Source organism: Corapipo altera, unplaced genomic scaffold, assembly GCF_003945725.1.
Source record: "Corapipo altera isolate COAL_440 unplaced genomic scaffold, ASM394572v1 343, whole genome shotgun sequence".
NCBI classification, from domain to species: Eukaryota; Metazoa; Chordata; class Aves; order Passeriformes; family Pipridae; genus Corapipo; species Corapipo altera.
The window spans coordinates 3310904-3380582 of record NW_020884913.1 but is presented as its reverse complement, the minus strand read 5'-3'; the positions used below and the strand labels follow the sequence as shown (position 1 = coordinate 3380582).

The window sequence follows — 69679 nt, the reverse complement described above, 5'->3', positions numbered from 1 at the left end:
TAGGGTGTAGTTTTTTTGGACTCTGAATGACACCAGGGTGAATTTGGCACATTTACACTCAAAATTATTACGGGTTTTACAAATATTTGGAATGGTGTCAAAATGTTGTGGGTTAAATTCTGTTCTCAGTTCCACCAGTGCTAACACAGGTTAACACCGTTCTGATCTCGCACTGGATTTACAGCAATGTAATTCCACTGGCCCAGCCTTCAGCTGGTGTGAATTAGTTTATCTGCACTGGAATGCAGGCAGCTCAGCTGCTTTACACCAGCTAAGAATCTGACCCATATTTAAATAGAATTACTCCTAAAACACACAATAGCAAATGCAATGTGAATTAGGTCCACTGTGCCCCTAATTTGCTCAGGGGAAGCACAGCTGAAGCCGGTTCTGCAGCTCTGCTGTGCAACAACCCAAACTGGTGTCACAAACCTGAACCTGACCCCCATTCACTCTCCTGATGCTTTGTAAGTTTTAAACTAACACTGCAGCGTTACACATGCTGCATGTGTGTAAATCATCCCAAACTGCTGCAAGTCATCGCCCGCTCTCTTGTTTCAAAGCAGAGATTGGGAAGTGCCTGGTGATATTTGGGCTCAGCTCAGATATTCCAAAGCTTGGATGGATGGATTGTTTTGATTCTTTCTTTGAACTCCTTTCCCACCCCTGCTAAAAGAAACAGACAGATCCACTCAGTTCAGCGACAGACAAGTTGGAGACAACGCGCCACTGCCCTCCCGGTACCACCCCCCACATGCCAAATTTGCAGACATCCGCGAGCTGGAGCCCAGCGCTGCGGCAGTAAAGAAGGGCTGGTATTCCCGGGATGTACTGCCTTTAGCAGGCACAAATGACTGGAATTAACCCCTCTTCTATGGGCCTTAACTTGGTTTACGACTGGGGGTCTTTTGTTTTATACCACCATACAGAGGTGCCTTTGCCATGCTAAAGATTTAACTAAATTATAATGAATGATCCTCACCAGCACTGTGCCCCTAATTAGAACAAGTCGCACAGACATATTGTCTCCTTGATTTCCTCTGTTACATTTCTCTCACTCTCTTTCTCTGCCTGGGACACATGGGTCCCATTAAACATTTTAGCATTTAATGTGGTTCCCTTAAATGACTTCTCAAGTTTTCAAGTTCCATTTAGAATTGTATGTTACTCTCCTGACTGTGGTTTTGATTTTGTTATGTTTCATGCATTTAGCCAAAGCAACTGCTCTTCTCCCCCCTCTAGCGGGGAGCAGCTTGGGTCTGTGGAAGTAGTGTCTACCTGTACATTTTGTAGACATCCTTACAAATCTTTACATTTATATATAAAATAAGCAGATTGGGAAAAATAGCTCCTAATGATTAATTAATGCGAGCATGGTGGGTTCGTGATGTTCTTTCAGTGCAGTTGATTTGTTGATGAAAACAAAGCGTCTGTTAGTTTACTATCACTATATTTCTATGAAGATCTCTTTGTAAGTGGTTCTGCAATACAAAGAGATTCCTATTAATCTTTCTGTATTTCCAACCTAAATAGAAATGACTGACAAGAAGCTTTTATAACGTGGGGATATGTACAATGTGTGTTATCCCCATTGAGGATCCTGTTGTACAGCTGGAGTGCTGAAGGACAGAGATTTGGTTGTTGACTGCATTGTCTCTAATGTACTTCCTCAGTAATTGCTACAATGAGAATTCCAAATTGTCTTTTCCAAGAGTATCAAGTCAAGTTCAAGGTCTGGACCCTAATCCTCGAGGTATTTTGTGGCCTGGGCCCAAGGTGTCTCGTAAAGCTCGTCTGTGATTGTCTTAAAGCTTGTCTGTACCACTGTTATCCTGTTTCAGATCTGTGCCTGGATAATTATTTTGGAATAAGAATGCCTTATTTCCCCCACTCTTTCCCTGTTTAGCTTATGCTCCTCTGAAAATGTTACATACCTATTTGAAGGAAAAGGGCATTCTTAATCCAAGATAAGCATCGCTTTCCAAATAGCGTCACTAACAGTAAAGAATACTGTAACAGCATAACTTTGCAATGTACTTATCAGAGGTAAGATTTATTTAAAAGAAAAGGCCTTTCCGTAGTCAGAAAGGAAATCTGTTACCAAAGTGAGCAGTAAATCTGGATTTCTGTGCTCCTGGTTACGTAAGTGGCATTATATTAAGGACCCGTGTCTGTAAAGCTGTTGACTTTCTCAGCACCAGACTGACACTGAGTTCGGGTACTGTTAGGATGGTGAATCCATAAGCTTATTCCTTCCTGTTAAAGGCCTTAATTCCCTGGTTCTGATCCTGTTGTTTTAGTATTTTAATGGTGTATCTTGACGTGCTGTAACAGAAACGTACGACATCATTTCAACAACAACGTCTTGCTGCTCAGATCCCTCAGATGTGAAATCAGAAGAGATTTAATTATGGCGACTTCCCAACAGTGCTTGTTCTCTAGATAATTCTGAAAAGTTTCCGTGCTGTTTTGCCTTCCAGGGTTAAGCCACAAGAAGCTTGAAATTTATCTCTGGCGCTGAGATTTAGGTTTCATTAAGAGTTAAGCCTTCGTCTGGAGTGCTGATGTGTTCTGCAACGGGGAACTTGGCTTGTTAGTAACATTAGCAGATTTGTGAGTCCTCAAACACGTCCATGGATAATTGTGTTTCAACCTTGTGTTCTTTATTATAATCCGCTGTCTGATAATGGGTGACAGGGGAGATAAGGGAAGGAAATGTGCCAGGAAGGTTTCATTCAGTCTTGTGCACTCTGCCCACAGCTGCTGTTTCCTCTGAGGTGATGCCTGACTTGGCATCTTCTGCTTTAAAGCAGAGGAGGCTGGGATTGATGGCAGGCTCTTTAGTGCCTCTCTCCTGGAGACTTTAACATTCCTGCAGAGATATCACAGGTCTGGGAGCCCCTTTCTGGAATCATTCTTCTTGCAGTAGTGCAAATGGGCAGCTTTTGTTTCTATCACAGCAATGATCACTGTTTAAATTAAATAGAGCTGCTTTTTTTTTTTTTTTTTTTTTTTTGGACAGAGCAGTTTTCTATTGATAAATGCAATTTCACTAAAATTGAAATGCTTCTTCAGGGAGGGTATCAACTTTGGCAACATTTTCCGTGGGAAAATAAAAAAGCATCTTGGCTTTGTGGAGAGGAATTTTATGAAGCTGAAGTATTTTGGTTTGACTCCATAATTTTAATTAATGTTTAGATTTTAATTTTATACTGATGTTACAAAGATAGATATTGGATACCATACAGTTGCATTTCATTATTTCTACGTGATTGTAATAAAAATGTTTAGCTAATTCTAAATCCTGGAAAGTGTTAGAAATCCTGATTTTGGGGGAAAAATCTAACATTTCAATTGAGAATGAAAACAAATTTTTAATACTGAAATTTCCTATTAGAAGAAATTCTGGTTTCTGAATAATTCCTGTAGTAAATGCAGACATTAATTTCTCTGGCTGATCTTGTAGTTCTTCATAGCTCTGCAGTCTTCTGAAAACAACATGTATTGCATGAGAGCAGTTCCCTAGAAAAGGTTGTGATAAATATTTACCTTTCTAAACCATAGAGTAGCATTCTTCATCTTCTCAGAAAGGTAGCCCTGTTTCCCACTGGCCTTTTGTCACAATACTGATTATTTCACTTATATTAATACCTCATGGCTGCTACTGCTGTCTTTGCAACGTATTATAATTAATTTTATTTTATGAATTAAAAAAGGTGACAGAGACACTAATATTCAGATTCTTATACTGCTTTGGCTCTGAATGACTCGTTCCATCATATGATCTATGATCTTAGGTGAGGAATTAACAGTCCTAATTTCCCTGAACACTTTGTGGTGACTTTCTAGCAGCAGCTCCGTGCCTCCCACCAGTGACAGCCTGTGCTGAAAAATCCTGACTCATGTAATCTAAAGGGTTAAAAATCAAGGAGGCAAAGCACCACCAACAAAATGCCATGCCTTTGATTTAATAAAGAGATAATCCTCTTTCTATTAGCTACGATAATAATGACTCACCAGTAGTAAATGAAGGAATACACACAGAATGACATCATGTGAACAGCACAGTGTCTGTGGGACTTAAAACGAAGAGGATTATTCCAATATATCGGTTCTGAGCCTAAAACTGGCAAGGATGGATCTGGAGTAAAATTTAACATAAGAAATGTTTATTGAAGCACTGACATGAGAAAGGAATTATATAACTGAAGTTATTAAAAACAATAAGCTCCTATTTCAAAAGCTTTAATTTCAGTAGAATAATATACACCCAGCTCGACAGAAGGCTGTAATTCTATTGAGTCATTCCAATGACATCAGGAACCACAAGAGGGGACGTGCCGTGGCTTATTGATGTCTGCAAACCACACCCCATCCCCTGGATGGAATTACAGCCTCCATCTTTCCATCTTACACTGGAGACCAGAGTCTCATCTGGTTCTTCATGCAGAGGGAACTGCCCTGAAGTCAGTGGAGCTGGTCTGGACTGACACTGGTGAAGAGTTACAGCACTGATGGCTCACAATTCCCAATTTCCAGGCCTCCTGCTTTTGTGCTTTATCACAGCAAGAGTTTCCAAGTCCTTTCCGTGTATCAGAGATTATTTCAAAGAAATTATAAACTGTAGCAAATTAACACTTCGTTTTTAAGGTCTCAGATAAAGGTCTTGCTTATGCTGATTTTGTGGGTCAGGATTGTCCCTGATCACCACAAGGATTGCATTGCTTGCGTGGAGTGGGAGCTGGGGAGTGGCTGGAAGTGGCCACTTTGTCTAATTCTAGGGTTTAAATGGTTATTTTACTGTACTGTGAGCAGAGAGAGGCTCCTGAAGAGAAGGATTCAGAGCAAAAGTTGAGTAAAATACAGATGAGATGCTCAGGCTGTACAATTGCATACTGGGAACAGGTGATACCACTGACTCCTGTGTCCCTGGTGCAGGCTTGGAGAGGTTTCTCTGCAGCTCTGGTGGCCCCATCAGGGGTATAGCTGTGTAGGATGCACACCTGAACATGGTCCCACAAAATGCTTCTGAAAAATCATACGGCCCACCTATTTCTGTACCAGACAGTGCAGGTGATATCACTTGTGTGTTCTGTAGATAACTGGGCTAGGTACCAGTTAAGCTTTATCATACTAGCCTTAGATATAATGTTTTACTATAACTAGTAAGGAAACACCCTTTATATCTAACAGGCCAAAGTTCCTTCTGTTTACCATTCTTATATTTGGATACTAAATCCTGAATATCTATTTCTGGTAAACTAAATTCCAGTGTGGAGCAGAAGAAGGATAACTCAGAGGTCAGTGAGATTCACAGTGGTGCCACGAAGGGACAGGTCCTGGTGTCAACAGCAGTGCCGGGGGGAGGAACCGCCCTGCTCCATTACTCACAGGGTGCTGACAGGGTATCTTTTATGAGGAGTTTGAAATATTCTGGAATCTGCTCCCTACCCTAGTCCAAAGGAGCCCAGATTTGGTGACTTTCCAGGCACGTTGCAAAAGACATTCATTGTCAGATATGTGGAGAAAGCGAGGACGTGGCTCTGCTCCTCTGCCCTGGGAGGGGGGTTGAAGTGCTGATGTCTGGTTATTTTATATATATTTATGCTGAAACACCAACAACTTCATTACCTGAAAGCTAAATAGCAAATATATACAGATTTGATTAGGGAAACTGGGCAATAGGGAATTCTACCTGCAGTTCGGAGCAGGAACAATTCTTACACTTGGGAAAGAGGAATTGTTTATAAAAGGACCGTCACGGTTTGTTTTTCCCTGTGTTTCTCTTCCTCACCCATCTCTTCTCATTGAATGTAGAAATATCATTCAATGCTTTCTTGTTTTGGATGTTGTTTTTTGTTAACAAGTTTCCAAGTGCCTGATTAAATTTACTCCACTCTACTGCTGCACATTGCATTGGAAAGGCAATTACTAGATGAAGCTGCATCAGTAAAAAGTGGATAAATAAATGAACAGGGAAGATGATGTTTTGGAGCAGAGCTGTAAAACTTCTAAGTAGGGTCATTTTTCTAATTATAGGATGGTGAGGCTGAAGACTCCAGTGCCCAGGCAAAGGATGAAAAAAAGTATCCAACTGAATAAATAAATCTCTTAAAGAAAAAGATAGTTGTCTGCCAAGAAACCTAATATGAAATGTTGAGAGTGCAGTTCTGAAAAAGATTTAATTGGAGATATACTCCTAAGAATATGTAAATAGTCTTTCCGTTTCTTAACTAAAAGGAGAAACAGATGCCAGTTCTAAGATCTGAGATGAAATATGAAAAGTACTGAGGCCTCTAAATGTCACTTTAAAAAGTATATAATTAGATTCTTATCTTGCTAAGAGGTTGGCCAGTAGTTTTTCAGTGAAAGGTATAAACTCTTTGGGTATATTTTACAGCAAATGGTTCAATTGTCTACTTTAAGTGCAGTAAAATTCAAACATCTAGATTTTAAAATGTAATTTAAAAATTTAAATGGCCTTAAGACAAAACAGTGATATGTCAGTTTTGACTAGCCAGTGTTCTGGCATTCCTTAGTTTGGAATTACTGATCAGGGATCCAGTATCTTTTTAGTGTTTGGGTGCCCCACCAGCAAAAATTTCAGTGTTCGTGTGTGGACTTGGATATGATCTGAGCTACAGAGAGATCAATGAATTTGAGTAAAATAAGTAAATCTGTTTTTATTCACTTGAGGCCCCTGCTAGTCAACAGAATGGCTGTCCTTACAAATGAAGGACAGCAGTTCCATGGTGTTGGAGGTCAGTCACTGAATTCCATCTGGTTTTCCCTTCCCTGGCTTCAGTAGGGACCATCAAGGAAAACGCTGACCTGTAGAGTAGAAATTAATGTTGACAGAGGGGATGGCTCAGTCACTGCCTGCCATTGCAATTTTTCATTTGCATGGGGACACTAGATAATTCAACAAAAATTAGTATACTCCACTCTGCCTTCATCAGCAGCCAACAGACTGAGACCCAGGAGTTTATTTTGTTTGTCTGGGGCAACCGCTCTGACTGCAGTTCTACCAAAAGCCAAGACATAAAATGATTGTGACATTTCTGATCCAGTAGGAATTTGTAAGTACCAGAAAATTCAAGCAACTTTCATTCCACAAGTCACAGGTTCAGGTAGGAGGCTTGGTCTTGGGCTGATTTCGTTCAGTTTTGATTACTGCAATAAATCTGAAATTAAACCGAGCTTTCCAACACTGAGTTTCCAGTGATGCCAGGCTAGATTTATGGTTCTGGGAACAAACCATACAGTTTTGCAGAGATTGTGGTGTTGCCATAGAATCATAGACCTAAAGAGTCTAGTTCAGTCCCTGTGCCTGCTCTATACAGAATGAACCCCACCTAAATGCCTTCTGATCAGATGCTTGTCTGGCCTGTTTTAGAGACCAGTAATGGTGATTCTCCCTAGATGTTCATAGAAAAACACCCAAAATTAAAATTCCACAGGCCAGCTCCTTTGGTACACCCAGATATATCTCAGTGGCAGTCAGAGTTACATGGCTATGGCCCATGCACAGTGAAACCAGATCTTTCTTGTGTTAAATGTTTCCATTTCACTGTTCAAAAACACTTCAGTGACACGGTTTATGCAAAATGATGGGGGTGAAAAATGATTGCAATGAGCCCATTTCCCTTATCTTGGGAAAAATCTTGATTTAAACCTTAGAAAAATCAGTGCTTTCTTGTTTTTCCAAAGAAATGTCCCACTGTTATGAAATTGGGACAAAATGTGAAATTCCTCAAAACTGAAGTTTTCCAAGCATTCCTAGCAGAAGGTCAGCACGGTGCTAGAAATGGAATTTTATACTGTTTCCCTGCCCAGCCCTGTCCTGTTGGATGTGCTGCTCTTTCATGCTTCAGAGCTACTTTAGAAGGACAAGGAAAGAAACGATGAGTGAGTGTCATTGTCTGTGAAGCCATCAGGAAACTTTCCCTTTGCCTTCTGTTGGCTCTGTAGCAGACCTCAACAGAAAACCTGAGAAGGATTAGGGCTGCCTAATTCTCCTGGGTTCTCCTGTGTGGCCTTGTTATCCCCAAACACAGACTGCAGCCTGAGCCAGAGGCACTGCTGCCTTCACTCATCATCCTCTGTCCCAAACTACTGTAAATCCACACCATAATCCCAGCCTGCTGCTCCACTGCTGTCCCGTCCTCTTTGGGACTGAGAACAAGTGTTTAGCCTGGCCAGGAGAGCATCTGGGAGGGGTTTTTATTTTTGTGAGGACAGTAGCCGTGACCCTGGTGCGGGCGGCGCCGGGGCCAGCGCAGACGGGTTGGCACCTCTGCAAAAGCATCACCTTTGCCTTTGCCGTCTGCCTCTGCTCTCAGATCTCCCACACGGTCCTGGAATGTGCCTCTTGTCTGCTACCCGGCTGGCTTGGGAGGTTTTGAAAAGGTTTAATTTAGCTCTCATTTGAGTCCCCTTGCGCTGCCAAAAAATCTGAACTTTGGTTCCAAGCAGAGCTTAGGAATCCCTGTTCCCAGGAGAAAAGAGGAGGGGAGGACAGGGGAGAAGAAGCTGGGCATTTTAAATGAGAGAGAAAGAGATGATACCAGATAACTACTTTTTTTTTCTTTTACTATTTAAAGAGGCAGTTGTTTTGTGTTCTCATCAGCATCGTGCTGTAACTGAAGGCGAGTGACCAGCTCCAAAATTTGGGGTAACAGCGACACTCTGTGGCCAGCTATGGCTGCCTGGCTGCCCTTGGCCCCGGTGGCTTTTGCAGGGGGTAGGTGACAGTTCTCTGGCTTTTACCTATTTGAGATGTAGAGATGTACTGGGCCAGCCTGCGCTCTGAGGAGCACCGGTGTGGTCCTGTGTGTTGTTCACACCAACCTCTGATTCATGGCATCCCCAAGAGCTCCTGCTGTGCCTGGGACAGAGGATTCCCAAGTTATTGTGAAGTGCCAGAGTGTCTCAGTTACACTGCAGCCTTGCACCTCGGAGCACAGGGCTGTGTGTGATGTGGGGGATCACCAAGCTGGCACAGATGGGATGCCCAAGGCTCAGGTGGGCAGTGAGGGCCTGAGGAGGTCAGGAGAGTGAGTCTCAAGCACTGTGCCACAACAGAGACTGAGGGGAGACCTCACTGCAGTTATAACTTCCTCATGAGGGAAGAGGAGGGGCAGGCACTGAGCTCTGCTCTGTAGGGACAGGACCCCAGAGAATGGCCTGGAGCTGTGTCAGGGGAGGTTTAGGTTGGATATTAGAAAAGCTTCTTCCCCCAGAACATGGTTGGGCACTGACCAGGTTCCCCAGGGCAGTGGGCACAGCACCAAGGCTACCAGAGCTCCAGGAGGGTTTGGGTGATACTTTCAGGCACAGGATGTGACTCTTGGATGGTCCTGTGCAGAGCTCAGTTGGAATCAATGATCTTTGTGGGTCCCTTCCAACTCAACATATTCTGTGATGCTGTGAGCATGTTTATATAGTGCAGCTGTGAACAGTGCCTGCCCTGCAGAGGTGCAGAGCAGAATCAAATTTAAGGCTTCACGGACAAAGCAGGGACCACTGTCTGGCCTGGTGTAAATCACCATCACCCAGACGAAATCAATACAGTGTTGGTAAATCTTGTCATGCTCTTGGAAGTCTGGCAATGTTCGGTGCACTGCTTAGAGCCCCAAGTCCTGTCTCACATGGATGCATAAGAATCTCAGCTTTCATTTTCAAAAGGCCTTTTACTGTGGGGAGGGAAAGTTTGATAATGTGACCCAAGTACTCTGTAAGGACTTAAATATCTGGAGGCAAATGGAAAATAAATAAAAAAAAATTAAAAATAATAAAAAAGGGTGGGGGGGAATCCAACATGAGTTCTCTGCTACACTTTCAAACTTTCAAAATAGCCTCATTATTCTGGAGACCCTCGTGGCTCCTCTGCTGGATTGAAATGAAATTAAACAATTTGCAGTGTCTTAGGATTTGACCTAAATTTCCTCAATATAATAGTATGGGTGTGGCAATAAATTCTTCTTTCTTATTAGAGAGGGACATGGTACTAAAAGCTGCATGTGCTATCCTACTAATCTTCCCTTTTCAGACCATTTTCCCCCTTCTCAGTGATGTTAATATATCCAACTAATTATATAAAACACAGCAGCTTTGGTCTCATTAGCTCAGAGTGAGTCCAGGTCTGTGAATTTATAGCTATTGATAGTTTTTGGTGCCATCCCAATAATTAGACAACCAAAACATTTCACGTGTGCATGTAAGGAGCAATTACACAAAGTAGCAGCCCCAGGGATCACATTTTCAGGAAGATATTTCTCTCCTCTCTGGTGCAACTGGGGTGGGCAGTTCAGCAGCTGTCAGGGAGAAGACTCTGGGGCTCCTCAGAAGATCAGCAATGGGACATGTCCAGTGATCTTGTTGACCTCAGATGTCAAACATAATCGGGTTAACACACCAAGCACTGAGCTGCACAGAGCTGTCAGCTTATTCCAAAACCAGCACCACATTCAAAAAGGGTGCAGTTCTGCAGCCTGTTCACCAGCCAGCAGGACTCCTGAGGCAGGAGTGGCCCCTTGGAAGTGAGCACAGGAGGATTTCTCCCAGAAAAATTCCGTAGGAGGATATTGATGATGAGTAAATATTGATGATATTTACTAATAGCTGCAGGCTAAGTTATGATGGAAAGAGCAAGAATAAAAGGATTTGTGTCTAGAGAGAAGAGGTTTCACTCTGAAAGTTATTCCTGCACTGTGGCAAGGGACACCAGTGGCCAAAGGCTGTCAGGTTTTCAAGCGGACTGCAGTGTAGGATATGGAGATGCCACTTGTGCTTATGCTGGAGATGTCAAAAAATCTCAGGGAGTTGGGCACCTAAATTCCAGGCACATCTGAATGGTAGTTGAGTGGAAAATACAAAAATCTGAACTTGCCCCATAGAGGTGTTAAATATCTTGAAGTCCTCTACCACCATGGAATGTAGATTGCAAGGATCCAATTCACAGATGAATGTTGGAACTAGGTTTCAAACTTTTATGCTATATGCTATAAACTATGCTATACAAAATTTAAGTTTATACTTTGCTAAGAATTGTATCCCCTGCTACTGACCATTTCCAGATGTGAGAAATGTTACTGCTTTTTTTGAAAGTGGTATAAACTCAGAGTAAGTAAAAGCCTGACATACACTATGGGAAGGTGAACTGTTGCAATAATCTGCTGCTGGATGGAAAAGGGAGCAGAGCAAAAATATGGGAAGGAAGGGAAATTGAGTGGATGCATGGAATAACCAGCTGGGGAAACACCCTGGATGTTTGAGCTAAAATTGCACTAATTTCATAAAGATCTTCAGTTGGTTCTGAAATGAGGAAAGCTCAGCTTGAATGTGTTCTATTACAACAATGTAAATAATTACTTTGGAGACTTGTAGTGATAAAGTGGAGGTAATTAAAAGGAGGATTGGACCTGCTTGATGAGTAATGAAGAGCCCCAAAGTTTCAAAGGAACAGGCAACAATACTTTGTTTCCATGTCAGTCTTCATTTGAAGTTCTTGTATGCTTCACAAATAGTAATTAAGCTTCAGAATAGCTACTTTACAGATTACCAGAATGAGGTGTAAGGAGATAAAACAATTTATCTGGATTGACAGTGTGAGTGAAAGCAGAAGGAAAAGCAGGAATACATCCTGCTTTCCTTGCAGGAATGCGGTGACCACAGTACTGCCAAACACTGAAAATCCATTACTTGTGGAAGCAGCGTCCCATATGATTGACAGACTGATGCTATTTCTGTGTACACCTTGTGTATAAAGTTAGTTATAATTTTCATCTTCCAGGATGGTATTAAGACTGGCAAACCAGATAGGCCATAAGAGGCCTGAAATGGCTGTATTGGTAAAGTAATCCACTGCACACCAGCAGCAGCTCTCAACATCACCCAGTGCCTCCTGGTAAGTGAACTCAACTAATGTTTTATAAAGAGGAGACTGGAAAGGAGCTTTCTGAGAAGGGGTGCCAAGGTATCACAGTTGTAGCTCAGTATAGCCCAGATGCTGCACAAACACCACTCACATCTCACGCTTCATTAACTTCTTTTGTAGATTAATCCATGTTTGCACAGAATGCCTTAAACCTATCTGCACTGATCCCTTGGATTCACCACATGCCTTGCAGCTGAGGGCTGGATGATCCCACTTCTCTAGCAGTTCTGGGTGGCATAGGATGTGCTCTGGCCAGTGGGTACATTCATGTGGGTCTGGGCAAGGGACAGTGGTGTGACTTCTCTGATGCCTCATTTCTGAGAGCTCTGTTTCTGCAAAGTCATTGTAAGTCACCATCATTCTGCTCTGGCTTGATTTCCCATTTCATCCACTCTGCCCTGGACACCCTGACTTGGAATGCTGTCACACCCAATTACAACTAGGTGGAGAAAAAAACATTTGGGTTCAAGTGCAGCTAAACATCTTAAATTCATGCTGGGGGATAGATCTTGAGCTCCTGTATTTCAGCAAGGATGTTATTCTATATCTGCTGAAGACATAGCTTCTGGTTTTTGATTAGCCAGAAAATAGGTTCTAAAAAGCCTGGGAATATAATATGCTGGGAATTCTTCACAGACTGTTTTTCCATTAGAACTGGCTGCCAGCCTGCTTATGAGGCTGTCTGACATCAGGTATATCTTTCCTAGGAAGTCTCTATTATCGGATACTGGTATTATTTTTGTGCCAATTATTGAATTAAACTGTTCTGTTCTTATTTCAAAATGAAACCATTCTAATGTGAAAGCCATGGACGGATCATATCCTTTAATTCAACCATCCAAAGACACTTCCTTTTGTTTTAAACAAATCAACCTAAAAATTGAAATGAAAGTTTGACAGTCGAGAAACTGTAGTCCATAACAGCTCACAGGTTACAGAGAGCTAATCAGACAGATGTCTGACACAGTGGAAGTAAATACTGATCTTATTCACGCTGATCTAAACTGAGTTACATGATAAAAGCCATAGGAAGCTCAGCTCCAGAGTGAGATCATAATCAGCTGTGGAACAGCAGCATTTGGCCACAGCTGCAAATGAAATCTCACATCTCTGTGAGAAGCACCCCGTCCAACTGCAGCAGGGACTTCAGGAGCAAGGAGTGTTGGGGAATTTTTTTTTGTCACTGACTAGAGTTGAGCAGAGACTGATGAGGTGTTATGCTGAGACACCTAAAGGAACTGATTTTTGGAAATCCTCAAACTATCAGGCTGTTCTCAGGGCTGGCTCAAGTTAGGCACCCCAGAACAGGCATGCAAAATCACTAGTCCCTTTTAAAAAACATCAGTCTTCTTCTGCCCAGCAGGCAGATTGGAAAATCAGGCTAATGTAGAAATATTAACTGTGAAAAGCCTCGAAAGTTCTACAGATCTAAAAAAGGTACTTATTAGTGCCTGTAAAATCTGTGTGCATAGTGCAGGATTTCTTCTTCCACCAAGCAGTAGAACATGCTGTACTTAGCCCTCATCCCCACGAAACTGCTCCTATGCTGTATTTATGAATAGTCATTAGAGAAGGAGAACTGTCTTTGCAGCTTTGGTACTCAGCCAGCCAGCCCACTTGCCCTTATTCTACTAGAACTGCTGCTGACTGTGCTGTGTTGCTCTTGAGGATGAATTAAGGCAGAGAGGGGAAATATTTCTGATAATGATGCAAACTGAAAAGGGCTTGGTTCGCTTTAGAACTGTGCTCTAGGTTGTTTGGGAACCAGCCCAAATGGGCTCGAGCCACTCGCACAGATCAGTTTACACACATTGCTCCCAGTGTCACCTCCTAACAGGACTAATTAACATCAGAGAGACAATTTATTAAACATTTGACTCCACTTTGCAGTTAGAGACCACGTAAATAAGAGTTACCCTGGAAACGTTAAGAACGACTGTGGCACACGTTATTACAGCCCCACTGTACTTTCAGATGGATTCTAGGAACATGTAAAAAGGTGCTGGAAAATCCACTGCTGGAACTGAATACACTGTGATACATTTACTCAGGAGCTGGATTTTTTTCATTTCTGTCTCTTTTACCTCCTCCCACTCGTCCTACCTGTGACTCTCATCCTGGCACTCTGATGAGGACTGTAAAAATTCATGTGTTGGCTTTGAGAGGCAAAACGATTCTACCCATCTGTGATGATATTAACATCTACTAAAAACTAATGAAATGGGTGGCATTATGATGTCAGGAGGATCAGAGCCAAAGGTGGTTTTCTGAACGGAGACTCTGCCTGAATCTCCCCAGACTGCCCAGCAGTCAAGGAGATTATATTCTCAACTGTTAAAGCTGTTTACACATACCAACCAGCACTGACTGCCTCTTTGTGGCAAGTTGTTTACATGAATTTATTTTGGGAAAATTCCATTAGACGGGACCAAGATTTCTTCATAAATCATTGAATTTAGCTTGTGTACTGATAAAATCTGGTTAGTCATTTATTCTTCTGAGCAGCGTTTAGTTATGAGTGTTCATTATTTGTAAGGAGCAACTTGCATGGGCAATATAAAAAGAATGGATTGCCTATGGCTGTTTTCAGGGGTGGGTGTTTTGCTCTGCTGGGAAAGATGTATTAGAAAATGACCCTCCTTACCAATTCATCTAATAAAACAAAGGACTCATTAACTGGAGTCACAGAGCTAATGTATGCTCTGAATTTTGCTAATTTAGCCAGCAAAAATCTCCCAGCGAGACACTGAAACCGCTTTGAAAGTGGTCCTGCAGGTCTGTTTGCTGTAGTCTGTGTGGCTGTGTCCTCTGGAGCAGTGGGGATCTGGCTGAGATCTTGCTGCTGCTGCTGCAATGCTCAGTGCTTTCTTAATCAAAGGAGTTGATGCTGTTGGACTGGGCTGCAGAGCCCGAATTTCATGCACTAGCAGAGAGTTTTCACAAAGTACCATTTACCACATCACGGGAGGGAGACACAGAGACTGAGAGGACACAAAATTCATTCCTTAGTTCTGAACAGAAACTTATTCTTGCTCTGAACTAGCATATATATGTGCTCACTCTGCAATTTCAGGTGAACATACAACATCTGAAAAAAACCCCTCAAAATTCTTGAATTTATAAAGCATCTTTCTGCTGATTTGTGACTTCTTTACATTTGCTGTAGCACATTCATATAGTAATAGATCATCACTGTGCAATAAAAAAAGGCCCAGAAAGCAAAGCCAGGATCTAGACATCAGTTTTAGTACAAAATTCTGGCAGGACCAAGATTTTGGTTGCTTCATTTCAAGCAAATGGACCAAGGTCAGATTCTTTGTCAGTACAACTGGAATAACTTTTTTTATAACTGTCTGCATCAGTTTACATGAACGTGGAATTTGACACCTTGCCATCAAATGGAAGGTGGCTTTTCATCCTCTAAATTCACACAGACATATTAATCCAACGCTGAGGTTTGGCATAATCTCTAATTTTATATAGCACATTTCTTCTCCAAGTGCCTCACAAATATCACTCAAATGCAGCCATGTCTGGTAGGGAACTTAGAAACATTCCTCAGTGCTCACCAAAGAAGGCAACTTAACGCCTCCTTTTATTAAAAATAACATTAATTCAGGGAACCACAGTTTCAATTGTGTTGGAAACATTCAGTCACTCAGACTGAACGGCACGAAGCTCAGTTAATGAGGTGTTTAGCTGCTCCTTCCAGAGCAGCTCCTTTATACCTCTGCTTCAGGCAGTCTCTGTGTCTTTTGGAGGATTCTAGATCTTTACCTTGAATTAATAATTTGCACGTAACAGGTCATCTTCCGATGGCTCCCTGTTGTAATGACCAGTTTCCATAAGGACAAACAGGTTATACCTCCTGCAAATAAGGCTATTTCCACTGAAGTTAAATGGTAGGAAACAATTGGCAGGAATGCTCGAGAGCAAGCAATATTTTGTTATGGAAGAAATATTTCTGATATTTGACATATCTGGTGATGTCAGATTTCTTGTTCCACAAGGTTGTATCTTCACCTTCACTAGGAAAACTAATATGCAAGTTATTGTGTCTGCTTGTATGTCTCAGTCAGCAGCTCCTCTGAATAAAGTCTGTATGCAAATAACTCAGATGAAAATTCAGGCTGTCCTCCTGAGAGAGAGGAAAAAACACAAAATCCCACTTTCTGCACAGTAGGATAAGCCTAGGATGACACAGGTGCCTTATAAATTAGTCTCTGGATTAATTCAGTAAGATAAGAGGATTTAAGACAGACTAGGACAACTGGAGTCAGGATGTTTGTTGTCTGTGCAGGCAAGGGAGAAATGCAGGATGAACAACCCTCGAGCTCCCATAAGCTTCTTCCTCACACGTGAGGCTGTGGATGCAGATTTAGGACAGAGTTTACCTCTGCAGAGGCAGTGGCAGCAGTGGATATTAGGAAGTGGAAAGCAAGTTCCACACATGCAGGTCCTTGCTGGACCTGCCAGCTGTCACACACTGCTGAAGTTTAAAAGGACTTTCCTACTTGAGCAAGAGCTTTATTTCCCACCTTGGCTTCCTGAAGGGCTTTCTTAGTAACCTTTCCCTGAGAAATGCACAGAACCAGCCTATCTCCCAGCCAGCTCAGCCCTAAACTCTGCTTGTTTGGCCCACCTAACTTCAGGAGCTCACCTAAAGCCACATCTAAGCACTGGAGCATCCCTGGAAGAACAGATGTGGCTGAGGCCAAGCTTGGGTGTGAAGTGGACCCCAAAAGAGAACACTTCCCACTTTCACTCCTCACAGTGTGGAAAGTCCTTGAGTAGCAACGAGCTTCAGGCCAAGCAGTTGCTTAATTTTTTTCTCCCCTTATTGATTGTTTGCTTTACAAGATTCCCAAACCCGGTCATGGTGAAAGCACTGGATGGATCCAGCTGTAGTGAGGGCAGGATTTGTGTGAGTGCCTCCACAGAGCTCTGCCAATGCACTTCTGTCCTGGCCAATTCCTTCTCTTCCAAACCTTGGCCTCTCCAACGCAGACACTACCAAGTCAGGAGGAACTGAGACGTATTATTAGGTGGTTTTGAGCTGTGGATCTTTGCCTATGAAAATGCTGTGCTTGCTTTCTCCCCGACACAGCACTGGCATTTGGGCTTCCAGAGGCAGAAAGTGGAGCAAGGCTAAGTGTGACTAATAGGGAAAGGAAATGGGGAAGAAGGGCCATGTTCACACCACTCTCAAAATACACCCTGTGGCGAGGGCCCTGCCTGGGTGTTCCAGAGGATGTTCTGCTTTCTAGAGCTTTAGGCAATGATGTGGCTCCAGTCTGTCTTGGGGGTTGGATTCCCCTCGCTGGCTGAATGTGGAGACCTCTGTCTTTATTTCAGTTGCTGTGCTGTGCCTATCTCCACAGTGCCCAAACCCATCCCAAAGAACAAGGAGGACCATTGTGGCCTCCCCCAGCACAGGGCTGGGAGGTTGAGGAGATCCTGGCTGTTCTTCCCCTGAGGATTCCCATCCGCATGTGCTGGGGTTTGCTCTATCCAGGTGCCAGGCAGGGGTTGAGAGACAGCATGTCCAGTGACATGGAAATACAGAGAACTGATTTTCTGTGTGACTTTTGGGAAAACTCCTTGGCATCTCTGTTTCTCTTCACCTTTTTTGCCTTTTACACAATCCTTAGGGTAGGGCACTGGCACAGAATTGCTTGTATTAGAGAGGGGGCTGCTGTGTTAGGAATGATGAGGCATTAAAGGTCATGTTCTTCATGCTGGAAAATCTCACACTGAAATGAGTAGATGCAGAAACTGAGAGGGTCTGATGTTTCACCCAATAGATAACTTTTAACTGATTAAAATTAAAAGATTAGAGAAAACTTTACCTTCCTAAAAAGCAACCAAAGTAAAGAAAGATAAGTAATTAGAGGGAAAAAAATACAGAACTCACAGAAAACAGTTTCCCTTATGGCTAAAGGCACAGGCTATAAAATAGAATTTTTTTTTCCCCTTCACAAATCATTTAAACATAAGTAAGAAATCAGTAGCTCCCTCTTCAGAAGCACCCTAAGGAATAAAAATGCAGTGAATCATGGGTATTTTATTACTAGTTTGTGTGTCTATCTGATGGCAAGCATCAATGGCTTCCCTTACACAGGGTGCCCAGGGGGATAGAAGAATGCAGGGAATAGCTTACTAGTTTCTGTGTCTGTCTGGTGGCAGAAATCCATGTTTTCTTATAGAAGACACTGTGGTACTGCAGGGGCAGCGTTTCAGAGCGTGTGCCTGGCTTTCTGGTGGCAAAGCACAAAGTGGGATTGAAATGTTGCCGCTCAGCCACGCCTGCCGTGCCAGCAGGGCACAATCCCTGGGCTCAGCCCCTCGCAGGGGAGGCAGGAATGTTTGCCAGGCAGGTCTGTGAGGGGAGCCAAGGACAAGCATTAGGAACTGAGAGTGCTGGGGGGGATTCCAGGGTTTAATAATAGAAACAGATACTGATGGAGGAGTTTGTTCTGACACGTGGGGTGGGACTATAGGTAGAAAGAATCTTCTCATGGTGGTTGCTGCTCTGGTTCAGATGGAAGGGCAATAAGGCATCAAATGCTGGTGTTGCTGCATCTCACTGGTTTCCAAGCTCCTTCTGGGGGAATGTTGACAACAGTGCAAACCAGGCAGGTCCCAATACTCGACTCCCCACGTAGTCCAAGCTTCACAAACAAAAACAGGGAGTCAGAGGGGTCCAGAGCCAGACAATCCCAGAGGAAGAAATACTTTGTCCATAATGCTGGGTGATCTGTTAAAGGGATTATCTCTGAAAGTGGTTTTATTTTATCTGCATAGCCTTCAGAGAGGGACTGTCTAGCAGGCCATGAGCATCATCCAGTGATCTCTCTGTGGAGTCCAGCTGAACTCAGAATGGAATCATTTGCCCTTCCAGCACTACTCTGCATCCCTCCTGCTGAATTCCTGTTGCTCCATGAGCACAGTGGTTTCCAAACAGGGCTCCTGTCTCTGCTTTACATCCCAGTGTGACACACAGACATATCCCAAGTCTTGATTTAAAGACTGTAAGTAACAGGAATCTTGTTTGTCCCTAGATAAGATACCAGAGTGATTAAGTGCCCTCATTGTTAAATTTGTGCACGTTATTTATTGGTATAGTCACAGTCTCTAATGTTGACATTCTGATCTTAAAGGGAAAGGGTTTCTAAAGACTGTGGCTGATGCTCTTAAACCTCTTGGCTGCTTCTGAAGATTGCTGATTTTTTTCTGATAATAACAGTGCTCCAAGGTCTAGGCAAGAATAGCTTTTTTCTCCTTAGTTTGGTTCATGCTTCTATTCATCATTTCCTTATGGCAAAACATAATTTAAAAAACAAGCCATATAAAATTTTGTTCCTGTAGTGATTTATTTTATTTTCACGGTGTCTGGAGACATGATGTACTCCCATCCTCTCAGAGTGGTTATTAGCATTTGGCCTGGCTGTTTCTTGTGGAAAATCATAAAAATATTTGGTGAGCAGAAGAGATGCTAAGTGCTTTGGTGGTCTGATCAGGGAGGGTATTTAGGAAGACTGCATGTTTTGTTTTGAATGAAATGATTAGCTGTATCCTTTTCTGATGGCAGAGACACAAGACTTGCAGCAGAGTTCTGCAGTTTTCTTTTAAATCATTATTTTCATTTAGAATGTTTGAATGTTTTGCATGAAACTCCCAACTGGAATGTTTTCGGGGTTTAAACTACTTCTGGTGTTTTGGTGAAGGGTAAATAAGCATCCTGACAAGGCAACCATTGGAGCAGGCCAGGAGCCAAGGCCAGCTGAAATTTCATGAGACAGAGGGGGAATAATTTCCAGTGTCAGAGAAGATCAGGAGACATGGATAGTGGGTCTGAGTCAAAGGGCTGGAAATCAACCTCAGCAGGCTCTGGATCAGGAAAGAAAGAGAAGAACTGGCCAGCTGAGAGGGGACAGCTTCCCAGAGGATGTTGGGAGTGTTTCAGATGTAATTGCTTGGGTGAAAACCAGCTGTAATCAAACCCTATGAGCACCAGAAATGTCCCTTTTCCCAATGTCATAATAACCATTGAGCTTACAGGGAATTAGAGGTACCACTTCAGTGAAAACATGCTTCCTTAATTCAGTTTTAATAAGGAAACCAAATTTTTTCTAGTTTTTTCAGTGCTTTTGGTTTATGCTATTTTTGAAAGAAAAACAGTTCAGAGCATTCATAAATGTATTGAAATCAATAAATGTGAAAGAACAAACTCAAGAAGAGTTATTACTGAAATTATACTGGTAGGACAACAAATTAACGCCTACAAAATTAAAACCAGAAATTACAGCAGATTATTGGAAAAGCTAAATCATTTCATTAAACTTGCAGATAAACTATACAAATCCTAATAAAATATTTAAGAAAATGGTAAAAAGTAATGTTCACTGTAAACATTCTGGGACAGGGCCACTTTCATAGTGGCACATGGGGAGTAATTTTATAAATATTCCTGAGTCACTTGAGGACCAGACATGGAATTACCATCACCAGCACTGGAATTGCTGTCATTATTGCAGTGACCTAAACTAACATTATGCTGCTCCTTGACCACCTGTAGGAGACCTTAGATCTCAACATATCCTGATTTATTCTGCTTTTATGATTTCTGCTAAGATATTTTCTGCATCGTGAGAGTGGAAGATTGGGAGAGCTCGACTCTTCCCTTGGGCCTTTCATTGCAGGCTCTCAGCTGCTTCAGGGCAGCATTGGCCCACAATTTCATGGCTCTTTCCATAGTGGGAATTTCTAAAGGAATTAGCTGAAATTCCAAGTTGGAAGCTCAGACCTTTAGTTCCAACACAGAAAGAAGATACCTTAGGGAGAGTAGAAAACTTGCAACACACAGTCAATATTTTGTCCATATTCTGTATCAGTCCATATTCCATATCAACCCCTTTGCACTGCAGTCCCTGTTTTCTATCTGTAACTAATGTATATGCATACACATGCATGTTTTGATTTGCCACTTCATTTAAACTCCTCTGTGCTAAGAGAAATACTAATATTTATTTCAGAACACTGTAAAGCTTTTCTGCTGCAGTGTCTGCTTTCTGATTCCAGGAGAACACTGTCATGTGAAAGAACCTATTCAAAATCCATTGCATTCCCGTCCTTTTAATTTATGCAGCCAGATTTATACTCTAACTTCACATATCAGTTCTTGTCTGCTCTTGAGTTCATTTGCTTTCATAGCAGACAGAGCTGCTAAAGTAGCTGCACACATACCAGCCTTCTTACACTGGAATGATATTGTCCCTAGGTGGGTTTCCCTATAATTGCCACAGATCCTCCCAGAAATTCTGGCAGAGCACAGAGCACATCACAAGTTCAGCAAATGTGAGACGATGGGATGATAAAAGCCTGTTTGTGCTGCTCTTAACTCAGTAGGAGTAATAGCTGATTCTTCACATGCCCAAAATGAAATTAAGGGGGCTCCTCAAAGAGGTTGTGGTTACACGGTCACTTTAATCTGGCATAAATCTGGCTGCTGCTGAAAGGGGTTGTTCCACTCCTCTCCCCCCTCTTCCTCTGCACCCAGTCACTTTTTTCACCCACTCTTGTCTGGCACCAGGGTCTCTCTGGCTGTGCAACACATTGGACCACAGAATGATCCAGATGAATATCAAATCAATTAGATGTATGCTTTTTTTTTATTTAAATCAGTTTTTTGGGGTAGCACAGTCACATGAATGCTTGTGCTGGCATAAGAAATGGGTGTCTGGGGGAAGAGGGAATGGAAGAACCACTTCTTCAGTAGCAGCCATTGAATGATGGCCTGATTAGACTGGCAGCATCCAACCCACACAACTGAAACTATCCAGGCCAGGCTGTGAACTTCTCGCATTCCTTGGCAACTCCTCTTCTTCTTTCTCATAAGCCCCTTCCCATTTCTCAGTAGCCACTGGGCACTGAGGTTTGCAGGCACTCTCTGTCCTGGCAATCTATCTCTTTAGCAGTAAACACAGTTATCTGTGTTGCCTTCTTTTTCTGTTTGTAATTTCTACAATCCCCCAGCAGCCCTACTCCCAGCATGTCAAATTAATTCAAATTTCTTGTTTGTTCTCTTTTTTTTTTTTCCCTTTTTACCACAATGTGCATGCCATCCTAAACTTTTCCAGAGGCCAGTCAACCAAAGGAAAACAAGGTATTTTTTCCAAATTATCTAAACAATGAACATTTCAGTTCTGAGACACAGCCCAAAGATCATTCCCCAGTTCAGTGAAATATTGTCCTAGTTCTGTTGGGCTTAGGGGCAAACACACAGTATACAGTTGAGTTATCCCAAGAGCAAAGCAGTGCTTCAGTTGTGGCTCCTGGGTTTCCTCCCTTCCAAAAGAAGCAATCCGTGTTACATTGTGCTTGGCTCCGGCTGCGTTCCCGCCTGGCTGCCTCGGCGAGCCAGGGGTGCCAAACCAGAATTCCTCAGCTCCCCTTCCCAGCCCACCCCTTCCCCACCCGTCTGTGTGGGAATGGGGAGGCCACTGCTGGGACCTGCCACACCAGCAGCCAAGGTAAGAGAAGAAAGGGAAAACTCCCAACTCCCAAACTCTTCCACAAGAGAGAAATTCCGTGCCCACTGCTCAGGCTGGGCAGGTTCAAACCCACGGCAAAGGGAACTTCTGTGGCATCTCTGACTTTTTCTTCACTGTAGTGTGAAAATCCCATGTGTGCAGCACACTTGCACAAGACACCAGAATGCACTAGCAAAGGGAAGCATCAGAACAAGAAAAAAATGGAGGATCACCCTGGAAAGACACAAAATCTCCCAGGTCAGTGTTCTGCATTCGTCCATCCTCGTTTCAGTTTTATCCCAGAGCTGATGATGCTGGTTGGTTGCACCTTAATCCAGTTGTCTGGTGCAAAACAGCTTAAACTCCACAAGCCTCATCCTTTACCACTGTTTAAATCATAATTGGTGAGGGCCTGTGATATTTTATCCCCAGAATCAGCCTATTCCAAAGGGTAGAAGGATCTGGGTGTAAACACAGATGTGTTATAGTTTTTCCCCTGCCACAGTGGAGGCTCATATATGGAATATCCATGGAGTCACTGACTATACAGGCTTGTAACAAATGAGGGTCTGACCATTCAGCTTAAAATTCCTTCTTGGAGAAAAACATTATCCTGAAACGAGGATTTATTTTTAGGTGGAATCTCCAAAATCAGCTTGGTAGGACTTGCCATCTTTTGCCATTCTAGTAAAATCTGGTCTGATGAGAAATACTTGCACTGTTAGAGTAAAACTGAAGATGACAATAAGACTTACAGCTTTATGTAACTGTGGTCTCAGATAAATTATACATCATTTAACAAGGGACTCTACAAAACAAACTAAAGTTTTTTGCAGAGAATTGTCTTCATGGTTTTAGTCAAAACACAAGGGAAAGATTCTTAGCTTCCTTTTTATTTTACAAATTTTCAGGAAAAAAAGTGCTCTTCCTCACATTTTCTTTTTTTTTTAGTTTTTTTTTTTGTTGGTAGCTTGAAACGATCTCTGATTCTCTGAATTGCTCTAGTCTGTTTTATTTCCTCTCTGCTCTTGGAGCTAATTTCTATTCCTTTGTCTCACAAACTGATTGTATTTGTATCATCTCCAGACAGGTCACAGGAGGTACATTGAGTGCACACTGGATACTTTGCACATCTGGTTTATATCCTCCTGCACTGAGCCACTTCCCACCCCACAATGCAATATTTCTGTATTGTTGCCATATATCAAAGCAAAAGAAGGATGCACAGAGCTAAGTGGACACAGTACATGAGACACAGCTAAAAATTCAATTAGTTTAAAATAGCCACTTTTCTTTTAAGCACAGTTCCCAGTTCCTGCAGTAGAATCATACTGAAGAACACAACATACACTTCTCCACTAGGCAAAAAAGGCCAACAGACTGAGTGTTCTGGGTTTTCTTTGCAGCAGCCTTCTGGCATTTGTGTATAATCCTGAGAGACTCAATTTAGGGACAGGAAAAAGCAATTTCTATTTAGACAGAATCTGTGTTGGGGTCTCATTTTTCATGATGTGGACTAAAGCAGTGATTGCTATACTATCCATTTTTGTAGGTCTTTTCTTGGGGACTCTTGGACCACAGTTCAGGGGCTTCAGCAGAGGGGTAACGTCCTGTTGGTGACCAAAGGCAGTGGGAAGGCACACCTTTGGTGTCTTCAGTCTCCCTCTTAGGAGATGGGAAGAGTCTGTCTCAGCAGCACAGGACAATAGCTCCGGATCAGTGTGAGAGGACTGAGCCAACTGTAATCCCTGAGGCACCACCACTGTGGGCCAGGGGATCCTCAGAGCACGGCAGAAAGAAGCACTTTGTGCTGCCCTGGGCTGCTCTGGGTCTGGCACAGTCTCACTGTGGAAGCGTTTGTCCCGTGGGCAGGTTTGAGTTGGCCTGTTATCAGCAGCAGGAACTTGCCTTAGGTTCATCTGTAGGTTTGAGCAGATCTTTGCTCAGACCTGCTCGGTGTTTCAGCTTCTGCAGTGACACGAGCCAGGTAGGGCTACAACCATCCCATGATCTGATGGCTTCACACTGTTCTGAGGCAAGCAGGCAATGCTGCTGGACTGACAGACTGACTGACAGCCCGACTGACAGCCTGGGGGATGTGCTGCCTGACTGCCAGTGCTGGGCAGACCCAGAGCAAGCAGGTCCATGGGTGACTGCATGTGCAGCCCCTGGTAACAGCTCGTGAGTCTGCAACGTCACAGGGGAATCAGGCATCCCAAAGATCAGCTCTTGTAACTGAAACCTCTGCTTCCATAAGCGCTTGGGTTTGATAAAAAAGTCCCTCTGATTGTCAGACCTGGGCCCTGGGAAAGTGTGCCAGGAGTGGGAGCTGGCTCAGGGATGTTACGTGCTGGGAAGAGGGACAGCACCAATTGCCCATTGTCCCCTTCCCTCCATCCCCCCAATAGACGTGCACACCTGCACCTCCACACACCCAGTTTCACTCTGATTTGCCCCTGGATTGAATTAAGCTGAAGGATCAAAGAGCAAAGCTGGGACAGTTTCCACACAGAGCATAGATGGGGCTCTCTGCTCTCAGAAACCAGCCCAGTGTTTGTCCCTGCTGGCCTCACCTGATTCAATCAAAACACAGCCCAAGGTCTGCTGTTCCAGCCCCAGCTCCCTCCCATCACACCCCCCTCAGCTTTCTTCCCACTTGGACTCCTTCCAGCTTTGCCCCATGTGCTAAAAAATGCCAGAAAGTGCAATTCCTTTTTTTTAATTTTCCCTGGAGTTGGCATTAGAGCTGGAAGCAAAGACATTTCTGTCTGGTCAGAGAGGGAATATCTGTTCCAAATGCTTTTGAAATAGGCACATCAAACTTTATGATACTCCTTTTAGAATAGTGGATTCTATTTTCCTCATATAAAATTTGGAGAAATTTTCCATGCCCACATCCATGCAGACTGCCTTATTCCTGGGTTTGGGGAGGCTGAGTCTCCATTAGCTGAGCAGTGCACAGTTTCTTAAGGTGAGCTTGCATTTCTGGAAGCATTAAATCTTCAATTTTAGCATGAGCTTCTATTGAAAGTGTGGCTCTTAATAAAGAATAATATATAGTTATACAGCTTTTTTAGCTAAATGCAAACTCTAGAAAGAATTAAGCTACTTTATTTACTGGTTTCCTCAGGGAGTGCAGCTCGTTATTCCACCCTAATAATTTTAGGACAGTCAAGGTGATGTATTTACAGTTTCTAAGTACCCCAGCCTAATACCAATCAGTGTGGGCAGTGGCATGCATTGTCTGTGTGATAGCAGCTGAGAGCAGGAGGGGAGCTTTGGAGGTAGTAAACTTTGCTCAGGAGGCAAATGAAGTGAACAATGTCTGAATGATAATGTTGTGGTAAATGCTGATCTCCCTGATTTTCAGTAACCACTACAATTGCTTGCAACATCTCATCAACTCTGTCCCCAACAGCCTTTGCAGCCCAGAGTTAGTGAGTTTGGCTACATAAAACACAGCAGCATTATGTGGGGAGATGTTTGCACACTGTGTGCTGTAACAGGAGTTGAGTTTTAACAGGGGACATTAGGCACTTCTGTAACTGAATTCCAAAAATACAAGGAAGCTACCAAAAAGCACAGAGGGTAATAAAAGCCTACCATCTTTTGTAGTCCTTCTCCACTGATAATGTCCTGTATCCATCTCTTGCAGGATAGAGATAGCAGAAGAGCATGGTTGAAAATAAATGAGGCACATGTGTGGGCTTAAACTGGAGCAACAGTTAAGAACCTTGCTGTCATTTCATATATTTTCCTATCTTGTTTAAGGACTCATGTTCTAAAAAAGGACGTTTTGGTATTTCTGATGTCCCTGTGCTTCCCTCTCTGTGCTGGTGATTTACTGTGTGTAGCCCAGAGCTGGAATCCATTTCTCCCTCTGCTCAGCTGGGTTGTTCTGGGCACGTGTGTGTCCTGCTGTTCACTTCAGACCTGCTCAGGACAGAGTGTGGCTTGTGGCTTCAGCAGCAAAGAGGTCGATGCACATGGAGCAGAATTAAAAGCTTGGGAATAAACTCACTAAGTGGCTTGAACATTTGTCATCCCTGCTAAATAGGAAATAGATGGGCAAGTGAACTGATGGAAGTAGCATCCTCCTACCCCTGGGCAGCCATGAATTTCAGACCAGGTGGGATGATTCCTTTCCAAAGCAGAACTGAAGATGCATCAGCAGTCTGAGGGTGTAAATGATGCTGCAGCCCTTAGCCAAGTCAGTACATGATCCATGCCAGAACCAATCTCCTCAGGATAGATGCCAACCAAAGTTAAAGCACTGCCCTCTGTTCAGGGCTCTCTTTGAAATCCACCATCAGACTGCTTTGTTTGAGGGAATTCCTCCTTGTTTGCTGGGTGGGATGAAAGTCTGTGAGTCCCTTTGGGGTGAGTCAGCTCCAGGGCAGCTGGAATGATGAGGACACGGGCTGGTCCATGGCAGAGCCACATGAGACAACCACAATATCCACCCTCAGACACATTGGTAATGCTGGGTAAGAAAGCTTGGACCTCCCTGGGCAGTTGAAGCACAGCTCTGGGGGAGGCTGTGCAGCTGATGGAAGCCCCCTAAGCTGCACAGAGCTCCCCTCAGCTCACTGAAGCTGGTGTGGAGGAGACCTGAGACAGTCCAGGTCACACTGAGAGCTTGGGGTGAGAAAAGGAGGATTTGCCTGACTCCAGAGGTCGTGATCTGTGGCATCCATGAGCAATTCTTTCCTGAGGCTGGACTGGAAACTGCCACAATCACACATAAGGAGTTCTGTAGGCCTGCACCAATAAATAAATAAATTGCCTTTCTATCAGCTGGAGGGATTTTGGTCTTTGACTCTATTTTTGTGATTGTTCACTTGGCTGAAAGTTGTTGCATTGAAGTGTCTCTCAAGAAATGCTTTTAGCCCCAAAGCCATATTAATATTTGAACAGTTTTTCTTGAGCAGTGCAACAGCTGTGCAATGTGAAATAAAGGCATTTTTCTCTCCCTCTAAAGCATCAATTGGGAAATGGAGAAGAAGGGGAATTTTTTTTCTGCTGACCCTTATGTAAAATACCAAATATTAACAACCTACCACCCAAGCCTCCTCTGGTGCTATAGATTTGATCTTAGCAAAACTTTGTGTATCGCTAAAATGCACTCAAATATTGAGTCCCTAAAAATAAATTACTCTGGGCAATCTCCTGTATTGAAGGTTGGCTCACTCACTTCAATAAATGTATGTGCATGATGCTTGGATTACAGAGAGAGATACTCAAATGGACCCTTAGACCCAAATGCCCACAAACTGGAAAAAAAAGCACTTCAGCCGATGATCTCTTAAAAAAACACACAGGAAGGACCAAGATGATCTTGAGATTTGGAATAATCATAGGGCTCCAAACTTTTGGTTTCATGTTGAGCTTACACTGGGCTGGCCATGCTGCTTTGATAGAATAAGGATAGTTTTATTAGCTCAGAGTTCATTGAAACCTTTTCTGCTTTTTACTGTTTTTCATTTTGGTACACAGCTTTGCCCCCAGACCTGAAAAAGGATTAAAATGCCAGATAGGAGACAGATCACTCAGCATTTCTAATCACATACCAGAAATCTCAAGACACATAGTTCTCACAGGGTTTTCTACTCTTTGTAGACCATAAAAGGCTCAGATAACCTTCTGAAGTCCACTCTGATCTCTTTAGTCATTAAAAAATAAGTTTTTACTGAGAAACTAAACTAAGTTCCTGCTGCAGTGATCACATTCAATCCATCCAGTTTCACTCCACTGCTTCAGAAGTTACTTATGCATTCATTCACTGACAATAACAGAAGTCTTCATTCAAACCAACATTCTGACAGTTGAAACAAGGCTGGAACTATTGCAAAAAAAAAAAAAAAAAAAAAGCCCTGGAGTACTGCAGGGAAACATTTCCATATATATTATTTCATCATTTCATTTCAGATGGTTATAGGCATTTGCTTTCTAACTATATTTCACGTTCATGTTTCAGAAATGCCCCAACTGTTGTGGGTGGAAGAATAGGCTCACCTGCTCAGCCTCCCTGAGAAGCAGGCAAATACTGAATCACCTAAACTGCAAACTGGTAAGTTTAGTCTTGCATTTTCCATTACCTTCACCACTACGAAAGTGAATTTCAAATGAAGCAAGTGATTGACCTTCTTTCAGTGAGCTTCCTGGAAATTCCAGGCTTAGTAAATTAGAACTTCTGGTGCATGTTCTCCTGCAAGGTAAGGCAGTCTGGTAGAAACAGCCAATTATTTGAACTGCCAAAGTGCTTAGTGGCATCAGTGTAACTATTCGTGTCCTATTTATCTGTCTGTGATAAAACCTTTCGGTCTTGGCCTTGCTGAAGAAGTTGATGCTTTCAAAAATTCCAGCCTTTGTGTTTTTTTCATTGAATTGTTGTGTGTTTAAATTAGAGTTGATATTATTTATTTGCTCTTTATAGAGAGGCACTGCATTTCAGGCTCTGGGCACAGTCTGCTTTTTCAGCACAGGTTTGTACAGCACCTAAAACACAGTCCCCCACACTGGTAAAGATAATAAATGTAGGAAGATAACACCATGCCTTGAAGAGTGATGCTTCTCCCAATGTGTTAATCTGCAGCTTACATTTGGGGTAGCTGAAGACAGATCAGATGGAACCTGCTCTGAGAGGGAAGAGCTTCTGCAAACACACAAAATCCTTTCTTAGGATCTGTATTTGAATGGCAAACAGTAAAAAGTCACAAGCCACTACAGTGTGCTGTGCAGGAGCTCTCAACCATTTCTTTTTATGGCATAATTAAACACAAGCAGGTAGCCAGGCAGACACCACACTCGCACCCACATTCACAGCCTGTGATCCAAAAGGGAAAAAAAAAATCAGCCATTTGCTGAGGGTCTTTTTTTTTATGGTTTAGAGGTGACTTTGCATTTCAATCGTCTGCGCTGAACATTTTAAGAAAAGGAGTAAAATAGCGAGGGGGAGAAGGAGGGACGAGGTGTGTTGAGTCACTGGGGGCTGTGATGCCGAATATGTGCAGAAACAGTGGCATCTAGTGGGCAGGTCCTCAGCTGAGGAAAGGCAGCAGGCCCTGGATATGGAGCAAGGCAGCGATTGCAGCTACTAGTTATCTTTCTCACTTCCATAGATGAAAGGTTTTCCCAAGCCTTTTGTAATCCTTTTCTTTAAAAGTGTTTGGAAATCAACTGTTTTTCCAGCTTTCCCACCTTCAGTATACAACTTTCAGGACACTTGTTGTTCCTATTTCATTTATATTAAGCCCACAGGCAAATTCTAATTACTTAATATGATATAGATTATCATAAATCTTCACCCAGTAGGAAAACTAGTGGTTTGCATGCATGTATAAAAGTCCAGCATTATCCCCCAAGATTTTAGGCATGGACAAAAATAAACCTCCAACTAATCCTTGAACACACTCAACCTAGTTCAACTTCAGATGATTTCCAGCACAGCTTTGAAGGAAAGATCTGAGAGAATAAAAGGACTCTGAAACAAAGCTTCATTATACCACTTCTGTAGCTATAACTAAGTATAATATTTATGCAATGTTTACTTTTTATGCTAATCATGTATACGTTTCTTCACTGCTGAGTCATAATAAATGAGCTAATTTATTTATACCTGATCCTATGATCCTGTTCTCTTATTAGTCCACTGAATTATGTGTAAAACACTATGTGTGTGTTATGGACATGCAGAAATGTATAATAAGCAGGATGAGGGGTTGCCACATCCATGGCAACAGCCTAAAGCAGACACACTCACACCTTCACTCTCTCTTTAGCCTTCAGAGTTTGCCAGTGCTGAGCAAACTTAGGAAAGTCTGCTGGGCTGGGCTGGGCTGGCCTCCTCCTCTTCTTTAGCTGCCTCTCAGGGAGGCTGAAGGATGTTTCTGTGTTTACTTACAAGGCCCAAATTAATTTGTATGAATGGAAGACTTGGCTTCTTAAATCTGTCAGAAAAGCTGGATGTCTTAAAAAGCAATATCTTGGCTATTTTCTTCGTGATCACAGGATTCCAGAGAATCCAGTCTAGGGATTTTTTTATTTTTTAATTTCAAAATTTTCTGTTCTCTTTCTTTTTCTTTACACTTTTTTTCCCCCCTGTGTTTCAGACTTTCCTATATGGTGTCTGCTGATTTTCTTGCCTTGATGGACCAAGAGGTTCTTCAATGGTCAGTTCTAAAGTAGAACAGAAGTATAGATACTTTCAAGAGAGGCTCTGCTTTTGTAAAGAAGCTTAAATGCTGGGATTCTAGAAACACTGGTAATGGTTTTGATTTGAACCTGAGTGCAAATATGAGTTGGCTCTTTTGCCCATTGACTAGATGAGTGGGCTAAAGACTATTAACACTATACCATAATTTCTTCCCTTATGAAGTGGGAGAGAACATGGATCATTGACCTGGAAGTACTTTGCCTTTCTATGTTTTTAGTTTTCTCCTTGTTAATTAGATTTAATAATACTTAACTTTTCTTTTGAGTTACCTATATGAGATCCTTCAGCCCTAATGTGGAAAAGCAAATTTTAAAACAATAAACAGTCCCTACTCCACATGTTTGTTTTAGGATTAGCTCAGTGTTACTGAGGTTGGCCTGGAAGCTCCTATTTAACCTTACCAGTTATCTAACAAATGACTGACTATAACTAGATGGGAGTTCTTTTGTTTCAAAGAAGTATTTGAAAATCGACTTTCACAGGGTGAAAGTTGGCATAATTGGCATCAGCATGAATTTTTCATTGTGCAAGTAAAAACAGAGCCAGGATTTCACCTAATGACTTTAACTCAAAGAGATATGCAAATTTAGATCTGTGTATTGAGAGTATTATGAATGAAGCCCACAATAGCAGCCTGATTATGCTTTTTTACACTCCCAGATTTAATCTAAGATTTATCTTGGCAGTAGGGGAAAGCAAGTCTTTGATGCTTTGAGATTTAAATTATTTCCTTGGAGTCATCTAGGGGAGTTCTCTTACTGGAAGAAAGTATAGTGGAAGAACTGTTGATTCATTCCAGCCTATCAAAAAACTCTGTAGCAGTAATTACCTTATATATCTTCATAAAACTGTGTTTTATTTTGCTACCAGTCCTCAGGCTCTTTGAGTGACTGCAGTGGGGAGCTCTGAAAGTTACTTTGGTCCATTCATAACTAATTCTCTTGCCCTCACAGATCATAACAGTCGTGTAAGAGCCATCAAGAAACTTTTCATGTTGTTTTGCAGATATCATATGTTTGCCATCTGACTCTACAAGACATTCTGTTCCAAGGCACAGGTTATAAAGGTACACAGGCAGGAAAGGGTTGGCTGGATACATGTAACCCCTACTGGCAGAATTCTAGAGGAAAGGGATAGTTGTGCAGAGAAACTACAAATTGTTAGACTGCACTGTAGTGCTTCCCAGCTGCTGATCCTAAAAAGTCCTCTGATGTTTCATTAGTACTTCCCAATACTGAGCCTCACTTCCAGTGATTTTTGTCAGCATATAGTATGGGAGACTAGGTAACACAATCATCTGAAAATGGAATTGAGCCAAGCTTTTATTATGAAACAATACATTAAATACTCATCAGCCGATTAAACACAGTGTTGTGTAAATGTTATGTCTTCATGCAATATTTTTATTTAACCTAGAAAACTGTAATTAAGGATTCCTCTAAAGTCCAGAAAGCTGGCTGCCTCTTCATGTTGATATTTTCCCATTTTCTATGGACCTCTCCCTCTAAGTTCCTCTTGCTTCAGAGAGTCTAAAGCTGTGCCCTTTAAAGGACTAATCAGGGATTTATTCTTGCCCATACCTCAGAAACTGGGGGAAACCCTTGGTTCATTTATTCGTGTATGCAGTCATTACTGGTAGAAAATATATTGTGGTCTATAACATATGTAACCACTTGTAGCTGGAAGTTTTGCTGTATCACTAGGATTGCACTGTATTGCAAAGAGGTTCAGCTCTACAATGAGCATGTAGCCAATGCAGGAATAATCTTGTCCTCCTTAACACAATCATAGTATAAATCCATGTGCCCGTGGAGATCTGCAGAAAAAAACAAAATATAATTACAAACCATTCTGACATTGGCCATACTAATAACATCTAAAGGGCTTCAAATCATTTAAGCACTTTTCTAACATGAATTCTTCACAGTGGCCTGTGAGAAGCTGCTGTGCAGAATTCCTGTAGCTAAGTGAGCCAGCTCTCAACTGGGCCTCAGCTGGAAGATTTTTTGAAAACTGCCAACTTACCTCCTAAGGCTGAGGTTTGAGAATTTTATGGTTTTGTTTTTAAATAAGTTTCAGACCTTTGCCTTGTTGTGGATTAGCATAACTCCATTGAAGTCTACCACAACACCCAGATTTTTAAAGGTATTTAGGTATGTACAAATAGCAGAATTTTAAACAGATGAACTTTCTGTCTCTTGACACAGATCAGCCCTGACAGACACCATCTCTGTATTCTCCTGCTTAAAAGCTTTTGAAAACATGGAGCTAAATCTGCAATTTTTATGTTAAAAAGTTAACTGGGAGTGATATAGAATCACTATTGTGGCGGTGATTCAAATTTATGCCAGTTGACAAATTTTAAAGAATGCAGGAAGGCTTCTCCTGTCATAAAAATGTCCAAATATATGTTATATATATATATATATATATATATAAAATAAGTATGCACTGTAGAAGAAATATATACCAGTTGCAGGGTAGGCAAAAGCATTAGATTGGATGCACTAGATCCCTGTTGCAGTGTGGGAGACAATGTGGATTCAGCCAGTGTTCAAGGAATTGTTCTTCTGATCTCTGCTCCAAGCGCTGGAGATAAAGCATATACTCCTATTTAAAGAAAAGAAGAAGTAATTTCGTTATGTAATCACTCCATTCTAATGTCAGGCCAATGAACCAGCAGAATTTTACAGCTTATGTAAGAGCAATTCATTTACCTCTTAAAATAATCAAACATAGTGAAATAGTGTTGCTAGTCAGCTTGCCCCAACCTAGCAATATTTAATGAATGACATCATCATCCAGATCAGTAAAGGTGGCAAGCAAGAATTTTACAACAATATTCATAATGGAAGTCTGCATACACATTTCTCATTTGCATATCAACACAGAAGCCTCTGTTGGTCCTGAGGGCACAGAGGATTCTCACAGATAGGTCTGTTGTAGTCTCTTTTGAAAATTGATTCCTGCTGATTAAAGAACATTAACCCCTTGTAGGATCATGTGGCAGAACTGTGAAGGGTTCTAAGAGGGTAGCACACATCAGTGCTGACTGGTCTTTCTGTGATAAATAAAATAATGTGAATTTCCCATACCAATTTATAAAGAGAGGGTTTGGTCTAAGCAACAAATTACCAAAGTAAAGTGGGCTGTGTATCAAAAACTTGACCTCCTTCAGGAACAAAATTTACTTTTAAAAAGCCCCAGTCCCAGTGCATGTGGGCTCATAAGCTTTGTGAACAGTAGATACATTTATTCCAAATACACCCCATTGCTTTGCACAGCAGGTGCTGTTGGAATGGAAGCTGTAGCCTAAAACCTTTGCACTGGCCAAGTATTCCCACTGTCATCCAGCTCCCTGCTCTTTGTGCTGAGCAGAGGGTGGGTACCCTGGGTGCCAGCAGGCAGCATTAGATTCCTGCCTTTTACTGGGCTTTTTCTCCTCACAGCACAGGGAGACTTGGCTCAAGTCCCTGGTGAGAGACTGCATTAGGAGCTGGCAGAGAACAGAACTATATGACTGAGAAGAGGCCATGGTATAAAAAGTAGGATCTCAGTCAAAGTAAGATTAAAACATGCTGACAACATAAATTACATTTTTGTAATAAACAAAGGGGGCAGATCTTGCTGTTTGTAGCTGAACAGGTTTTTGACTCCAGCAGCACTGTGGAAGTCAAAGAGTGTCACAAAGAATTGCAAATTACATTCCCCAGCTCAGCATGATCTGGCCTAGTACAAACAGCTTTTGCTTAAAATAGATGAACAGAGGTGGGTTCATCCCAGAAATCATTTCATTCTGCTACAAAGCATCCATACAAAATCAGTTTTTCTCCTTGAGCCAGTGGTAGAACTGTGCACGGGGATGCAGCAGCCTTGCACCTTCACTCACAAGGACAATCTCCATTTTCCACATGGCAGCAAGGGTTGGCTTTTTACCAGAAGATGTTTCCTTTGCTACTGAAAACCTTGACAATTAGTGAGCAAAACAAACACTCTTATGTTTGGGTTTTCTTACAGAAGGTCAACTTTGCTGTCTAGAAAAAAAAAGAAAAAGAAGGTTGGAATTCCTCCCAAGTGTTTGCTCTTAATTGAGTAGGATGGAGAGTGGCAAGGACAGAGCAGCAGAGTCAGTGATACAACACTTCTCTAGCCCTGGCTCCCTACTCTCCCCACACAGTGCCATAGACTCATAGAGTGTCTGGAATGGGAAGGAACCCATAGGGATCATCAAGTCCAACTCCCTGCTCCTCACAGGACTCCCTAAAACTAAACCATAGACTAAATGTCACATGTCTGCTTGTAACTTCTTGCAATACAGGATTTACCTCAACCCAACTGTTCTACTGCTTTATTTACTTTGTATTCAATATCTGCTATATTTACTATATAACATTAATCCTGGTGGTATATTAAGCATGAGCACAGATGGGAGCTGTATTCCTGCTAATTTGCAAAAACTGCAGGGCTCATTTAACAACAGCTTAGAAACCAACCCAGTCCTGAGTGTTGTGGGCAGCAGTGAAGCCTTGTGGGTTTTGGCTCTGTTGTGCAATCCTCAGTGTACAAGGCTGTTAACAAGTGTGGAGCAACATCCTTGTGACAGCTTTGATTTGTCGTGGTGTCACACCTGACAAACAGTGTGTCCATCCAGAGTGGTGCATGGCCAAGTGGATTCTTTTTGGCTGGTGTACAATACCCACTGGAAAGGGAAAATGAGGAGCTGTCTCCACAGTCCTGGCACAGTCTGAGCTCAATCCTCAAGGTCTCTAGTGCTCCTCATGTCTTACAGAGTTCAGGGGTGTTCAGTACCTTGCCAAACTGAGCCCCTTGCACTCGTCACACACTCACAGTCCATTGGTGCTTCTGGCTTCTGTGGGGTTTGCCTCTTCAGAACCATGTAATTTTAGCTCAGTTTATTTACTTTGGAAAGGAGCAGGCAGTAATTTTAAAATACCTTAAGTACCCTTGAGAAGTGCAGAATTATATGCTACATCTTGTCAAAGCAAGTAAAACAGAAGGCCTTTTAATTCTTTTACTTTTTCTTTTGTTGTAACGGGTTTTAGAAATAAATATGTGTAGATATCACACACACACCCAAATGATACTAAAAACTCCTACAGTATCATAAAAAAAATCCTATCTGTAGCACTCATAAATAAGTGAACGAAAGTGATTTTAAAAGCTAGTTGAGAACTACCTCAATCTCCACACTGACCACTGACACCTGCATCTCCTCTCTGCCCACAGTGCAGAATGTACTGCAAGCAGAAGACATTTCCTGTTATTTAGTTTTTCAGGGACAACCTGATGAAATCCCCATTTCCATAAATGAAAAGCCACTTTCTTCTGGATAATTTGATTGGCGTTTTTGAACCATGATAAAATAATCTGCACGTTCTGCAAGTGAACATTTCCTGAGCAATACTCAGCACTTACCGAGAGAATGCAAAGGGGTTTTTTAACATTTCATGGAAGAACTCAGCAGCTGAAAAGGGTGACACTCATAACATATTCCTTGGAATTAAATCTGTAGAAACTTAATGCTAAGCACAAATGTTTTGGGGGTTTTGGCCTTTGGTTTTTTTAGTTAATGTAGTTTAATAGTAAATGTCAAATCACCCTCATTGGCTCGTCAGGGAAACCAGCTTTTCTCGGGCTGCTTTCACGACGAGTTCTCAGAAGCTGTTTGGCCTCTTTTTCAGACAAAATTGGTGAAGTGTCTAAAGACAGAAAAGCAGAAATTAGTTCTGAAATTATTAAAAAGTTAATATTTTACCTGTCAGTTGCAAAATGAAGTGTCTCCAAACCTGATTTTTGTCTATATACAAAGTGTTCTTTCTTTACAGTCCCTTCCTAGGGGATATTGCATTCCAGGAGATAGGAGTGGAATTTTAAACTATTTTTATACTTGTGTTTTCTCTGCTTCTACTAGTAGGAAGCAAAGCCTACATATTCATGTTACTATAAAATGAGGAACTATAACACCACCATCTAACCACTGGCATTAGTGACTCTTCCAACTCTTTGTTCTTTTTTGTGTTGCTTTATAGGATTCTTTTTCAAAGTAATGAGTTAGATGTTGAAAAGGAGAGATTGCAATGAACATTCCACTTGCAGGACCTTGCTAAAATAAGATTAAAATAGTAAGCTACTAAAATTAAACTTTTTGGGTTTGCAACAAATTACTACAGTGTGGTGATGCAGAGAGATAAACACCAAATACAACAGCATGACTTAAAAATCAAATAGTGGAAACCCTGCAGTATAAAAAGTTAAGTACTCAAAGTGAAAGATATGAAAATATATGAATAATGAAAACTAAAATAGAAAGTTGAACTAATACTACCTATATGCTCTTCAGCTCTACATACATACACAGGTTTGTTGATAAAGACTCCTACCTGTAACAGTGGTCATCAGGACCAAAAAGGAGACAAACACAAGAAACTTCTTCATTTTGATTCTGCTTTCTCTCAGTCTGTTCCAAAATGAGTAACACTGACCAAAGGCATCCTCCTATTTGAAGCAGCTACGTCGGTCACAAATGTTTGTTTATGCTTTAATTTGGGCGATAGTATGATTTTGAAAACAGCTGGTCTGAAGGTTTGAATTAGTCTATTATCTGCACACACATTCTCAGCATAACTCTGTTCCTGGGGGAAGGAAAATAGAAGACTTTTTTTCCGCTTCAGGCTTCGGAGTTACACTGGGTATTTTAGATTTGTGAAAATAAAGCACATCAGCTCACATTTGGCACAGCAAGCAAAGGTTTTGGGTGCCTAAAGTATATCAGGGTTTTTTAAAGAAACAATTGCCTATTACAGAATGTTAATCTCAAAGGCAGCTGCAAATCTTTTTCAAAGATTGTCTCCAACTTTACTCCAGCAGAGAAGTACATACTAAAGGGGTTTAACTCTAGCAAAGCCAAATTATCACTGCTGAGAAACACAGCAGAGTTTTTTACCAAATTAATAGAATCATACAAGTGAAAACTCACATAATTCCTCTCTTTGCAGGACAAGCTAGTAGAAAATAGGATTATAAATGTCCTTACTAGTAAACACAGTGTGAAGTAAGGATGAAGGTTAACAAATGTCACTGCAAACAGGTAGTTTCAGCCTTGAGAAATGTGACTGTCTGGAGCTCTCCTGGGCAGTGCCATATTGGACATAAAAATCTAAAACCTAAAAATGTGAGTGCTGTGGGCACAAGGGCTTGACCAGAGTGAAGCATGAGGTGGGGATGGGGCAGTTCAGGGATCAGGTTGTTCTGACGTGCTTTTCTGATAGGACTTTTCTTGGAAACCTGGGTATTGCCCACCTGTGGAGCATTTGCATTTTTCAGCCTGTGCTTTAAGATACCAAGACCCTAAAATCCCAAGAAATTTTTTATATATTTTATGGATTTATGTCATTGCTCAAGATACTGTTTTGAAAGCGCAAAAACCTGTAGGTTCTAATAGCAGTCACTGCTCTTAGAACTGCTGCAGGGGAAACAGCCGAACGAATGAGGGCAGAATGAAATTATGGGGGAAAACATTTATGTTGGGCAATGAAAGCACAACTCAGGGGGGACCTCATTGCTCTCCACAGCCACCTCAAAGGAGGGTGTAGTCAGGTGGGGGCCCGTCTCTTCTGCCGTGCCTGCAGTGAGAGGACCAGAAATGGCCTTAAGCTGAGACAGGAGAGATTCAGATTAGATATTAGAAAAATTTTTCACTGTTTGTGTGAAACAGTGAAACAGGCACTGGAACAGGTTGCCCGGTGGAGGTGGTGGAGTCACCATCCCTGGAGATGTTTACGAGGAGCTGGGTGATGTGCTTTGGTGGTTTAGGGGTTACAGTGGCAGTGCTGGTGGACGGTGTGACTGAATGATCTTAAGGGTCTCTTCCAGCCTTGATGATTCCGTGATTCCACGACAGAACGAAATTATGGGGAAGAGCCTTTATGGTTGGGCAAGGCAGGCACAAACAGGGCGGTGATACGGCCTTCGCCTCGGGCCCGGGTCCGGCGGAGCCGTAGCCGAACCGCTCCGTCACGCACTGTCGCGGGTGCCGGAGGCCCCCCTGGCGACATCCGCGATGTCGCGACAGGCCGGGGGCGGGCGGCGCCCGTCTCCTGGCAACCGCCCTCGGCCGCTTCTTCCGCTTCCGCCGCCCGCGCGTCCCGCGGCGCCGCTCGGTCCGCGCTGTGTCCTGCGGGCCCGGCACTGCCCCGGCACTGCCCCGCCGGCGGGGACCTCCGCGGGCCGAGGGAGCGGCGCGGGGGGCGAGGGGCCGCGGGTGGAGCCGCGCCGTGTCCCCCGCGGAGGGAAGGGCGAGGGGCGGCCGGGGCCGAGCGGAGCAGCCCCGGGGGCGGCCCGGCCCCGCGCACGGCCCGGGCGGGCGGCGGAGGAGCCCCCGCGGGAAGCGTCTCCCCCGCCCGATGTGGCGCAGGTCGGTGCCGAGCCGCGGGCAGGGATTAGAGGATGGTTCATGAAGCTGCGCGCCGGCTCGCCGAGCGAAGGGGCCGTGCCGGGGCTCGCCCCGCCGCCCGCCCGAGCGGAGCGAGGGGTTAGTGCGGGGAGCCGCGGGGATGGAGGGCCCGGGCGGGGCCGACTGGCGCCTGGCGCTCTGGACGCTGTTCTCCGTGCTGCTGCCCGTGCTCATCACCGCCTGGTGCAGCTTCCAGCGGTCGCGGCGGCAGCTGCTGATACGGGACATCTTCCGCAAGAGCAAGCACGACTGGCACTACACGGACCTGTTCGGGCAGCCCTCGTACTGCTGCGTGTGCGCCCAGCACATGCTGCGCGGAGCCTTCTGCGGCTGCTGCGGGCTGCGCGCCAGCGAGCGCTGCCTCAAGAAGGCGGACCAGCGCTTCCTCTGCAAGGAGATCATGACAAGAGGCGCCGGGGCAGCCCAAAGCTCCATCCCACACCACTGGGTCAGGGGCAACGTCCCCCTCTGCAGCTGCTGCGTGGTGTGCAAGCAGCAGTGCGGCACCCAGCCCAAACTCTGCGACTACAGGTACTGCTGGGGGCTTAGACTCTGTAACACAGCGTACGGTGCCCTGTCGGTGTTGTGTTTTCTGCAGGGTTAATGGTAGACATCACCCCCAAGGAGGTCCTGCAGTAGTCAGATAAGAAATCGTTAAAAAACAACAGCTTCAAAGAGCCTAAAATTAAAATGGATGCTTGTGGGTAATTTGAGTCATAGATTAAGATTAGTGTGGCATTGCATCTCATGTCCTCTCGTTCTCTTAATTGCATTACTCCAGCACGATGGGCAAGCTGCTGTGTAATTACATAGAAGAGACTCTCTGTGTCCAAGAGAGTTTGTGTTTTAGGGGGTGACGTTAAGAAGGTTCTGATACATTTATCATTTGTAGGTTGGGTAGCCTCAGCAATGGGGGGCACAGCTCACAGTTCAGAACACCAGAGTGTGTTTGCACATCTCAAAATTGGCATCTGCTCAGTGTAAATAGAACAAACAACTGTCCTGTAGAGGTTTCAGGTTTATTTTTAAGGATGCACAAAAAAAGCTAATGGGAAGTTTTATAAACTACTGTAATTCAATCCGTTGTTAAAAGTTTCTGCTAAGAGTGTTTAAAAATTGAAGGAACCATTAAATGGGCTTTCACTGTCATTAGTAAGGCTGCTTGCAAAGTTGTCTGTGGCATGTCGTGCCAAAATACAGTGATAGTGCCCCAGGTCCTGGGTACAGTGTGTTGGTTCAGCCTTCCCAAAGGATGTCCTCTTTTAAGCATATATTCTGCCAGCTTTTGCTTTGCTTCTGTGTGATACTGGCAAACTGCTTGGTAAGTAAGCAGAATTACAGTATAAGAGTATTACTTTCAGAAACAGAACTTTGATAGTGTGTGTAGGAGAGGAGGAATTTGGGGGCAAAGGGGAAAGGAAGGAAGAAGAGGAAAAGAAAGTCACGGTATAGGGCGAGTATCATTGGTACTCGTGTGTTGGATTAGTCAGGGGAACTCCAAAAATAGCTTTCCCAGCTGCTTAAATCAAGGCTTTGGATGTACCAAATGAGGATTAACATTCTGCAGAGGCTGGTAGTGGATATTGCAGTATTTCCTCTTGTTCCACTCCGTTTTCCAGGGCAGCTTTTAGAAGAGGTCAAAAAACACAGCAGTTTTGCATAACAAAATCCCATCAGCATTGTACTGCGCTGTGTAGCCTTTGAGATTTCAGATTTAAAGGGGTATTAGCAATATTAAGAAATGCATCAATTCATATTACTAGTAGTACTTTATTGAATTGAACTCCAATGTTTTATCTGTGCTCTTTAAGGATGGACAGGAGTTCAGGTTCTCATACAGGCTTTCAGTGTAACTGTTAATATCACAAACAATGCAGGAGGATATTTATAACACCTATATTTTACTGAGAACAAAATTAGTTTACAACTGTTGGAGGTTTTTTCCCCACAGAATTCAAATGCTTTCCTTGAAAGACTTGAAAGCACATGAGCAATTTATGTAATTTTCTGTACCCAATACATAGTTTTCCAGGGAATGCAGAGTTTTCCCTATAATGTGCTTTAAATATTACTTATAATGGTGTGTGCCAACATAAGTACTTTGCTGAAAGTTAGTCTGTCTAAAATAATTGAGCAGAATCAACATGCCTGTTGTTTGAGGGTTGTTTTCATGTTCTTTGGTCTTTTTTTCCAGATGTGCATGGTGTCAGTACACTGTGCATGATGAATGCATGGTGGATTGTTTAAAGACTGAGGAGTGTACATTTGGAGAATTCAAAGACTTAATTATCCCACCCTACTATTTGTCTACAATCAACCAGATGCGAAAAGAAAAAAAAACCAGTTATGAAAAGGTAATGGCCTCCTGCTTCTTGGACCAAATAAACCCCCAAACACACAATGAAACTTGAACTCAGTGCGTTGTCAGGTTAATAACTATCAGGTGAATGTTCCAAGGTGTATTAAGTACTTGCTGTGCTAATTCAGAGGTGTTTGTCATTTTACTAACTTGGTTGTTGAAGCACAAGCGTACAGGTGAACTTTTTTATTCCACAACACTGAGCTTTGGGTATGTTACTTTCTTGAATGTTTTGTGATTATATTTTATTTTTTTTTTACTGCTGTGTTCATAACATTGCAGTGTGTTTATTTTCCTGGGGACTGCAGAATCTTCAGCCTTGGTGCTTCAGAAATATTTGTTTCTGTTTTGACTGCTTCAGACTAACTGGTGACTTGCTCCTTTCAGCACTTACAGGGGGTGGGTTTTGGATCAAGGCTGAAAACACTTTCAAACGTGCAGTATTTGTGTGACTGACTGACTTTCACTGCTTGCAGGTGGTACCTTACTGCAGAAAACACTGGATGCCAGTGATCATACTGGCAAATACTCGCAGTGGGAACAACATGGGTGAAACTTTACTTGGAGAATTTAAAATGCTGCTGAACCCCGTTCAGGTATTTGCTGCGAAAAGCCACTCTCCTAAACTGAAGGTTTAAATTAGAATAAACATCACTTTGCTTACACAATGGCAGCAGGGTCTTGTGGAAGATCAGTAGGAAGCAAATTCATGCAGTTTGCTCCTTTAGAAAGAACAGCTTCATAAAGAGAAACCAAAAAGTATAGAGGCTCCTCCCACCCCCAAGTTTGTTGTGATTCTAATACCAGTCCAGTTTTTTTTATTTACAGTAATAATGCAGTCATTAAGTTAATGAGAAATATCTGACTCTTGAAACAGGGTACACTTTTTGGAAAATGAAGTATTTAGATCTTCTTAATTTGAAACCTGTATTTTAAATCCTCACTTGTGGAAATGTCAGCATTTACAGTTTCTGCTTTGTGTAGTTGCTTTCCCCTTAAAATCCCTGTGGGATGGCACAGGATGTTGACGTAAGGCAGGCAGTTGTTCCCTGGATTTCCTGGCTGCACCTTAATACTCTTCCTTTGAAGTTCAAAACCCAACCATGGAATACAGCCTAAGAGAAATCACTGTGCATTTGTTTTAAATGCATCCTTTAGAGAATAAACCTCTTTGTGTGCTGGGTGTTTTAAAATTACTTTTATCTGAAGTCTTTCATCTTTACAGAATTCATCATCATGCTTCTACATACAGACTTTTCTGAGGACTCTCTCAGCTCAGTTTAATAAAGTCCATTTAATCCTAGTGAGACAGCTGAAACTCTGTTGTGAATTTGGGAAACCAAATCCTGCTCATAAAAGTCAGGAGAGCTCATTTGCTAATGTGATATTGTAAATGGAGGATCTTTGTTTTTTGCATTGGAATGAGCTTCTCGAAGTTGTTTATCCAGGAGGCAAATCCTGAGTCATGTTGTGTGAACTGATGGAATTCCTTATTTCCCTTTCTTCCAGGTTTTTGATCTGAGCAAAATTGCACCTGCTAAAGCCCTCCAGCTCTGTACCTTGCTGCCTTGCAACGCTGTCAGGGTTCTTGTTTGTGGTGGGGATGGCACAGTGGGCTGGGTCCTGGATGCCATCGATGAAATGAAGATAAAGGTATTGTGGTTTTAATTTTAAAAATGTCTTAACGATTAAATGAGTTTTGTTGCTGTTGTTGCTACCCCTAATCTCTTACCTGCATTTATTGTCTTCATCTTCCTGAATAGGCCTGCAGAGAAATGTTTGCAGAACTGCTTATTCATACTGGGGGAGGGCTGGGGGAAGTGCATCCTGTAGTTCAGGAAAAATATGACAGCTTTTTAAAGTTGCTCTCTTCTGTAAAACAAGACAAGAACAAGCTGCAGGATATTTTATGCATTGTTATTTCCTCTTTGTCTAAACAGATTTATTTTGTCATAAACAGCGTGGCTGACACTGGCTAATGTGCTCTGACTGCTTGCTTCTCCCAGCACTCTCAATCTTTTATAATAACCTCATAATTTTGCCAGCTGTACTGGTTATATTGCCAGTGCATGAATGAGAGCAGTAACTTGCTTCTGCTCCTTATGATATATTCTGAAGAGTCTGTCTGTCTGCACCCTCACCTATTAACAGCAAGTAGAGAAAGAAAAAATAAGCTGAGTGTTTACTGCTGATTTGAAATGGAAGATAATTCCAGTTTATGGGGTACTACTAAGAACTCCTGAGAAGATTAAGAATGGAGAATAATTACAAGGGCTTTAGTGCTTTACCTAATAAACTTTCTTCTAGTGCTAAAAGGAAGTTACTCTTCTTATATCAATGTCTTCTTTTTTTACTGCAGCTTTTTTGTTAATACATGAAATATTGTAGTTGAAGGCCATTATTACAACTTCATGCATAATCAAACTCATCTTGAGAATTATTGTGTGCTGATAAAGTAGAAATAAAGTAACCATAAAGGTTAATGAATATGAGGGTATGGTTACATGGTCTTGGACACTTGATATATTGTCCCTCAGAGCCAATAGAGTTGATGAAATCTGGGTTTTTCTTTGCTCAGATTGAGTTGCTGGTGTTAGGTAAATACTGTTCAGGTTATTATCAGCAGGAGGTTATTTGCTCCCTTCATTTATCATGACTCTCAAATACAGGTTACCAGGCTGATAACTCTGCTTGAAAAAATAGTAACCACAGTGCCAATTCACTGCAAGTGCTTTTCACAGCTGAACTTCTAAGACCATAGTACATCTGAAATAACTGCTCACCCTGCTGTGGTGAGGAGAGCCCAGCCCTTTGCTAAGGCAGCTGTTCTGAGTGTCTGCTTCTGTCACTGTGCTCTGCAGAGGTGTTTGTCACCTGCTCCATCTGTGGGTGACAGTCTGAAAGCGAGACACTGCCTCTCCTCCCGTACGTGTGTGTGTGTTTCTCTGTGTGGTTGAACACTGGCATTATGTGCATGTGTTGTTTAGACCCAGCCTCACTCAGCCTGTAAGAGCATTTTGGTGTCTTGTTGTTCACAGTCTGCTGTGTTACATCTCTCAGTTCATATCACTTCCCAGATCCAAAGCATCATTCCTTTGAAGGAGCACTCTGTTCAGTGTTCCTAATGTACTGTTTCCATATTGTGTTTGTATTCTCTTTCCTTCTCACAGTGGTTTAACATTTCCTTCCTTTACATTATCCCTGTGGTAAGTAGTTCAATGTGCCATCTGCTGTGCTGACAGTGCCAGCCCAGTGCCCTGCTCTGTCATAGGCTGTTGTCAGGATTTATGGTATTTACCTAATCTGAGCATTTGGGGATGAAATGGAGACAATGAGTGCTGGAGCAGGAGCTGACACGCAGTGGTTTTGTGTCCTAGGGGCAAGAACGATATATCCCACAAGTTGCAATTTTACCTCTGGGAACAGGGAATGACCTGTCCAACACACTGGGCTGGGGGGCAGGTTATGCTGGAGAAGTCCCTGTGGAACAGATCTTACGGAATGTCATGGAGGCAGATGGAATCAAACTAGACAGGTAAGGAACAGCGAAAAGGTAAAATGTGTAGGACCCAGTACTGCTGTAGCTCTGCTGATGGGCCACTGCAGCACTTTATGTAAAGAAACACAAGTGTTGCTGGAAGGAACTACAAAAACTGAGGTCCAGATTTGGTCTTTATGTAATTGTTCTGCAGGGCTTTACTCTTTCATAATTTAACTAAGTTTAATCTTTTGACTTGATCCCAATATAGATATAGGATTCCTAACTGCAGCCTTATACTGAGAACTGTCACGAGTCTAAGTAACAACTGTTGTTTTTCAGATGGAAGGTTCAAGTAACAAACAAAGGATACTACAACTTAAGGAAACCAAAGGTATGACTTGCAAGTATAAACATGAATTCTGTGGAATACCTCTAAGTATTTTTCTGTTTACCAACTCCCCACTAAACACTCTGAATTTTAAACCCTAGTAATAATATTTAATAAGGCCATAACTGGAAGTTCTGTCTTACAGGTATTCACAATGAACAACTACTTTTCTATAGGACCTGATGCTCTCATGGCTTTAAATTTCCATGCTCATCGTGAGAAGACTCCCTCTCTGTTTTCCAGCAGAATTATCAATAAGGTGGGTTTGGTAAAGTGGGATTTCCTCCTTGTAGTTGTGGATTTGACATAAGGCTCTTTTCTGCTTTACGTTGCTTCACTCCCCTACTTCCTTTTGTGCAATTTTAAGAGTTTGAACCCATTTTTCTTGGGGAGGGGATTCCATGGGTAAAAAAACATTTCCAGCCCAATCCCAAGTGTTACTGCCTTGGCTCTGCTTACAGAATTTGCTGTTTGTTGAGTTTTTGCTCAGAATTTCTCATTTGGTTTCAAACTTAGTGGGTTAAAGTCACTGCCTATTTCCTTTTCAAGTGGAAAGTAAGTTTCTGATTCAAGTTGTAGCCCATCTCATTTGGAAACTTCAGTTTGATGTGGAAATATATTACGTATGAGGTTTAGATAAGGTTTGCAGAGCCATAACTGTACATGAATGTTTAAAATAGTCTCCATATGTGTTATCTTTTTCTAACAGTGTTTTCTCCCTGTTTTGTTTTGGGGTTTTTTTGTAGGCTGTTTATTTTTTTTATGGAACCAAAGACTGCTTAGTACAAGAATGTAAAGACCTTAACAAAAAGGTTGAGGTAAGTTTTTTTAGCTGGCTTATTCTCTGGATAGTCAGTGGAGTGTAAAAAGTTATGGGGAAAAAAAAAGGGAAGAAGCTTTGCACTTTACATCTATGTGATATTTGTGTAAGGGTGGGTCTGGCCTTGGAGTATTTTTGATGTTCCTTTTGCTATCTGCAGCTTCCTTCATGGAATTTGTGTCTTTGAGCTTACTGAAAATTCCTAATTTTTTGTCAGTTCTGTGAGTTCAAGGACTGATATTCAGATAAAATTTGCCTTAGCACCAGAGGCATACATAAGTGAGAGTTCTTTTTCTTTTCTTTACTAACAGAAATTTACAACAACTCAGGATATCTCGTGAAATCAGAAGTAATTTTTTTTTAGAGTATTGAAAGAAAACACATTCTGTTTGTACAGGGCCAATTTTCCTTCAAGTGGAAGCTTATTAAAAGAGCATAAAGAGAATAACTAGCTTATACTGAAGTACTGAATCTGATCCACAGTAATTAACTTCTGTTTGTCTTTTAAAGCTAGAGTTGGATGGTGAGAGGATCGAGCTGCCCAATTTGGAAGGCATCATTGTGCTGAATATTGGATACTGGGGAGGTGGCTGCAGGCTCTGGGAAGGAATGGGAGATGAACCTTACCCCTTGGCAAGGTACCCAGTGCATTTTTGGCTTTGCTTTTTTCCTTTACCAGTCCCTGTAGTGTAAGGAATTCCCTCCAGCAGACTGTGCTTATGTAGCCAGGCTTACCTGCAGATCAGAAGGATTCCTAGGCTGTCACATTTATTTTCCTCGTGTTAGAGACTTGGACTAAATGCATTCCACACATCCAGGGGTTTTTTAAAGCCTTTTTCAAAATCTCTGGTATGACAGACAGCAGTAGCATTGAAGAGGCTGTTACAAATTAATGTAGCCTTCAAAAAGTATGGATCTGTTTCAGAATCTTAAAGAACACATCTCAATGGAGGTTAAAATAGAAAGTAAAAACAAAACATGTCCAAATTTTAACTCCTATGCTTGAGTAAACTGGAGCAATATTAAAGAGAAAAATGTGTGGGAACGTTATTTATTCCCTCCTGTGACTTCCTTCTTCAGAAGCCATATATATAAATATACTTTGTAGTTCTGTTACAAGGCTTATGATCCTGGAAGATTCCTGGAAGATTCCTGGAAGATTTCTAAAAAATACTTGGGCAAGGTCCTTTACCCAAATCTGAAAAAATTAAGCCATTAAAAGATTTTCCTGTAGGTTAATATCTGAGTGAAAAGAAAGAAAATTTTACAAGTTCATTGAAGAGAAGTCCACTGTGAGCTTTAAGTAAACACAATGAGCCTTGGGAAGTCATGGATCCATGATTTCCAGAAGCCAGCTGGTGTGTTGCTCTGTAATTGCAGGGTTTGATGGTTTTATTTGCTGTTCAGTGTGCTTTGTTGTCCAGCACAAACAGATAAACCTGTTTGTAGAACATTTGTCCTCTCCGTGTGGAAGCCATAAGAGGACTGTGCAATATTTGGACAGGTGTGCTATGAGCTCCTGAGCATCACTAAGAAGAGTGTCCTGTTTTTGTTTCACAGACATGATGATGGACTTCTGGAAGTTGTTGGTGTTCATGGTTCTTTCCACTGTGCCCAGATCCAGGTTAAACTGGCCAACCCTGTTCGCCTGGGGCAGGCACACACAGTGAGGGTAAGTGCCCGTTGGGAACCTGCTTCCCTAGATTTTTTTTTTAATACACAGCACAGAATCTCAATCACTCAGCTGTCAGATCTGAAGTTGCAGTTTGCAGTTGAGGTAAGTGTTTCTCTTGCTTAGTAAAAATTAATTATGTCCTAATTCACGGCCTTGCTGTGACCGGTGGCCTGTGAGTTCAACTCGTTCTGTACTGATTTCTCCCTGTCCAGGCTGGAAACATGCCTGGCATCAGTACATTGGACCTGGAAAAGGTGTTTTCAGGGCTCCTTTGAGCTGCTGTGATTGTGTGTTGTTCTGTTTGATCCCAGCTGATCCTGAAGAGCTCGAAGATGCCGATGCAGGTGGATGGAGAGCCCTGGGCCCAGGGGCCCTGCACAGTCACCATCACCCACAAGACTCACGCTCTGATGTTGTACCACTCGGGGGAACAGACGGATGATGACGCTTCCAGCCTGTCTGAGTAGGACCCCGGGACAGAGCAGATGGATGAGGACAGGTAGATTTCATGGAATTCAACGTGAGACAGCGAGGAACTTCAGCTCGTTAAAACACACCTGATCTAGAGTGAGGTTTATGTCGTAAAGTTCATACTTGTGAATGAACTAGAGCTGAGGAAAAAGCCATGCTTTGACACTTCTGAAAACTTTCACAGCTGAATTACCACAACTGATTTGCCTTTTACATTGGTGATGATGCCCTCCAGCCTTTCTAGCAGGAGTGAGTTACTCTAACCACTCAAAAAGGACAGATGCTGCAGCCCTTCCTTGCTGTGGAATCAGACCTTCTGCACATACACAGCACAGTATGTGGATGTTTCTTACCCTTGGAAAGGGGAACAGCTGGGAGTCTGACCTGCTGCCACCTGCCCTCTTTCTGAGAACAGAAAACCAGACCAAGTAGGATGTGGGCTGATTTCCTGACAGCAACCTGCTCCTGACTGCCACCTCTGCTTGGGAGCAAGAGAAATAACTGTTTGTACAGTGCATTTCTGGTTGTTCTCTGAGAGAGTGGAACATCTGGGAGCTCTTGGGAAGGTGGTCAGCAAGAAGAAGATGCTTTTGGACCAAAGGTTTCTGGAAATGTTCTGTCAGTGAATGACCTTTTTCAGTGGCTTTTTAAGCCATAAAGTACCCCTGGCATCCTGAGTATCCAAGATACAACTCAGAGTAATTGTACCATGACTTGCACTGAATGATCCTGTAACTTGACTCTGCTTCAGTTCAGTGAGAGACTAATGCTAGTTTTTGTAAATAACAGCATCACAGTTCTTGGGGAGGCTTTTTGGAGGCAAACTTGGACAAGGAGCAGCCTTTTTTGGCTGTTCAGAGGGAAAAGTTTTGAAGAAATAATGATGATTGACAAATGTGGGGTATTTTTTAAAGACTTGTTAAAGTTCTTGGCTTGTAATTACCTGAGAATGCTCAGTAGTAAATCAGTCTGTTAGCTGTGTCCGTTTGAAGTGTGGAGGTTGAGAGCTGAGTTTGCAGAGGTTGGCAGGTTCTTGCATTCCTGTGTATTAATTGGATTGTGAAAAAAGCATGAAAGCATTTGTTTTCTGACTGGCTCTTAGGGAGTCAAAGACACCTTATTGGTACCTACAATTCCCTTATAAATATAAGGTGAGAAAAAGATGAATGGTTGAAGGTTCAGAACACGTAAACAGTACACAGGGACTGTCAGTTTGGCCTATCTGAAGCTTCTCAGGTTAAAGCTTCTCAGGTGAAAACATCTTCATGGTTAACAAAAGCAAAAACCTGCTTCCTTTTCCCTCTTCTGTTGTAGGCATTTTAAGCCTGCAGTGGGTGAGAGATGAATTGGGGTTTAAAATGTCAGTTTAGTCCAGTTCAGTTACTGAAGGTGCTCTTCCAAGTAAGAAGAGAATTTATGCTGCATAAGCCAAGATTGTAAGAGAGGTTGAGAACTCTGGTCTGAACTTTAAATGTTGCTGCTTTTGTCATTAGTCCCCCATGTTTGTTTGTTTTTTCTCTGTGCTTACAGGAAGTGAAACCACTGGGTAAAGTAGGCTGTGTTTCTAGGTTTTTTTAAAATGAAACCATTTTTCAGCAATCTGTAAAATGATGTTTTCATTAACAGTGAACGAACTATTTATATTTTAAAATAATTTATTGAAAACTTGGCAAAGTCAGTATTTTTAAAACCTTCAATTGTAATCCTCTTTGGAGAGTGTTTTTAACTTGATGGTATTCCTTGTAGAACGTGTATGTACTAGAACTTCAATACTACTGATTCTCGGTGAATTTATAGCTGTCTGAAAATGTGATTAGAGTGTAATGAGCTGTAAACAGAAGCCATTTGTAAATTCCATATTCATTAGCCTTATACACCTCATTTTAATTATTTTATTTTATGTAAATATAGATAAAAAATAGTAAATCTATGTAAAAAGTGTTTAAAATACCCTAAGTATAATATGTTAGATGAATCCACTACCTTTTTTTTTTTTTTTCAGTTACGAGGTTCAGTTTGTATTAGCAAAAATCCTAGCAGTTAAGTTATTTTATTTCTTTTTTTTTATAACTTCTTACCATCAGCATATGCTCTGGTTCTTATGTAACTGTTGTTTACAAACAAATGACAAGTCTCTGGAAAAGCAGGGTGTGTACTCTGAAAGGCAGTTTTTGCTCAAGAGAAATGACACCACTGGCTACTTTAAACTATTCATGATGCAGTTTAAAGAGTTACCTGAAGTTGATCAGGTGATTATTCAAATTAGTTTATAGCCTAAGAACTTTTAACTGTTCAAAAACTTCAGTCTTTGGGCTCCTGACATCTAAAAGAGAAATAAGTGATGCTCAGGCTTTGAAGGCTCCTTGTGTTGCTGTAGGTGAACAGTGAGTTGGTTTCTCTGCCCCAGTGGGTGTTTGTGCATCCTCCCACTTACTGCAGGTTGCTGGGAGTCCAGAAACCCTCTGGGAAAAGTAAATCCATCATTCCTGTTGGAGAAATGAAGTGAAAGTAGCATCTCATTGGGTGCTTGTTTGGCAAAACCCCCTGGTAAACGGCCGTGTTTGTGGAGGTGAAGTTTGTGTCTCAGATGGTGATGGCAGCAAATGTGGCCATGGTGAGCACGAGGAAGCCTCTTGTGAAATTGTATTTATGACTCTTTAAGGTTGAAATGTCCAGTTCCCAGTGGGCCATGGGCTCACCCTTCCATTGTAACTGTGTGGCTGTTGTACTGTGACAGAAAACCTTCTTGTGAGACACATTGTTAGCACTGGCATCTGTTGGGAAGTCTTGCTGCTTCCAGCTGTCCTTTGGTTTCAGTGTATCCTCCTTCCCTCTGTGTTGCCAATTGGGTTAACGCCTGTTTTCAGTTCCCTTGGTGGAACTGTTTTTAGTCCAACTGCAGATGGTTGGTGTCAGTGGGCTCCCAGAGTCTAAGGCAGCAGGAATGCTCTTGGCTGGTTTGTAACAGAGCTGTAGCTGCCTGATACCCTGTGCACTGTGACTGTAAACTGTTCCATGCTTTTTTAATGTTGTGGTGCATAAAGCACCGGTTCAAACAGCTACAAGGAGGGGATACTTCTCCTGTAGCTTGGAATCCTGAAAAACCACACAGAGAGAGCCTCTCTGTCTGGGAGAGGGGACTCTGCAGCTGGAGCTCCTGTCCTGCGTGGAAGAATTTTCCCTTATCCTGTTAATCATTAACATTGGAAAAATAGTGAAAGCAATGTTTCAAAAAGACAAGTAATTAATTGTTTTTTCTGTTAATCTTCATACATCATACCTTTGTATAAAATGTACAGAGCAAACAATAACATCAGTGGTCAAGCACTTAAAAGTGAATTCACAATGTTTAAGTCTTATTGCTGCATTTATCAGCTTAACTGAAGTTCGGTCTGATAACTTACTTTACTGTGGTTTCTCAGTCCTGTGACATGAAATACAAAAAGTTTGCATGGGAAGCCTTTCAGTGGATCAGCTCCCTGCCTGGCTCACACTGGGCTTGTTTACAGGTGTTGAGAGGATGTGGTGGGTGTTTCCATGTGCACAGAACCTCCTGTCATAGGCTTTGTTTGACTCTGTGTTTTCACTTCAGCAATTCGTAGCAGGGTTAAACTATTTCAAATGCCAGCTGGATCTTTCTTCACGTCTGGACTTCATAAAAAGTCCAAACTTGCATTTTCAGTCTTCAAAAACAGCTGAGGTAAATGGCATTCATTTATGCCTTGGGGTTTTTTTGATATGTCTGTTTTTTGGTATGTCTGTTGTTCCTGGTATTTAAGGCAGGTCAGGGTAGTATTTAAACACAGTCTTGTGTTTTCTTTCCCTGCAATAGTAATATATTGGTTTCAAATTAATTTGGGATTCTGTTCAAATTTGAACATTTTTCTCAGCACTGTTACGAATTGCATTTCATGTCTATAATGTAAAAACTGTAGCATAATTTATGTATTTGATACTTTTTTTATATGTTCACTTCCAGTGTTTCTCCGTATGGTTCTTTTCCCCCCAGGCTTGCTTTTCTTGATCACTGAGGAACTTGAAACACCACTGTCTTTAGTTAGAAGTGTTAAGTGCTTGCTGTCAGAAAGCAGACTGGAGTTTCTCCTGGTTGCAGAAAACGTTACCACGTTTGAACACACTTGGAGACAATAATCTTGAGGCAGTGCTTACAACAAGAGTGAGGTAAAGGTTTATTCTGTGCAACCTCAGCTGATTCAAATTGAGAATTTATTCCCCCTCTTGCTGGTGTTTACAACTACTCTGTAAGCACTTCTGTCCCTCAGTCATTTAATTACTCATTTTGTGCTGGCTCAATTTCAGCTAAAAACGTCATTTGGGACAGTATCAGAAGCTCTGCTGAAGGCAGGACAGGGAGCTGCTGTCCAATTAATCCTCATGCAAAGGAAGTTGGAATGGCTCCACACAGCTGTTGTTAGCCCAGTGACCCACCTGCTTGGCTTTTCCAGTCACCGTCACCCCCTGGGAGGTGTCAGGACTCCAGAGGATCCCAGACCCCCTGGCCTGTTCTGAAAGGACAGTTTTTGCTCCTTGCTGCTGAGGAGGAACCTCCTCGTTCGCCACCTTCTGAGCACTGAGTGTTAAAGGGTTTGGTTTCAGTTTGGCCCCTTCCTTCTGGTTCTGTCTTGTGTTGCACTGAAGCTCAGAGCTTTTATAGTGTGTTATTGTATCTCACTGGCTAAATAAAAGCCTAAAGCACTGCACCTTTAGCTGTGAGCAGCACAATGGTACCAGTGTAATAGTAGTTACTCTTTTTTTACTTGGCAACAAATGCTTTTGGTAGAGCAGCACTGGAACCCAGTTAGTCTAAGGGTAGGTCATTTAGGAATCTTTGCATGTGTTCTAACAGAAAATCCTTTCAGACTACTAGCAGTTTTCTTCCTTTTGGAAAAGAAAAAATTGAATATTCAGTTAGGAGTAGATTAGGTTGTCTTCAGTTTTGAAAATACCAGTACATGACTGATTCTGTTGAATGCGAACTACTTAATTAAAAAATTCCTTTTTTTTCTGAGAAATCAGAGCTGCTGCTTGAACACAGGGACGAGACAGCAGAGACCACTTGTTCATTGGTAATTAAACATACTGAGAGAATTTACATGTTCTCTCTTGTTGAGGCCACAGTTCTAAAAGCACGACATGATCACAATTTTCTTGCTAAGAGTGCTGAATATTCAATTCAGGTTTTGGGCATCTCAGGGAGATAATTCCAGCTGGATAAAGCCACATGCCTTGACTAAACCTAGTGATGTTGTGCAGACTTTTCTTAGCTGAGGATCTGGCCCTTCACAGTATGAATGTATTCAAAATTGTACTTTATTAATGCTACCCTGTTTCCTGTGTACCCCTACTGCTGTATGTAATTAATTTTTTGCATCATTTAATTTGCAGCTTGTTCGTAGATTTCAGCATAAAAATAATTTTCTTTTTAAGATTAAATGGGAACTTATATTGTGAGTTTATTGCATTCTGTAACTTAAAGGTTTACATCCCTCAAAAGCCATTTTGTCTGCTACCAACTGCTGTAATCCTTTGAGTACCTCCAGCCATCTTCTCTTTCTAGGATTTTTATAGTTAAACAGAATGGATTTTTATTTTTGTAGCTTGTAACTTCAAATATGTATAGCAGTTGTTTAGTAATCAGTGATCAGAATACTGTAAAAATGTTACCTTTAAGAGCTGTAACTTTAAATTAGTAGTAACTACTTACAAGAAAATACCAGCATGTTAGCAGTTAAAAAAAAAAAAGTTATTCTTTAGCTTCACATACTGTGATGCTGCAACTTGGGATTTGCATTGAATGTGTTTACCCATATATTCTGACATTGCACTAAACAGGAAAAATATGAGCTTAGAGTGCAATAGGTCAAAAAATAGAATTTATAACATCTTAGATTTTTTCATCTGATAAAAGTAACATTTGAGATTCAGTATTTTTTTGTTTCCCACCGAGCAGTGAGGGAGGAGTAGACTCTTGACAGATCAGTTGTATCCTTATGGTGCAGTTTGAGATCTGTATTTAGTGCTCAAACATAAACAGACACCGTCTGCATCATTCCTGCCTCTCTCCTCAGAGAACAGAAACTCAGAGCAAACCCCACTGCTGACAGCTGTACAGTATGTGAGATCTTACTTGCAAAGAAAGAACCAGCCACCATAATCTTGAACCTCCAAAATAAACACTTAAATCAAAATTTTCCAATTTTTCCTTGACATCAACTGACATTTTCAAATCCCACACTGGTTTTCCTTTGGTTTTTAAAAGGAGGCAGGCTGAAATGGGAGGATGAGGAAGTATTGCTGTAAAAAGTCTTTGTCATAAAAGCTGGGAGGGCTGTTCTTTATTTGCTGCAGAGGCACAGGGACTGTGATTGTGTCTCATAAACATTTGTGACGTGTGCTCCAGTCATGACATGGGCTGATGTGAGGTTTGAGAGCTTGGGGCAGGTTCTGTCTCTGAGAAGCTGCAGCTTCAGCAGAGCCACAGAACTGCCCCATTCTGTGGTGTTACTCCACATTAACACAAGGGAGACTGAAAACCTCAGTGAGTTGTACCATGGCCTGTCCCTGTGACTTACACTCCCAGAAGGCTCTTTTGAGAAACATCTGCTCCATATTCGTCATAGAAGTTTGTAAATACAGGTTTTTCACAGCACTGACTCTGTTACTGAATTTCCTGTTGCATCTTTTTGTTGTCTTGTTGTTTGTACTGTATTTCTCTGTAGATTTAAGTGTGTGGATTAAAATATTTAAGCTCGGATTCTTTTATTCCTCACTATGCATAAAAGCAAATATGATTTTTCAACTCTGTGACAACCCCTGTGACTGCCTGGCTTTGCAGCAGGATGAGACCAGGGATTTTAAAAACAAAGTTGCATTTTGTTGAACTCCATGGCTGTGTTCCTGCTGGAAAGTCGAGGTGTTTCAAACCCCAATGCATGGGAAAAATTCTAGACAGTGTGGTAATGTCATTGGGAAGTAAATCTAACACTGGTAACATGCAGAGATTTGTCTCAGCAGCTGCAGGTTCATCCTTCACCCCTGGGGAGAAGGTGAGTTTGTGTGGCTTTAGAATAGATGTGATTAAAGTGGTATAGCCCCCCAGGCTTCAACGGGGAGGTGGAATGTCCAGGTTGTTCCTTCTCACCTCTGTTGTCAGTGATTTGGGATCTTAAAAACAGCTTGTGACCCTGCCCACTCTTTATTTAGTCTAAGGGGGGAAAGTCCTACAGATGTCCTACCTGTAATGAGCAATTTCAAGAGTTGTAACAGGAGATGTTTTGGTGTCATGTGGTGGTAATAGAAACTGGAGATGGGGTGGGAAGGCTGCCGAGAGTAAGGCAGGAAAACCCACTGGGCTTCCCCCAGAAGGGGGAAATGCTGCTGCTGGAAGAAGTTCAGGGATCAAGTGGCTCAATGCTTTCTCCTGATGGCAGCAGATGGGTTAGTTTGGGCTTTTGGAAGTGAATAAATCCTCCTGTGGGGCCACTTTATCATAGTGTCAGTTCCCTCCCCAAGTCCACTCTGTTCCCCGGTCTCATTTGCACAAAAGAGAGAAGGGCTCTGGCCTCTCAGCTCCTGTATTATGCCAGGATCAAACCTTTTAAAGAGTATTTGTGTGTTGTTTTCCATTCCAGATGGGGTCAGAGCGTAGAGATTCAGCAAGGTTTTTTTCTTAGATGGGTAAGACAATCGTTTCACAGACCTTTCAGGATCGCTGGCACTAATGTATTTAAGCATCGAGGTTTAACACATTTAAAATGTTTTTAGAGCTGCTGGAGTGAGCTGTGCACAGCACCAGCTTGAGCCACACTTTAGCCCAAGGTTGTGTGAGGAGTCACAACACAGGTACGTGTGGGGAAGAACACGTGTCCTTAGCAAAGAGCAAGTCAAGGCTATAATTCCTTTTTGATAATAAAAGTAAAAATGTAGAGTATTTGGTGAATGAACAGAAAAGTGGTGGTGTGTGGGTTCAAGTACGATTCAAGGAGTCCGGTGTTAGACAGTTGAGGGTCTAACAGGGTATCTCTGACAAATCTCTTTTCCTCTTCAGGAAAATCCCTCACTGCAGAAAGGCAGCGGGCAAACTCTGCCTCTTCCCCTGTGCATCTGTGGGCAATGTGAGAACACGCTGGTAACCGCAAGGTAACAGATGGCCGGAGGGTCCCGGTGACCGCGGGCGCTGCGGCGCTGAGCGGGAACAAAGCCCCGCGGATCTGGGGCTGTGCCACCCAGCCGTGCCGAGGACCATTGTCCCCGCCCGGCCGCGAAATCCCGATTCCACGCTTAGGAGCTGCTTAAAAGAGCCTCGCTCTCCCAGACCTGCAAAAGAGCAGCTCCCCATGTCGTTCATTGAAAATATGGAAAGGGCAATGCATATAGAAATCTAATTATTGGCAGGCACAGCCCGGCTTTTAGCATGATAATCGTGGGCCCCGGAGCTTTCTTGTGCACGGACCCCGAAAGATAATCATGAAAGCAAAAGTTAAAACTATTGAATTTCCATCACTCACTCGAAAGTTCGCTTTGATTATGTTGACACGATTTTTGTTTGTCCCTACGCGGCGACGAGAAACTGTTATTAATCACTTCTAAATATTTCAAAGACAAAGGGGGGCTGCCCGGCCCGGGGGATGGAGAGGGGATGATGATGGGATGAAGGGGGATGGCGGGGTGTCCCCCGCCTGTGCTGGGGGGTTCTCCCCGAGCTGGCGGGGCGGGAGGAAGGGGGTCGGTGACGGGCTCGGCCGACACCCCCAGCCCACCCCCTTCCCTCCCGCCGCCCTTATAGCCCGGCCCGCGCCCGGGCGCTGCCGGCAGCCCATGGCCACGGTGCGGGGCTCGCCCGGGCTCCCGGCCCTGCTGCGGCTGCTGCTGCTGCTCGGGGCGGGCGGGTCGCGGCCGGGCACCGCCGATCGCTGCAGCTGGAGGGGCAGGTACGGGGGTACCGGGGTACGAGGGGCTGCGGGCACCGGGCGGAGCCGCCCCGCGGTCCGGGGGCTCCCGGGGAGGGAACGGCCCGTTCCAGCACCCGCGGCGCGGAGCTGGCGCGTTTGCTTCGGTCGCTTACAGGGAAATCGGCGACAAATATTCTCGGTATTCTCATACGTTACATCCTTTCCCTCGACGTTTTGTTGGCTTTTTTACTTTTCCTTTAGCGGATTTGATCCTCGTAAGCTGACTTCAGCAAAAGTAACTGTTCTGAAAGCGAGAGCTCGGGAGCAGGGCCAGCACGACGCTTTTCCATCGAAAGCATTTCCTCTGATTAATTTTTACGGGAAATATTAGAAATTGTTTGGGAAATCTAGGTCTTTAAACCAAATTTTTTCAGGCGTAACGTCAGTGCTCGTTGTGCAGCTCCCGCTGCGGGTCGGCGGCTCTCACCCCCATCCGCTCACCGGTGGGATTTTCCAGACACCCGAGCACTGGCCAGTCCTGCCACACGGAAAGGTTTGGAGCTGTTTAGCAGAGAGAAGTTGCCCTCTGGCATTTCCCTGGATGCTGCAGGCATCCACGCATGGATTTGCAGGCAGGCAAAAGGGGCTGAGCTCCTTCCCGTGCCCTCAGGTGCAGCCCCAGGTGTGAGCAATCCCTGTCTCCCCCTCCCTCCCGCACGGTGCTGCAGCTGTGACCCGAGGGAAGGGAGGAAGGAATGCAGTCCAGCCGGAGGAAGCTAATTTGAGAGTCATTAGGAGCGAGTCGGTTGGCAGGAGGGTTTGTCTCTCTGGGCAGAACGTGGCAGTGTTTTCCGGGATGTTTTGGCTGTGCTGTGGGCAGAGTTAGTGATGGAGCGATGGTGTTGCCCTGGCAGCGGTTTGAGCCGGGAGCCCCGTTCCCGTGCCGTGGAGCAGGTCCATCTGCGCTGCACCGAGGGCTCCCTGGAGTGGATGTACCCGGCCCGAGCCCTGCGAGTGGTCCTGGAGCCCAACCTGTCCAGTGCCCGGCACACCACCGTCTGCATCAAGCCCGCCAGCGACTTCCAGGGTGCCAACATCTACGTGGAGCGCGCTGGGCAGCTGCACCTGGTGCTGAGCGAGGCCGAAGGGGCTCGGCCCCACCACGTGTCCTGCTTCAGTGCCCACAGGCCGCAGCGAGTGGCCCTGTTCCTGCAGGCCAGCCCGCAGAGGGACATCAGCCGCCGCACCGCCAGCTTCCAGTACGAGCTGCTGAGCAACCAGAGCACGGCCGGCCCCGACTTCAAAAAGATGGCCCTGGTGGAAGGTAAGAGCAGGGGCAGCCCCGGGGCTCCGCTGCCAGGGCAGATCCAGGATAACACCTGGTATTCACTGGTGCATCCCTTGTGACAGAAGCTGTTTGGGGTTGAGGGGTTTGTCACTGCAAGGAGGGTCCTGATGGTGCCATCCCTGAGAACATCCCCTGTGCTTATTTCTTTGCTGCGGTTGTATTTGCACACCAAGAGATTTGGGTTGCATCTGATCATAATTCTCTCTAACCTGGTAGTTCTGCCTCATTTCCTTTCCTAATTCACTAGTCCTATATTATCTAATGTACATATTATTGTATAATAATGTATATATATTATTGTGTTAAAAATAGCTAACTGGTCTGGCTTTTTTTCTAGCTATGTGCCGTCCTTGTGACAACGTGGAACTTCTTATGGCCATTTGCAGCAGTGATTTTGGTAAGCTGACTAAAGGAGAGTCATTCTGCCTTTCATTCATATTGATTATTTGGATTTATTTGCTACTTTTCTTCAAATAATGTCCTGACTGTGCTCCCTGATCTGGGAAAGAAAATAGCTGTGTGAAAAGGAATCTGAAGGGGGGGGGGGAAGGGAGTGAAACCTGGAAGGGAGAAACTGGCTTGTTTCCTGCAAGCAGAAAGTTAAGATCTAAAACTGAACTGTGAGTAATTCTCACAGGTGTGAGCTGCTGGCTCTTAGGTGTAGACATTCATACACACAGGTTGTACATGCTTGGTGTGGTCATTTTTATTCCCTTTGTCCATGGTTCTTTTTATCTCAACTACAAATATGCCCTCTCTCTTCCCTCACAATTCACATGCTTTTTTTTCTGCAGAGGCAGTGAGTTGTTCGTAGCTTAGTTAAAGACTTCAGGTGGTTTAAACTTCCTTCAGTGATGTCCTGGTTAGGTTTCATGCCTTATGAGAAAACAGAGCAATTATAGTCCATAAGAAAAGAAATAATAAGAAATACTAATTTGATGATACCTTAAAAGTTTTTTCCTTTTTCTCTACTTGATAGTGCAATAGGATTTTTTTTTTCTTCTGAGTGGTTTGTCCATTTTATTCCCCTGTTTTTCCACAGTCACATTTGTACCTCTTCAGTTGGGTCAAACAGCTAAAGCTGTGGAGCTGCCTCTCCACGTGGCCACAATTCCATTGCTGTAAATGCACCTACAGGAAAATAAAACTACAAATTCTATTCAGTGTTTATAAAACCCCACCAAATCACTGCTTCCCTGCCCCGGGGTTGCCACACTACAAAGCTCATAAAACCCGATGCCAACATCACTGTGCAAATACAAACCCAGTGCAGAGCAGGCTTCCCTTGGGGTGCTCCTTAGCTGGTAATTTTTATTCTTCCTCTAAATTAATCGGTGCAATCCAGCCTGTTGTTTTTCCTTGATGAAGTCCCTGGTTCCCATGCGGGTGCTCTCCCTCAGAACAACCGGAGACTGACAGATGTGGAGGCCCAGGCACACAATGGGGGCACTTTCACTCACAGCAGCAGCAGACCAGAAGAAATGGCCCTTTGAACTGACTATTTATGGCCTGACTTCCTTGCCCCGAGCCCACAAATCGCTATCATCAACTTTTTTGATTAGAGAAAATAGCTGCTAATGAAAGTGTAAATGGCACTGGGAGTGAATGGGGGCTTTATAGTCACCCTTGGGATGGGGGTCTTCAGTCACTGGGCCCTGAGTGGTGCAGGAGCAACTTGGAGCACCAGGAACAAGTGCATTATAGCTTGTCAATAGACTTGACTGCATCTGATTAAAAATGATCACACAAAGAGGGAGAGAGAGCAGAGACATCTGTTACACAAAATTCTGCATTCCCTTGGAAAATCTAATTAAATGAGCAAGTTCTTGGAGGCTTCGGAAATAAGTTTATTCTGCATCTTGGGTTGTTGAGTTTTCTGTACCCAAATGAGTGAGTTCTGTGGCAGGAGGGTGGTGATGTACCCATTGCTTTGCAAACCTCTCATTTGCTGAGGAGCTTGTGGCTCAAATGGTGGCCTGTTTCTGAGCCTTCTATGGATGGGGGATTGAAACTAACTTAATTAGTAGAGGCATAATTGATTGCTGTGAAAAATGGGGGCAGTGACATTGAGAAAGATGGATTCAGGACAGCAAACACCTGTCAGATGGAATGTTTTATTCTCCATGTGGTTGATGCAAAGGATGCTTTCAGTCAGAGACTGTGGCTTCTTATGCTTCCCTTCCAGCTAGGATCCTTCTGGGAGAAGAAGGTACCTGTATGCTATGTGATTTTTGAAATAAGGCTTCAAATAAAGTCACTTTAGGAGTTCTGAATGTTGTTCATCATCTCCCAAAGTGTCTTTTGGAGGATGGATGACAGTTTCTTTTGAGTGGAAAAAAACACCAAACCTTTAAATGAAAAAAAAAAAATTAAAAAGCTCTCATTTCCTTCAACCAAGTCATATTCTGATTTTTCTTGGATTAACCTCTGTTAGTACTGTGAAAGGAAAAGCTCCAGAGTCCCCTGGAGTCAGTAAGGAAGGCAGCCTGTGATAGTCATTGTCTTGGAACACAGACCGGAAAAAGCGAATCCCTGAACCAACCTCTTTTCATGTGCTTTTTAATCCTTCACTACTTTTCATTATCAAGCAAGATAAATGCTTTGTCCTCAATGTAGCTGGTTTGAGTAGTCATAAAGCAGAATTCCAAGGACATAGCACTGTCTGTGTAGGGATCCCCTGGGCAAAGGATGCAATATAAGCTCAGAAATGTGTCCACATGTAGGTGGGAGGTGTAAAAACTGCACCACTCCTGCTCTCCAGTTATTTCCTTCAGTGAGCTCCTGGTACCTGAGCTGCTTCCCTGCTGCTCCATAACCAACTCCTGTCTTCCTCACATCCAGTGGTGAAGGGATCCATCCGAAATATCTCCCACGACTCGGAGAACCACATGTCCCAGGTGGATGTCAGCGTCCAGAGAGTCTACAGGCAGAAGAACAGGATTTTCCAGCAGGATGAAGGGAGTGGGGAGTGGAGAGGCCCCATCCGAACCCTGCTGCAGTGCAAGGTGAAGAAGGGAGGTGGAGATTTCCTCTTCACTGGGAATGAACACTTTGGGGAAGCCTGGCTGGGCTGTGCCCCTCGCTTTAAGGATTTCATGTTTGTTTATCGAGCTGCCAGAGAAAGAGGAGCCAACCCCTGCGAGTTTGAGCTCAACTGACAAAGAGAGACACTGTTGTTGAGAGCTCAGTTTTCAGATACTGAACCTGGAGCAGAGTTAAAACCCAGGACTAAAGCTGACAATTCCACCCAAACTGGGAGCTGGAGAATTCCCTGAGGATAATGGCTCTGTGAGCCCTGTGAACTCTTTTAACTCTCATTAGTTTCTTCTTCTTCACATTGTCCTTGTCTCACAAAATAACTCTGGATTTTGAAAAGATTGTCTTTTTTGGGGGGTTAGAAAGCAGCAGCTTGTGCCCAGGATTACAAAATTCTAATATGTTTAGCTCTGTCTACATGCAATGTGCTTTTTCTCCAGATATTTTTCTCCTCCCCAATCTCTGCTTGATTTCTTTTCCTTTACAGATGAATGTGGAAACTCTCTCTAAGCTAGGGGGGTAGGAAACTACCCTTGAGGGAAAAAAAAAAAAACCAACAAAACAAAAAATCCCCAAGAACTACTTCCTTTTTAAAATGGAACATAGGTGCTGTAAAAAGTATGTTTTCTTTTCTTACACTGAAAGACATTAAGGAGCTTAATACAAGCACAGACAAAATACAGCTAACTTGACTTCTGAAAGTTTTGTTGAACTGATTTAGAATCAAGAATTGCTCATGATGGTGTTTTCACCTAAATTATCTGCCTCTTTTCAATTAGCTTTCATTATTTGAACTGTGGCTCCTCCCACCCTCCCTCAGTGCTTTGGCCAGACTCCCATAATTGCCTGTATTTTATGTAAATGGAATTGCTACACCGTAAAATGATATACAAATGTGTCTACCACATAGAGCCCAATAAATGGTGTGAATAAACCCATTATTTCCCGTGTAACAGCATCTGATTGCAGCCTGGGAAACACGGGGCTGACAGATGTGAGCCCGTGACAAGGCCTGCAAAAATCTGAATGAGGAGCCCTCTGACAGGCCACAATTAATTGACTTTTGAAATGACTCCTTTTTTTTTTTTTTTCCACAGTTCTACTTGGCTGAGCAAGATTCACAAATTGCTGTCTTGAACTTTTTAATGGGACAAAATAGCTGCCAATGAAAGTCTAAATGACATGAACTTTGAATGGGAGTCGTACAATGGCCACGCCGTGACATGTTTTTAACTGACATATTGATTATTTGAGAAGTAGCAGCCACTTAATTGGGAGGGAATGGGGAAGGGGGGAACAAATGGGAGGGAGTCAGAGGACTGGGTGTAGAAATGCAGGGTGTTAAACATTAGCCAAATACAGTTTATTAAAATAGGGAACATCCTGATAAACACTTTCACATGTTTTCCCAGAGAGTACAATTTGGAGTCCAAGTCAGTTTTTCTTTTTGCTGTGAAAAAGTGTTCACAAAGCTAAATCCAGAGGAAATGTCATTAGCAAGGAAGAAAATAGACCTTGTATGAGCAATGAGCCTGCTGACTTCCTGAAGATCTCAGTACTTGCTCAAGACCCAGGCTATAGTCACAGTCAAGTTTATATGGGCTTAAAATATCTATTTCTCTGGCTTTGGAAACTGAGACCAAGCTCTGACAGACCTGATTGACCTCCTAATCCCAGGGCCATCATGGTTAGTGAAGATGAGGATTTTTCCTCCCCTAGTTTTTGCTGTTTTGTTGTTTTGTTTTATGCTGATCAAGAAATACTGTTTGAGTCTCTGGGAACTCTTCAGAGAGTTTCTTCCCCAAAACTTTCATCAGCCCAACTGACTTGGAGAACTTTAAGTGGAAAAGGAAATGCTGAACTTGTTTCATGGATGCCTTTGTTTGGGCTGATTTTTAAACATATTGAGCCACCAGAACAGCTCCCTGCTGAGCTGTTTTCCACTGCCCATATGGGGAGGCAGCACCTTGCAAACCACACTCCCTTTAGTTTGATTTCACTGGGTAATATTAGGAATCATCACCCATTGCTGCTTCTGGGTGTACCTTAAGCTGGCAGATGCTGGACATCACCTGAGGGTTTTTTAAGCAATCCCACACTGAGTCCTTAGTTGTTCCTCTTCCTCCAGCTGATGACCATGTTTTTGTTTACTTGAAAAGGTTCCAGTTCTGTTACTGGTCAGGATGTTCCCCTTGTTCTTAGCTGGTAATGAGTGTGTAGCTCAGGGGAAGGAGATCTAGGACAGCCCAGAGGACACCACAGCCTCTGCAGCTCTCCTTTCCTCTCTTACCCACTTCTTGTATAACTCAGGGAATTATGCAGTAAAGGACCTGTTATTTGTACTCTGCTCTGTCTTCCCTTCTGCCTCCCTCACTGCTTTGCTTCAACTCTGAGCACAGAAAAAAACATTGAGAGTTGGGGTTTACTGACAGTGTTTATTGAATTCAAACTATCACAATTCACCAGTCAGCTCCTGCAGCAGTTACAGGCCAGGGACCAGATGGCATAAAATCCATGTTGGTGGCCCTGGTGGGGACACCCAGGTGACACAACTACATGGAATAACACACCATACACATACTGAAGTACCTGGCTGATACATCACTGCAGCCAAAAGATAACTACATAAGCATTTCTTTTTCTAAATACAATGTTTTACTGATGTGTTTCACTGAAGAAAAGATTAAATTTAAACGGATTAGTTTATTTTTCAGTGAGCAACTGTTTCTTGATTTACTCTCACTTGTACATTAAAATGCCAATCAATCCACATCCTCATGGTGTTATTGACACCAGAACTAGTTCTATATCTAAACTGAGTTCTTTGTAGTATTAACAAGACAAGTACAATTAAAATACATGCTTCTACAGATGTTTTCTTTAAAACCAGTATAGCTTTGATAGTTACTGCCCAAGTACAACCACTTCAGTTGTGTTGAAAAGGTTTTTGAATCATCACTTATTATGCCGTAACTAATATTTTTCTTAATATTATATCACCCTAATGTTTCAATATATCCAAGATATCTGAAGCTAACCAAAACAAGAGTTTTCAGAAATCCAGCGATTCCATTACGTATTTCTGATTTCATTCCAAATTAACAGAATTTCCTTCTATGATTTCTAGTCATTCATAGCATTAAGAAAGCAAAAAATAGGACCAGGAGTACAGTGGCAGGCTTGTTTCACTGCCTCGTAATCCAGGACACCTTCTGTCTTCCATACTGTTGGTCATTCACCAACGTCACATTTCAAGAATTCCCACCTTGTCCAGAATAAAAGCTGCTCTTGACTTTGGGTGTCACTCCAGACTGTGGCTACAGAAGCCCAAAAACTTCGAGGTCAGTACTGACACCCCTTTTCAGTCAAGAGGCAACAGAGAATGGGGACCTTCTCCACTGCACAAACCTTTGTCCCAAGGGGACAGAGTATCCTTCAGCACCTACAAGTGGATCTGCAGCCCCTTGGCACTGCCAAGCAGCTAAAGGATTTCTCAGAGGAAACTGCTCTTGTCCCTCAATGCTGACAAACTGGAAGGGCAGAAAAGCCAGTCTGTCACTCATTGTTGGCTCCCAGCAGGACATATCCTCCCTCCACACCTTTTAAAGAGTTCTGCTTAGGTTGTTAGTTTCAGTGCTAACTGTGCTTTGGAGAGTGGAGACCCTTGAAATAGTACAACTGCTCCAGAGACAGCTGTGGCACTTTTAGATCCACCATCAATTCCATATCCTATCTTGGCCAAAGAAATGGAAGAAATCAAACTTAGGCTATCCTTGACAAAGTACCAAGACTTTACAAACCAAGTGAAAATAGAGACACCAAGCCCTGAAAGTCTCTCTCTAAAGCACTTTGGCTAATGTGGAATGTATCACAGAGGATCTTTTAAGCCTTCTAACAATTCCCTGCCAAACTGCCAGCAGTGGCTTTGTGTTCTATTTCACCAAGTCCCACAAGGGGAGTTTTACAAATCAAAGTCCAGGAAGTCTCTCATATGAGCTTCTTCATGGGCTACAAGAAATAGGAGCTACCACAGTAAGTCCAGAGGCATCAACAAGATACAGACCCAATAATTATGAGATCCAAATACCTTGATACAAACAATACAAATCGTTTTAAAGTTGTAAGTAGGAAGTACAGATTCCTCTGTACACAGAACTTCTGAAGACATATCACAACCCAAAGCAAAGAATGCCAGGAGAATTAAAAATCCATCCCAGTAGGAATGGATGTATGTTCTCCTTTGTGCTAATTCCCTGCATGTTTCAAAGGACTCACCTGTCTGCCCACAGGCTTCATGCAGAGAAGAAACAGCATTTTCTAGGTCCTGTGCACGTCTTGAGACTCCTCAAATCAGAGTCCCAAAAACATACAAGAAATCCAGCTTCTACCACCTGAACAACACCAGCAGAGAATATCCCACCTCACAAAGAGCAAAAGCTTTATCACAGAAGACCCTGCTTTAAGCAAACAGCAGATTTCTGCTCCATATGCAAGCCAAAAATGCACCCCCTGAACTCCTCAGCACACAAAAGAACCCCCAACACTAAAGAGCCTTCAGTGTGAAGATGTGAAGCATGTTCTGGGTCAGTAGATGAGACAGAATACTTCATCCCACAAACTGTGTTATCACAGCACACACATCACTGCTCTGCAGGATGTCTTCCCGAAGACTCTCTGGTGTATTCCCAGAGTCAATGTCATTTATTCCCTGGTGATTTTAACACCATTTCTTTCCCATCAACTCTAAAAGTCTCTGCATTTCCATTCTGATGAGATCTGTCATATTGGCTTTTACAACTTCGTGCCATAAGACCTGGACTTATTGATTTCAGTAGCTCTTTCTGTAGCATCTCATGGAGTCATACACTGAGAACCTGTGTATGAAGAACAGTCTGTGTATAGACAAAAAGGCAACACTGAGAGCTCCCTCAAAGCCTGGAACCTGAATTTGTCAAGGAATTCTTCCTGTTTCTTTCTCAAAGGGGTTATGGTTACCTGTGGAACACATTAATTCTGGGGCTCCTTTACAGTCAACCACAGAAGCCACAGCAGCTACTGAAGAGATTTAACAATGGCTCATACCATGACTTTGATTTTAGGGCAATCAAAGTCTTTGCAAAACCTTTCATTGTAGTTTTTACTATCATCAGCATTTTGCTAAATCACTATCTAAAGGCTTCAGACCAAAGAATCAGCAGATTTCCCAAACCGCTTGAAAGAGCTAATAATTTTTGCCTCAGATCTTTGAGACTTTGGGTTTGATTACGTGCATATAAGTATCTAGGTGAACTAAACTAAGATAGGAGACCTTACTGTTTCATTTAAAGGAGAGAGAGCACAGTGCCACTGGAGAACAGCCAGAAGGCAGGGTACAAGGCCTCGGTGAACTGGGCTTTGAATTTATAGATCAAGTTGTGCTTCTCCCCCACCGCCATGAAGATCACAAAGCCCCCCTCGCAGTGGAGCAGCACACCAATCCTGGTGGCCTTTGTGCTGGGTAAGCACTTTTCAACGTCGTCGTGCCAGGATGATATTCTGTTGTTGAGCCACTCGATGCACCAGGAGCTGCTGTTCCTGCCCAGGCGGCTCTCGGGGCCGTGCCGGGCCATGCTGCCGTAGCACACCCCGATGCCACAGAAGCTGTTCTGCTGCAGCTCCACCTCCCAGTAGTGGATCCCCCTCTTGAAGCACTGGAACCCCAGGACCTGGCGGAAGTCGGTGAAGCGCTGAGGGTGAGGGTTGTGACCCCTGAAGGTGTCTGAGACGGACATCCTGGTGTAGTTCTCAGACAGCATCACGTTGTTATGAGCTGTGTTGTAATCCAGGGTGATTTGAGCAGTATCTGCAATGACATGAATCGTGTGAAGGTACTGAAGAGCAAAGCACTTTTATTTATTTATCCTGTCCTGCCCAAGCACTTGTTCCCATGCATGTTCATCTCCCAGCTCTGCTCTCCTCCTCAGTGCAGGCAGTTCTGAGGGCCTCAGCAAAACCTTCTGAGTTTAACTGCAGCTCCATGTTACACAGCAGGCAAATGAAGGGCGAGTTTCCTTCCTTCCTGCATCCCCATGGGATTCCTTCACCACCCAAATAAATGCTGGAAAAAGAAGGGGATCTTTGATCTGGCAGCAAAAGGTATACCCATGTTGTACAGCATCTTAACAAGCCATCCTGGGCTCACATAAAAGCCTGCATTTCATTAAAAACAAATTCAGTGCATTACACCATATTTCTAGGCTACCCTAATGCCATTATTTTGGAGGAAACCAAAGCCATTACTTGGAAAACTTCATTTATCTTCATAAAGATACACAAATACTGGAGACAAATTTGATTCATCTGGAAAAAGAACTATTTAAAAAACTCCTACCCCTTTTTCCTCCAAAAATTTCCTTCATTTGTAACAACCAGCTGATAGCCTATTAAGCTAACAAAACCTCCTCAGAAGTATTTCTGTTAGGTAGCTACAGAGGACACATAACACCAGCACAATAAGTGCAGAAAGTTCATCTTTAAGTAGTGTAATATTGAGTGTCTTACACTGCAGAAGCTCCTCTCTGGATTTCTTCAGAAAGCTGTCAATAAGCTCTTTAGTTGCAGCAGCAGCAGTTGCAGTTTTTGGTGCTGTGGTTGGTGCTGTGGTTGGTGCTGTGTGGACAGAAGAAAAGAGAGTTTGGCCAGTTTGGGAAAGAAACCCTGCATGTTTAACACACCACCACAGACACACTCAGGTTGGAGATTATCTGGTTTAACCTCCTGCTCCACACCAGGTTAACTTCAATATTAGCTCAGGTTATTCCCCATCTTGTCAGGTTTTGAAAATCCCACTGTCTCTGTACAAACTCTGTCAGTGTTTGATCACTCTGGTGATCATTACACCATCACTATTGACCAACACTCAATTTACCAACACTAATGACCATCTGCTTATCATTTTAAGAGCCGTCAATGAAAATTAGAATAAGCATGCTGAAAGTTTGGACTTACCAACTTTAGCAGGTTTCTTTTTCTCCTCTGGAGGGGGAAAAAGAAAAAGCAGACTGTGAGTTCTACTGGGAATGAAAAGCCACTGATAAGACTGTGTCAGCTGTAACACCATTGTCATGGCTCCTCTGAAGCTGCAGCAGTGGATGGAGCTGACAGTCCAGCATGTTGAAGCCAGGTACAAATACACCCACACCGAAAAGCTGCACAGGAAACACAACCTGCTATTTGCCTCCTATTTCCAGAGTCATAGGAAATATGACCCTGGAATATTTCTTTCCTCCAGGATGCTGCATGTTCAGGCAAGAGGCAAGATACCTGTTCCCATGAGGCACAGACTACTCCTTTTCTTTTTACAACAGAACTTCAGTGCAGCAACAGGAGCATACAAGTCTATTAAACTCCATCTTCCCCAACAGACCCCAGTGAGTGCTCCACACCCAGGACTTGTGAATGGAAAGGACCTTTTGTCAAGAGCTCTGTGGGAGTAACAGAAGTGGTTTCTTAACACTTGGATTTATTTCCAAAGGAAAATATGAAAGATCTTCCAAACAGACTACAGTGCCCATTAATGCTGGTATCTGGAATAAAACAGCACTGAAAGGCCCCAGTATAACCTGCCACAAAGACTTTTCTCCATCACCCCAGCCCTACACTGTAGGCAAGATGTGGCCAGCAAAATGTTTGAGTAAGGCTCCTTTAATCACCACTTACTGGTATTTGCCTTCTCCTGCGGAGTGGCTGGAGTGTGGGAAAGGGTTCTCTCTTTGTGGGAACGATCTTGTGAGGGAGCACCTAAAATAACAGAACATGAACAGCCCATAAGCAGAATTCAATACGTGCAAATCCATCAAACAAGCCAAGAGGTGTTTGGTACAAATTAAAAAACCCTGAAAGAACCAGAGGGTGGGGAAGCTCTGCTTTGCTTTACAGCCCACACTGACACCAGTGTGGGCAGAAAGCAGTTCACTGCTTTCCAGCTCACAAGGCATCCATCACTAAACATCCCAAAGCACCCTCCCTTTCCCATGCCAAGGTGCTCATAGA

General features: G+C 42.9%; 4 protein-coding genes and 1 long non-coding RNA gene across 10 annotated transcripts in view; 3 read left to right on the top strand and 2 right to left on the bottom strand.

Annotated features, from left to right (window-relative positions):
• The first annotated feature begins 24717 nt into the window (after positions 1-24717).
• Positions 24718-30697, top strand: LOC113952419. The gene is made up of 4 exons (XR_003529542.1): positions 24718-24781; positions 25312-25441; positions 28448-28540; positions 30582-30697. It is a non-coding gene; the product is annotated as an uncharacterized LOC113952419 (long non-coding RNA).
• Positions 30698-31920: 1223 nt separating this feature from the next.
• On the bottom strand, positions 31921-38776 carry CUNH17orf67 (chromosome unknown C17orf67 homolog). 4 transcript variants are annotated; one of them, XM_027654485.1, is made up of 5 exons: positions 38657-38776; positions 37087-37338; positions 36305-36405; positions 33156-33295; positions 31921-32501 (listed from the first exon to the last, which is right to left on the bottom strand). In XM_027654485.1, exons 2-4 carry the CDS (start codon positions 37139-37141, stop codon positions 33179-33181), a joined length of 273 nt encoding a protein of 90 aa, XP_027510286.1. In that variant the 5' UTR covers positions 37142-37338; positions 38657-38776; the 3' UTR covers positions 31921-32501; positions 33156-33178. The 4 variants fall into 4 exon arrangements, with proteins under 4 accessions (XP_027510286.1, XP_027510287.1, XP_027510283.1 ...); XM_027654486.1 differs by having other exon boundaries at positions 38728-38773; XM_027654482.1 differs by lacking the exon at positions 38657-38776 and adding an exon at positions 37683-37884.
• Positions 38777-39046: 270 nt separating this feature from the next.
• On the top strand, positions 39047-51046 carry DGKE (diacylglycerol kinase epsilon). Its single transcript, XM_027654476.1, has 11 exons — positions 39047-39689; positions 41353-41512; positions 41994-42113; positions 43027-43170; positions 44895-45052; positions 45338-45389; positions 45532-45645; positions 46133-46204; positions 46717-46844; positions 47767-47878; positions 48193-51046. Exons 1-11 carry the CDS (start codon positions 39259-39261, stop codon positions 48346-48348), a joined length of 1647 nt encoding a protein of 548 aa, XP_027510277.1. The 5' UTR covers positions 39047-39258; the 3' UTR covers positions 48349-51046.
• Positions 51047-52158: 1112 nt separating this feature from the next.
• Positions 52159-62840, top strand: LOC113952415 (meteorin-like protein). 2 transcript variants are annotated; one of them, XM_027654480.1, is made up of 6 exons: positions 52159-55419; positions 56138-56215; positions 56421-56512; positions 58179-58588; positions 58950-59009; positions 61454-62188. In XM_027654480.1, the coding sequence occupies exons 4-6, from the start codon at positions 58255-58257 to the stop codon at positions 61768-61770; spliced, it is 711 nt and encodes a 236-aa protein (XP_027510281.1). In that variant the 5' UTR covers positions 52159-55419; positions 56138-56215; positions 56421-56512; positions 58179-58254; the 3' UTR covers positions 61771-62188. The 2 variants fall into 2 exon arrangements, with proteins under 2 accessions (XP_027510281.1, XP_027510282.1); XM_027654481.1 differs by lacking the exon at positions 52159-55419 and having other exon boundaries at positions 56141-56215; positions 61454-61617; positions 62136-62840.
• Positions 62841-63819: 979 nt separating this feature from the next.
• Positions 63820-69679, bottom strand: part of TRIM25 (tripartite motif containing 25) — a 9824-nt gene continuing 3964 nt past the window's right edge. Inside the window, exons 6-9 of one of the 2 annotated variants that reach the window (XM_027654468.1) lie at positions 69347-69427; positions 68636-68662; positions 68189-68296; positions 63820-67490 (exon numbers count right to left, since the gene is read on the bottom strand). In XM_027654468.1, the coding sequence (XP_027510269.1) occupies positions 66970-67490; positions 68189-68296; positions 68636-68662; positions 69347-69427 (737 nt within the window). In that variant the 3' untranslated portion in view covers positions 63820-66969. The remainder of the gene's footprint in view (positions 67491-68188; positions 68297-68635; positions 68663-69346; positions 69428-69679) is intronic. The other variant, XM_027654469.1, reaches the window with a different exon arrangement.

Bases quoted from the DNA above. Each gene is read 5' to 3' on its own strand.
- DGKE (XM_027654476.1), top strand. From the start codon at position 39,259: ATGGAGGGCCCGGGCGGGGCCGACTGGCGCCTGGCGCTCTGGACGCTG. The intron at 41,513-41,993 runs GTAATGGCCTCC...CACTGCTTGCAG, and splicing joins AAAAAACCAGTTATGAAAAG to GTGGTACCTTACTGCAGAAA. The intron at 45,646-46,132 runs GTGGGTTTGGTA...GTTTTTTTGTAG, and splicing joins CCAGCAGAATTATCAATAAG to GCTGTTTATTTTTTTTATGG.
- LOC113952415 (XM_027654480.1), top strand. From the start codon at position 58,255: ATGTACCCGGCCCGAGCCCTGCGAGTGGTCCTGGAGCCCAACCTGTCC. The intron at 58,589-58,949 runs GTAAGAGCAGGG...CTTTTTTTCTAG, and splicing joins AAAGATGGCCCTGGTGGAAG to CTATGTGCCGTCCTTGTGAC. The intron at 59,010-61,453 runs GTAAGCTGACTA...CCTCACATCCAG, and splicing joins CATTTGCAGCAGTGATTTTG to TGGTGAAGGGATCCATCCGA.
- CUNH17orf67 (XM_027654485.1), bottom strand. From the start codon at position 37,141: ATGAAGAAGTTTCTTGTGTTTGTCTCCTTTTTGGTCCTGATGACCACT. The intron at 36,406-37,086 runs GTAGGAGTCTTT...TTCTGTCTTTAG, and splicing joins CCTGATGACCACTGTTACAG to ACACTTCACCAATTTTGTCT. The intron at 33,296-36,304 runs GTGATTTGACAT...TTCTTTAAATAG, and splicing joins TCCCTGACGAGCCAATGAGG to GAGTATATGCTTTATCTCCA.